At 44.8% G+C, this 71,431-nt stretch overlaps 2 protein-coding genes across 5 annotated transcripts; both read left to right on the plus strand.

The window, feature by feature from the left end:
* The first annotated feature begins 3,273 nt into the window (after window positions 1-3,273).
* KCNJ16 (potassium inwardly rectifying channel subfamily J member 16) lies at window positions 3,274-38,592 on the plus strand. 4 transcript variants are annotated; one of them, XM_027786878.2, is made up of 5 exons: window positions 3,274-3,443; window positions 3,525-3,594; window positions 11,867-11,937; window positions 16,979-17,085; window positions 34,134-38,592. In XM_027786878.2, the coding sequence occupies exon 5, from the start codon at window positions 34,210-34,212 to the stop codon at window positions 35,497-35,499; it is 1,290 nt and encodes a 429-aa protein (XP_027642679.1). In that variant the 5' UTR covers window positions 3,274-3,443; window positions 3,525-3,594; window positions 11,867-11,937; window positions 16,979-17,085; window positions 34,134-34,209; the 3' UTR covers window positions 35,500-38,592. The 4 variants fall into 4 exon arrangements, 3 of the variants coding, with proteins under 3 accessions (XP_027642679.1, XP_027642678.1, XP_027642681.1); XR_008746014.1 differs by lacking the exons at window positions 11,867-11,937; window positions 34,134-38,592 and adding an exon at window positions 18,442-19,446; XM_027786877.2 differs by lacking the exon at window positions 11,867-11,937.
* Window positions 38,593-52,289: 13,697 nt separating this feature from the next.
* On the plus strand, window positions 52,290-59,010 carry KCNJ2 (potassium inwardly rectifying channel subfamily J member 2). Its single transcript, XM_055797350.1, has 2 exons — window positions 52,290-52,422; window positions 57,459-59,010. The coding sequence occupies exon 2, from the start codon at window positions 57,675-57,677 to the stop codon at window positions 58,956-58,958; it is 1,284 nt and encodes a 427-aa protein (XP_055653325.1). The 5' UTR covers window positions 52,290-52,422; window positions 57,459-57,674; the 3' UTR covers window positions 58,959-59,010.
* Window positions 59,011-71,431: the final 12,421 nt, after the last annotated feature.

Raw genomic sequence — 71,431 nt, forward strand, 5'->3', positions numbered from 1 at the left:
GATTTTCACAAGTTCAAGACATAAAGAGAAGGGAAATTATATATCTACTCTGCCTTCCAGTCACTTTTTGTAGCTTTTATTGCAACTTTTCTCAGAGAAGAGAAGGAAGGAGCAATACTGGCAATCACTGGGTAAAGAAAAAAGGGAGAGGGGGGAAAAGAGAGACACAAAAGACTTGAGTCTAACTTCAGTTCTGTTGGCATCTTTCAGGTTTAAGAGTGCTGCAGTCAGTACTAATAACAATTTAAGCAAGTGGGCATCTGTTCCAGTGGCTTCCAATTATAGACAGCTTTGCAAACAAAGGGATTCGTGACAAAACCACTGTTGATTATCATGCACTATTAGCCAGTGCAAGCAGTGTTTCTTCATTATTACCAAGGAAAATGACTGTTAGTCATTCTATCAGAAAATTGGCAGCATGCATAGTAGTTGTTAGTAAATGTTAGATATATTATAGTTTAGAAAGAAAAAAGATATGATGGGGCCTTATGTAGTATGGAACTGGGCACAAGGATTTATGGATATAACTCCTGCAATTCCATTGAGGACTATCACAATAGCAGTCTCCTGAAACCAAGATTTGTGTGTGAGTAAAAAAATAAGTTAAGTGAAATTTCCCTGTTGGATTTTGTTTGATTGTTTTGTTGTTGTTGAGTGAAGTAGAATCATACTGATTGAAGTAATCTGTTGTCTCTGCACCCCAGTTTGCTAGCCATAACCATCTTACGGTTAAGGCTAATTATTCTAACTACAGGGTGGGATACATGGAGTTGTGGGACTGTAAGATATTTTTTGTTAATTGGGAGCTACATCCCTCCTAGAGAACAAGTATTTTTTGAGCCCACCTTCAGGTAGATGGCAAATATTTCCATCAGATGCATGACAGATGCCCTATCATTGCTGTAGCTAACCCCATCACTGGCACTGTTGGGTGTATTTTACCAGGAGCAGCTGCAAGATGGTCATGAAACTATTTGAACACTCGGAGTAATTTCTACAGCAGGTGATTGCCTTCACTCCTATTGTCTTCTAAGGAACTTCTGACTGGTAACTTGAGGATGCAGAGGATGCCAGTGGCAACTGACGTGAGGAAGGCAGTAAGAAAAAGAAGGACCATCTGAACAGATCAAGGCTAAAGAGAAATGCAGCTTGCCACAATCGTCAGGCTGGGCAAATGGTGATTGGTTCAAAGCAAGAAGAGCTGAGGCAAAAAAGCCAGTATATATGCAGCTGCTTCAGTTCCAAGTGGTGTGCTTCGCACATGCTACTGAAACTCCAGCTTGTGTGACAGGAACATTCATCTGCAGGCAAAGGGGACGTTGTATTATCTACTCCAGGATGATCTTGTTTTCATTTTTATCTTGCATGTGTTGTCATCTCCTGCTTTGTAGTGCTACAGACTTGTCTTTGCTACAAGTATGAGGCTGCACTAAGCAGTGTGTGGTAATTAAGGCCTTTGAGAGTCATGCATATTTTAATTATTACTTGTTTTATTGTCAAAAGCTTGCCCACATGAGATGCAGTCTTGCATTCCATGTGGAACTGAAATAAGGGTCAACACATTCCTTTAGAACCCCAAATATTAAACAGACATTAATTTGTTTTGAGCTTTGCACATTTTAGATGAGCATAAATCAAGATGTATAACGGTGAAAAAATTTCCTCCATATGTTGGAAAGTTGAACCGAGGCACTAACTCTAAGTGACAAGAAGTGGTGGCTGCAACAGAAAATGATTAAATGATTTGTTTAGCATTTATGTAATGTATGAATGCACCTTGTCTGTGTTAAAGCAAAGTAATGATTGGTTTTCCACCAGCAAGGGCTGTGCATTTTAGTTGTATTCCCTTTTGGGATTCTGAAGTTCTCAGGTTCTGGCTTACACAACAGCAAAGTCTAAATGCAGACTGGTTTTTCATCCATGAAATGGAAGTTAAATAATGCTTGACTGAAGTAGACAAAACAAGAAGATACGTAGACTAACTGGAAACATCAAGATTTGAAAATTACCTGATAGGAAAAGGGAAGGGAGGGGGATCAAAGACGTCCCAGGGAATGAAAAATTCCTCCACAGCACTTCCTGTTCTCTCTGTTATGCTAACCAAGGTAGGATTAGGTTTCAGCTGCCAAAAGAAATAACATTTGTAGATTTTTTTTGGTCTGGGGAAGTGGGATAGAAAGATTTAAGACAGCTTTTTCCAAACTATTTGCTTTTTGTCAAGCAGTCAAGTCTAGTTATTGTTATTAATTTGTATTACAGAACTACCAAAGTGAGCCTGGATTTCCATTGTATTAGGTGCTGTACAAATATCCAGTCAGAGACTGGTCTTACCTTGAAGAGCCCGCAGCCCAAAGAGACCAGACAAAGGACATTTTGCCCTAGGTTGTATAGCTGCTTAGCAGTTAAGCTAGGAATTATACTCATCTCTCCTGAGTCGTGGCCTGGTACCTCAGCTACTGGAGTACAGTTCTGGAGAACAGAGCCATCATTAAAAGAAATGAGCTTGCCTTCTTGTATCCAAATACAATATAGGGGAGATTGATTCAGCAAAACCAAGATTAATGAGAGTTAGCATAACCTTCTCCTGTTGATGGCTGGCTGCATGAGCTGGAGAAGTTGAGAATGCACCAACTCATTCCTCTGCATGGTCCTTAAGGTTTGCTGTTGGTTTTGTTTTCTGTTATAAGTTCATTTCATATTTAAGGTTCAGAAATGGACAGGGTTTCTGAGCAGGGATTGCATACTGGTCTGACCTTGCACGGTATAGAACCATACCTAGAAATTCAGATGGCCTCAATTAATCTGTAAGTGTACAAATTAATCTTCCAATGCCTTAATGAACAGCCTGAACATAATGTTGTGGAAAGTGAAAAGCAGGAGGTAGTACACTTTCTGAAGGGTCCCAAAGCAGCAGAACTTCTGACTCAGGGCAAAGGCTGCACTCCAGCTTCACCTTTTCCCAGGTATCTGCCTAGCAGGTACTGACATGTAATGCTGCCTGCTCTGTGACTCCGATAGAAAAGGAGATTGCGCTTCTTGTGTGCACTGGAAGTCTTTACCTTAGCCTCATGCTAATACAGAAACAAAAGACTTTCTGTAGAAAAAAAATCTGAATAAATAAAATAGAATGTAAGTATAAACTTGATCCTGTTTATTCTGAAGTTGTATATCAGCAGGTAATTCCAAATCTGATCCCGTGTGTAAATATTTGAAGTACCATTTGAATTGTGAAGGTCTTTTCTTACATGGGTGAATTTCCTGCTTCTTGTTTTTTTGAATCCTAACCTGGATGTGCACAGGTGACTTCAGCTTTCTGCTGCAGGTGCCTGCGCGGCAGACCGGGAAGCGGCTGGGCTAGCAGCAGATTGGCCCTCGCCTGCTTCTCAAGATGCCAGCGCTTAGCAAAGCAGACCCTCTGAGTTTGCTCACAAGAACAAACTGGAGTAAATATTTAACTTGAGTCTTTGGAGTCTACGGCTTGTACCTTTTTTTATTATTAACCCAGCCCCTGTTTTCCTTTACAGTTGCCCAGCTGCTAGCACACAAGAAACAAAGGACCCTTGAAATAACTTCCTCATGGAGGCATAAGTGAAGGTAAAGTACCTTTTGTATTGTTTCCATACCTATACATGGGAAAGTGGTTGCACATTTCTGTGTTTAGCATTTCGATTAGGACAGAACACCCTTACAATAGCAAGCATTGTTTTAATTGTGTTTTTAAACTACATTGCTAGGCGCATCCCGCTAATTTCATCCTAATTTGGCACAAGCCGAAAAAGCATCTATATATATACAGTATGCACAGTGAATTTGTTCAGACATTCACATACTCACCAATACACACAAACTGCTTTCCATCACTTTTTTCTTCACACCAATGGACTTCTCTTCGTAACTATTGGTTTTCTCCTAACTTTTTTCTGTACTTCTCAAGTCTGAGAAGGTCTGCCTCTTATTCTCCCTGTGAAGAGGCATGACTGCACTATGAAGTTCTGAATTTACATCACTTCTTTCACTAAGCTCACACAAACCAGCTGTACCATTTGTTTTGCATTCATCCTTCACCCTTGATTTTTTTCTCTGCTCTTGGGTAAGCTGGGAATTCTAGAAGAAATCTTCTTGGTGAGGTAGGCACACATCAACACAGTAGAGAAATGACTAGGACACTTGTCTCACAATTGTTCTGCCTACTATGTCAATATGGTGTGAGTAATTGCTTTAAAATAATGTTAAATACCTATGTATGCTATGTGGTGACTCAAAATTGGTTTGCAGAGTGAAGGATTCACTTGTTCAAATATTTATTTGCTATGACATAAATTTACATGGAAAACGCTATAACAAAACTTTAGCCAAAGTAATGCATCAAAGGAAATTTGAGTGAAGATACGGAGTGGAAGTTAAAACAAGTTCTTAAAGACATTAAAAAACTGGATGTTCATTGTGGTTTATAATTACATATTAGAAAAACATTACACATTTTTAGAAACAATAACATTTTAATAGAAATGAGGTTTGCGAACTTAAGTAAAAGAGGAACAAATTTTTTCCTGTTTCCAGCTGCTCAGAATACCATTTTATTCCATGAGTAAATCCTGTAAGTCAGCTGTGATCTCTCTCTAGGCAGACAATGCCTCAGCCCCAACACATTCTTTATGAAGACCAGGTGCAATCTCCTCTCTGCACTTCTGTGTGTGTGCTACCTTGTTAGGATGAGCATGTCCAAAACTATTGAGTGCTGCTGGAGAGGAGATTTCCGAATGCACTGCACCTACACTGTTTGCATTTTTATTTTTATGCGAGCAGCATTTGCCCATGGTATGTGCTGCCTTCAGAGTAAAACAGTTCTTTACATTATTTTTGAGCTGTATTGGCAATTAAAGTATTTGGCCTGTAAATACTTAGGGATCTGTGGGCAAAGGTTTGTAGGTGCATTATGAAATGTGGAAGTGGCATGATCACTAAGTGCTGTGAAGACACATCATCTTCATAGTTCCTGAAAACAAACTATAAATAGGTGTTTGGGAGTGGTTCACAGATCTCTGATTCTTGAAAGCCTATTAGATTAGGAAAAAGACTGTGTTATTCAGTGTTTTGATCAGATCCAGCTGTTTATTTAGCCCTAAAGGTCATTGGCACCGTAAGCAAGGGATAATACAGGGACGATAATGTGGCTAAAGGATATTTCCAAAACATCTATCACATATAGCTAGATTCTGTCATTATACTCCCACTGAAGAATACTGAAATGAATGGGAGTATTGGAGTAATAAATTAGTATGTATTGGAAGGATGTCAGAATCCAGACCCAACTGAAAATCTGAATCATAAGAAAGAAGAAGTAAATGAGGAGCTGTATGAATTTCAGGAGACTGGCACCTTGGTTATGAAGTAAGTGAGAAGTCAATTGTGAAGCTTTGAACCTGTTTCTACGATGGCCAAATTCAGAATTTGCAATTTATTCAATGATCAATAGATAAACAAGAAAACACACCAAAACACAAATTTGTCCTCTAATAGAATGGGAGAATTGGCAAGTTGAGAAAGAACCTTGTGTCTGTTCAAAGGTGACCTAGGTCAGTGGAGGATGCATTTGCCTTGTTTTTTGTCAAGAATGTAATGTTTGTTAAGGGTCCATGGATATCTCCATTTCCTGAACACTTTTTTTTTTTTTTTCCAACCTGGCAATTCTACAAAGCATATGTCAGACTGTAAACATATTTGCTAGCTTGTTCTGGGTGCTACGAAATGCAAATAAAGACGCTGGCATCAAAAGGAGATGGAGTACTTTGAAGATGAAGGGCTTGACAAAGAGCCAAGGAGCCAATGGACCAGTGAGAACTGGAATTCTCATAGGACTTAAAGGACACCATGCCTGTTGGTGAAAGCAAAAACACATCAGAAAAGAACCAGGAGACATCTCCATTTGATTTCCCCTGGATAATTGGTTAGGCCAATAGGGCTGCCTCAACTCAGCTTCAGAACTGGAGTAGTTAAGGAAAAAGTGGATAAGGAACGTACTTGAGAGTTGTTCCAGAGAAGGTGGGAAATGAGAACTTGCTACATTCTATATTGCCTGTATTAAAATCCCTCAAGCTCCAACAGTAAGAATCCTACCTCAACAGGACTTTGAGCTCTGTAGGGGTTTTGGTTCACTGGTTGGTTAGTTTTTAGGTTGGGGGTGGTTTTTTTTCAGTTGGTTTTTTTTTGTTTGTTTGGGGTTTTTTTGCTTGGTTGGGTTGATTTGCTGGGTTTTATTTTAGTGCTAGGACCCCAATTCCAAAAACATTCTGTTGATACTAAAGGATAGGATATGTGGGATACCACCTTATCAGACTTCAGAGGCACATGAACAGAAAGCATAAAAGCAACATTTTCCAGCACCACTGCCCCATCCAGGCTCAGTGGCATTATTTGGACTATAGATAAATTAGACTTTCTTGGAGAAAAAAGTCTGAAGCAAACAGCTTTTTGTGCCTCACTCCATCTCTTAACATGCTTCTCGTCTGTGTAACTCCACAGCAAAAGACTGAATTGGCTAGCAGCAATGTGCAGTGTCAAGTGTTAAAACAGAGTGGTAATCATAGAAATAACAATAACACTACCCCATTATATGATCAAGGCTTCTTTTTCAGAGTCTGATGATGTTAAAATAAATGGAATTATGTTGCTTTTCATTTTTTTAAGTCACTAAATTCCAAAAGAGGATTTACCCCATTTCTACAATATGCTTAAGGACTTAGAGCGCACGATCAAATGCAGATTTATTAGGGGCATGAGGGGTTGGCATACGCATTCTCTGTTAAAGCTGCTCAGTGCCTTTTCACTCTGGTCAAGGAGGATTTTTTTCATCTTTATCATTATTCATGAGACCATATGTGGCCTTGCATTTTCCAGAGCTTTTTTTTTTTTTTAATTATTTTTTTTTTTATTGCACAGAAAAAGTGAAGAGCACTCTTTACTATAAACAGCAAGGAAAACTGATGTCATGGGTAGGACTTAAAAAAACGTGAATTGGAGATAATATTACACAAACGTCTCTAGTGGGTTTTCCCTGTTTTTTATTGACATAATCAGTGAGAATACTTCCACTGACTTCAGTGAATGTTAGATCAAATCACAGTGTCTCTCTGACTCCCCCCCTCTGCTGGCAATTCAGTTCTTGCTGTGCTGCCAGAGCTGCACGGGATCACTGAGCTTTGCAAAACAATCTTTCAAGAAGTCATACAGTAGCATTCCTCATTTGAGTCGAAGGATGAAGCACTTAAGAAAACTCCAGGGCAGTGGAAAGCAGAACAAGTAATAGATGCTAGGGAAGGACAGGTAGACTTGGCAATCTAAACTGTACCTGTTTACAATTTTTAGTGGCTGGAACCAAGCACATGGACTGTGATTGACACCTGGTTAATAAGATAGTGTTTCTGGTTCAAACGTAAGGACCGAGCATTCAGGAAAGGCATCTTGGGCTTTTACCAGACTTCACTTGATAACCCAAATCAATTTCCACCACTAAGCCAACAAAGTGTTACATTATTCTTATATTTTGAAACACAAAATAAAAAACATACAATCCAGTGACTGCAGATAAAATTATTTCACATGCTTTTGAAAGCCACTGCAATTTACAGAATACACAACACTGGTGCAGTCCATGCTCTGCAGTATCTCACATTATAGATCTTAAAAATTGTTCTTTGCAACGTGCAGGAAGATGTGATGGCTCTATCTGAAATATTTAGCTTGTATGCATACATGATGTGAAAGTGGTTTGTCTGACAAGAATATTTTCCTACTCCTGTTTCGCAGCCCTTCTTGATGCAGATCTTTTTTAATCTGCTCTGCACAATTCTTTACTTTGTTCAGCACAAAGGCATGAAAGTTGCCAAATGCAAATGGTGAACTCTATTGGAGGAAGACAAGTCCAGTCCTTTAAGTAAACTTTACCACCAGTGTTTAGAAATTTCCTCTCTCAATAGAAGCAGAAGCATTTCTTTTCAATGTTTCTTCTGGCCAGCTATGAATGTTTTAAATGTATAACACAGAAAACTGGGATACTATGGAGGTCCTGACCTTGAACAGAAACTTAAAATTCTCTGTGTTTGATGGAAAAAGTCTCACCTGAAAATAAATTACCGAATATTTTTTGCTGTCATGGGAAGCTACTGAATTCCCAGGTATCTGCTCAATTCTAAAGACAGCTGTTTCCTCCCCCAGACCCAACTTAAAGCAGCACAGAAGCATGCAGTGAGCTGAGTTTATTGAGTTGGTAGGCAGATTATTCTGCAATAGTGGAGTATGAAACAGTCTCAGCTGAAAATGAAAATACTAAAGTTCAAGAGAATGGCAGGGATGTCTGTCTTAGGCAAACGAAGTTCTAGGTTTTATTAACCCAGATATGGTTTTATCTAAATTGCCAAATCAGTGCCGCAGATTGCCTGGTTGCTTAGTTTTCTTCTGGCATAATTCTGTGTACAGAAACAGTGTTTGAGAAGAGGAGAAAGCACAATCAGTGTTTAACTAAAAAAAGGTTTTGGATAATATTTCCTGTTAACTTGAAGAAAAGCACCTTTCCTCCGTGTTCTTTTAGTGCTGATGAAAGGTCTTAGACAACATTCAGAAAAAGGATTTGCTGGTTTGGGACTGTTGTATTTTCAAAAATAACCTTGCCTTGTTCCCAGCTTACATTTGGAAAATCCTCCTAGGTTAATTTGTTCTCCAGTACTCAACCACATGAAACCTAAAGCGAAAGAAAGGCGGTTTCTTCTTTTCGTTCCTCTGCACCGCGGCAGAACGAGATAATCCCGCTGTGCCAGCGGCCGAGCCGGCAGGTCCGTGCCCGGGACCCAGCGGCCGGGGGTGGCGGCCGGGCCGGGCCGGGCCGAGCCTCATGGCGGCAGCGGGGAGCGGGGAGCTGGAGGCGGCGGGGCCGGCGGCGCGCACCCCCCGTGCGGCCGTGGTGCTGAAGGGATAGCGCCCGCCCCCGGCCCGCCCCGCCCGGCCCCCGCCGCCCCCGGCCCGCCCCACCGCGCCGGCCGCTCCCGCTCCCCCCGCACCGCGCCGGGCCCTCCCGCTCCCCCCGCACCGCGCCGGGCCCTCCCCGCTCCCCCCCGCACCGCTCCGGCCGCTCCCGCTCCCCCCGCACCGCTCCGGCCGCTCCCGCTCCCCCCCGCACCGCTCCGGCCGCTCCCGCTCCCCTCCGCACCGCTCCGGCCGCTCCCGCTCCCCCCCGCACCGCTCCGGGCCCTCCCGCTCCCCCCCGCACCCGCTCCGGCCGCTCCCCGCTCCCTCCGCACCGCTCCGGGCCCTCCCGCTCCCCCCGCACCGCGCCGGGCCCTCCCGCTCCCCCCGCACCGCGCCGGGCCCTCCCGCTCCCCCCGCACCGCTCCGGCCGCTCCCGCTCCCTCCGCACCGCTCCGGCCGCTCCCGCTCCCCCCGCACCGCTCCGGGCCCTCCCGCTCCCCCCGCACCGCTCCGGCCGCTCCCGCTCCCCCCGCACCGCTCCGGCCGCTCCCGCTCCCCCCGCACCGCTCCGGCCGCTCCCGCTCCCCCCGCACCGCTCCGGGCCCTCCCGCTCCCCCCCGCACCGCTCCGGCCGCTCCCGCTCCCCCCGCACCGCTCCGGCCGCTCCCGCTCCCCCCGCACCGCTCCGGGCCCTCCCGCTCCCCCCCGCACCGCTCCGGCCGCTCCCGCTCCCCCCGCACCGCTCCGGCCGCTCCCGCTCCCCCCGCACCGCTCCGGGCCCTCCCGCTCCCCCCGCACCGCTCCGGCCGCTCCCGCTCCCCCCGCACCGCTCCGGGCCCTCCCGCTCCCCCCGCACAAAAAGCGCAGCGCTGGCAAAGGGCTTCTGCAGCGCTTTCTGGAGAAAAGGTGTCAAAACAACTGTGTTCCTGTCCCAAAACTGGCTTTACTGCAGGACCACGGAATTGTTTGGGTTGGAAAACACCTTTAAGATCATCGAGTCCAACCATTAAGCTAAACACTGCCAAGGCCACAGCTAAACCATGTTCCCTAAGTGCCACATCTGCGCATCTTTTATACACCTCCAGGGATGAGGACTCAACCGCTTCCCTGGGCAGTGGGTTCCAATGACTGACAATCCTTTGGTGAAGAATTTTTTCCAATCAATCTGAACCGCTCCTGGTGCAACTTGAGGCCATTTCCTCTTGTCCTATCGCTTGTTACTTGGGTAAAGAGACCAACACCCCGCCTCACTATCACCTCCTTTCAGGTAGTTGTAAAATATGATAAGGTGTTCCCTCAGCCTCCTTTCCTGCAGGCTAAACAAGCCCAGCTCCCTCAGCCTCTCTCATAAGACTTGCTCTCTCTCTCAACTCTTCAGCAGCTTCGTTGCTTTTCTGTGGACGTGCTGCAGCATGTCAATGTCTACGGACAATGCCCACTGCGCCCCATGGAACTGCATTTCTACTCCCCAGTAACACTTGCTGAGATTTGCAATACTACAGTAGTACTTCACGCCCCCAGTAATGGTTTGCTGTGCTGCCTTACCAACACAGAGCAAAGAATTGGTCTGCAGCCTGAATTGCCTACAGCTTAATTAGCTATGACACACATTACTCCTTGTGCTAAACTGCTGCGGGGGGGGGGGGGGGGGGGGGGGGGGGGGGGGGGGGGCGGCTGTTGTACGTTGTTAAACAGCTGCTGGATTCTGCCTGAGAGGGAAATCTATTTATGGGTTGTATTTTGGGTTGTAAAGTTTGCAACCATGCTTAGGAAACAGCAGAGCTATAGAACCGTGCTGAATTATTAAGAATGTTCAGTCACATAGAATAACCGTAAAACAAGGGGTCAGACACTGGCTGGCCCCATGTGGGTGGTATACAGGGACAGAAAACATAGGTCGTTCCTGGGTGCAAGGCTACTGCTGAGTAGCAATACCTAAGCAGTCAGAGACCATTAACGATTACCCTCTGGCCCGTGGAACTGGCTGGATCCAGACAGCTCAAAAGTAATTTAACCCCACTGGAGAGACTGTACTTATGCAGTGGGAAATTCTGGGAGAGATTTCCTGACTCACTAAGGAATCTGTAACTTGGAAGTACAAATATTAGTGAAAATTAAGACTTTTTCTTCTTCAAGTACTTTGGGAAAAAAAATCCCTTCCTGATTCTCATTAACATCTTAAGACCGAGGGGTTAGCTATGCAGTTGGCAAGGGTTGGGCTATTTCTATTTATCAAGTATCCCATTTGAATTCCCCTGCCAAGAACTGAATATTTAGGATTTCCATGGCAACATATTTCTGAACCCGTATTACAGTCAGACTGACGCGTGTCAACTGATACAGGGATGCTGGAGGTAGTGGCTGAATTTATTCAAGCAATCACATTCTCTTTTCCAAGGCTAATGCACATGAATACTGAGTTAGCAAACTGAATTGACAGGGATTCCATCTCAATGAACATGTATAATGTTCTAGCCCAGGAGAGTAGCATTTAATTGATGAATGGGATTATATTTACATAGCAATTATAACAAAGTCAAGGTTGGCTTTATGTGAAAGACTATTTGCTGTAATATCTTGCTGCTTGGTTGTCTAGGAGAGTTGTTCCTTTATGGGCAAGAAAAAAAAAATCAGAACAGATGCACTCAGCTTTTACATGTGCTTCTTTTCATGATCTGCAAATACTCACTTCATGAAGCCAACTCAGTAGTCACATTGTGGTTGCCTTAGATACATACATTAATTTACTCCATTATAACTTAGATGCTGATTGTTTAACTTCACAAATATTAATAGTTATTCACTGCTATCCTCAAATGGCTGTTCAGTGGCTGATGTAAAATGAATAAGGCTCATTCTAAATCCCATATAAGTCAATGGGCATCTTCCTTCTCATTTTATTCAGATCTGGAATTAGCTATCCCCGCTGCAGTGCCCCCAGGTATTAATTTTTTGTCCTCAAGACACCTTTGCAAGGTAAGGTCATGCTACTGACTCAGTTTCACAAATGGAAAGCTGGGTCCAGAAAGGTTACCTCAGAATCATTCAGCGTATACATAGAAGTTCTGATCCTCATCATTCCTTCTATGTGGGTTTCTTTCCATTCATTATGGGTTGTGGAGAAAGGAAAGGTGGGCATCTGAGTTTTGTTCCAGCATGGAGTTGGATTCAGGGGGAGGGAAGCAGCTGGACCTCGAAGCTAGGAGGAAATTTCACATCTTGTAGTTCCATGGGGTCAGAGAGACCAGCAGCTATATTCAGATGTCTTCTTATGGGGCTTAGAATGGACTTAAATTCTACTGATGGTTCTGCAAGCGAGAGGGGTGGTGAAGAGTTTAAACCATCTATTATATATGGCATGGCAAGGACAAATATGCATGGCACCTATGTTGAGTGATCTGGGTACTTGTAGATACTGAGAAGGAAGGGCTGTACTAAGAAGCCTAACACAAATACCATACTCGTCTTTCTCTGTTGACTCGTACGGGAAGCCAGGTTCTGGCATCCTTGAATCCCCAAATGGTTAGAAGCAAATTTCCTTCTCTTGAACTCTGACAACAGACGGTGTGTTTCAGGTCTATCTTTATTACTATGCTAGGAGGATCTCCCCAAGTGGCTTACCTAGCGATATACTGTGGTAGAGACCGGGAAATAAACTTAGGTGTCTTGTCTTTTACTACAAGAATGGTTTTCTTTTAATCTAAGCTTTCACTGCTCTCAGTCTTATTGCCATGGAAATTGTCTCCATAGCTGGTATTAGAATTGCCTTGTTGACATCATTAGTAAAGCATGTAATAGATAGCTGAACCACTCCAATATTTGTCTTCAGGTCAACAGCTTTTGAGACTCCAGAGGCAAATTAGAAAAAAGCATAGACTCTTTATTAGTAGAACTTAATTTAACTGTATTTAAACTTCATTAAGGAGTAAAAAACAAATGACCTTTCTTAATGCACTCTCTCTTTATAAAGTATGAAATAAGGATATTAGATTAGTTTGATCCTGGTTCTCATTATGCTCACACAGTAGATGAGAATGCAAAATTCCCTCATTCAGTTAGGTACTCTTGGATGTCAAATCAAAGACCAGGTGCTCCACAAGCCCATTTCCTTTTTTCAGTGTTTTATGTTTCCTAGGCCTGTAATTCCCCCCAGGAAACGAGAAGAAATCTTAATTTCTTACCCCCTCCCCCCCATTAAAGTAACAGCTCTGGTCATTTAAACAATCAAGCACATGTTCTTACACTGTCTGCACCTTATGCTATCCATAAATGGTGGTGTGGTAAGAAAAACCATGGAGGAAGGGAAAGGAAATGACATTAACCTTTTCCATCTGATAAATAAGGGCTCTATTCAGCTGCAATAATCCACATCCTTCCCTAGAGATCCAGTTAATGTAATACCTAAGGGCTCAGATCATTTAAAATTATTTCCACACTGGCCAGCTGATTTCTTGGTGAATTATTCAGTCCCCAGACTGAAATATTCTCCCTGTGTAATAGCACATATAGGAGGGCTGGAGCCCTTCTGTAGCTCCCAACAGCCTGCATGACCTTCCAGATGTGCCAGAGGGCCTGTGACATCCATGTGGCTTATCCGCACCCTGTAAATTAGCAGGAACTTTTGTGCTGATTTTCATGGCACCACCAATCTGTAAGCACTGAAGCTAGCATACCTTGTCCCACTTGCTGCTCTTCTCTGCAGGGGGCTTCTCACCTCCCTATCAAACTTTAAGCACCTGCAGTTTATAGGTAGTAAAAAGAGAGTTTGAACTTTGAATGGGTGGAAATTTAGAGCAACAGACTCAGCCAGTTCAATAACAGGCTCAGGCAGCCTGGATTATGCATGTTGTTGCTGGGCTTTGAGGTAATGGATGTGGATCAGTGACCACTGCAAGGTTGCTGGAGTGATCCACACTCCCAGGGGCTAAAAGCTGGGAACTGAAATGCAGAGGATTTTTTCCCTTTCCCCCTTTGCAATACTTAGGTGGGTCCAGTGTGATTGGTATCAGCTCAGCTATACCTGCCCAAGAAACCTGCAAAGACAAAGGACTGTTTGTATGCTTTGAGGCAGATGTTTCAAAGCAGGACAGGGGAGCAGAGCATACAGAATCCAATTGCAAATCAATGGGAAATGCTAGTCTGACATTAGTAGCAATACACAAAAATCCCAGATTTGTATTAGTTTTATTGAGCCACAGCCTATTGAAAACCATTGGGATCTTCTTATTGGTATCAAGACATTTTGGATTAAGTTCTTACTTAAGACATGTTCCTTCCTCTTTTTTTCTTTTTTTTTTTTTTTCTTTTTTTTCTTTTTAAGGGATAATTGGATATAATAAACCGAAGTTGTATGCAATTTTGCAACCTTTCTGATGCTGTAATAAGCTGTGCTCTGAGGGTTCGTTATTAGACTGCCTTAAAACTTGCTAGTTAAACAGGAAAAACAGGAAATCTAACCTCACTGTAGTACTTAATTGAAGCGCATTTATTGACTGATTTTAAGCTCTTAGAGCAACTCTGTTTGCTAAGAACTATGAACCAGCTCTTGGATTGTATGCACCCTTAGCTGCTGGGGTGGACACAGACTAGCCATACAAACGTGTGTCATGCTCCAGGTTTGCATCACAAAGTTGGTCTGGGACTGAGCAGGAAGCTATAGCTGGCAATTGGCATATTCTCTCTTGTTGCAATGCTGCTCAGCTTCTCTCCTCCTCTAGAAGCCCACAGGCTGGCCAGCCCACATGGGGTCAATATGCCAGAGGTAAAGCAGGAAGGTTGTACTGGGCACGTTTTAGTTCCCGGCTCTTTGGTGTTGGGGCAGGTGATGGGTCAGCAGAGAGAATCCCTTTGGATCTACCCCTCCTTCTTAAGGATTCTGCAGGTTGCAAAGCTTTAGAAGGATCTGGATCTCCAGCCTCATAATGCTGAGGAGGAAGGACTGAGAAGACTGTTAATCAGTGCCAAAGCAAGCTACAGCTGGATCTCTCTACTAGTAAATCTACCTTTAGTACTGCAATGCTGAGACTGGCATGGACTTAATGCTAATACGCTCCTATCCCCATCCCATCTGTATTAGAAATTAAGGCAGAAACATGAAGACCGTTACCATGCTGTAACCTTAAGAACAGTTTCTCACTTCATAGAGGCACTCAGCAGGCACTGGTGCATTCAGCCATGATTCATTATCGCTGAACTCTGGTGCTGGCCTTGGCCAGTTTTGTCTGGATTCAGTTAACTTGTTCCACTGGCAGGAAAGATTTCTGAGCATTTGTGTTATCTCTCTGGAAATCTTAAGTAGGGAGCTGAACACGATTAAGAACAGTTGCCTGATAGAAGAGACAGAAAGGAAATGCATTCTGCAGGAGACAGGGAGGAATGGGAGTCGGTCCTGTAAAAGATGGAGATGGCCCTCCCCTGGTATAAAAGAAAAAAAGCTGAGCTAGCAAGAGGTGAAACTGAACATTATTGTATATGGTGTCATACTGACTTTGTGTGATAGCCATTGAATTCACCTCTAATCTGCTTCACCATAACGTTAAATCAAACTGGCTAGTGTTGGGGGTTTTTCCCTGAAGTTTTGGGACACTTAATGGCTTTGTGGAGCTGTTGCTTATCAGCACACTGAATACTGTCATGCCAGCCTGGTGAGCAGGTGAATGAAGTCTCTGAAACTTCATTGTTATAAACCAGCTGCAAATCTGACCCAGAGGAGATAGGGATTCTATTCAAGGAGTCTGTGATGCAAATTTATGCAGATGACTCTCATTAGTTTACTGTATCTTTAAAGGCTTGGAACAGCAGGGTAAGGAAAAGACAGCTACTCTGTGGAGTAGAATTTTGAGTAGGCCATAGGAATTGCAGAGCAGACCATAGAAATTGCAGATTTGTGCCCAGACTGCCACCTTCGGAAAAACATTAGTGCACAAAGGACTTGCCTCTCATTTTTTTCGGTAGATTGCAGGGAAGTGGGAGCGTAGAAGCTATTTTGTCACCAGCCACCAACCTCTTGGCTCCTCTTTCTTGGCATTTATTAACAAATATTTCTGCCCATGACCCCCAGAGGCAAAGCTCCATGGCTAGGTGGGCAGAGGCACAAGCAGCAGCAGTGCACAGAAGTAGGAGTAAGCAGAGTTCGTTGAACACAGCCCTAGTCTGAAGACCCTATTGACAGGCTCAGGGTAAGACCACGGTCTGCGTCTTCTGTGTAACACTCTCTAATGGGCTGAGTTAAAAATCTTTCTAGTAGCAGGAGTTCCCAGGAATGTATTCTGTCTAGGTGAGCCAGAACTCCTGGGAAGGCCTGTGGAAGCACACAATTAACAGTATTGCTCTGTACTTGTACACCTCCTTCTACACTGGCCCCATTTTTGTGGCTAGTGTGGCCTGTTAAAGATCTCTCCTAGCTCTCTGGGATTGCTATCACATTCCAGGTGAGAGTGATGAAAGGCGAGGTGGTCTCTCTCCAACCATGACAGAGGATGGAGTAGAACAGGTGTTTAAAATAACCTGCTCTCTGCTGTGAGTGCAGGTAGGTTAGCAGTAGCAGTGGGGGGAAAGGAAATAAGGACTTCAGACATCTACTCATGGCTTATTAGACATAGTGGTGGTGGGGTATGTGGGTGAAATCCAAGGCACAAAGATATTTGTGTTTTATGCAAAAAGCCCTTTCCACTTTTACAGAAATTCTCTTGTCAAGGCTGCCTTAAATGAACTATAATTATCTCTTGGATCAGTTATCAGAGAAATGGGAAAGGTTTGGGGTCAAATTAGTTCCTTGTGTAAATCCTCTGGTTGTGTCATACTTATTGCAAAGTAGACCTTGAGCCTTTCTGATGGGAAAAATCAGAAAACTGCTGTGTTCCCAATTGTACTGTATTTCTTGTCAGTTGTAATGTTGTGAAAGGATGGGATTTTCTGTGAACTTTTCCCAAACAGTCTTGCTTTTTTTTTTTTTTTCCTCTCTTTAAGAGGGGGAGGAGTTGTGCCTAAAAAAACAAACCCAACCTGTCGTTCTCAGCTCTGCCAACCTGTCAGTCCAGCCATGCAAGAGAGAGGGAGAGAGACAGAGAAAAAAGAAAGGAGGGAGTGAAGCAGAGATTCTTTCAGATCTCAGCAGACATTAAGGTAAAGCCCATTTCTCATTTCCTTAATTGTGCTTGTGTCTGTGTGTATACATGTAAACAGAAACTCTGTTACCTTAGAGAGTTTTAATCTACCTAAACAACCTGTATGGGAATAAACTGTTCATCTTGTTCAGCTGGAAGTGTGTTTTGCATGTAACCTGGCAGCTCATTAGTTGTTGTTTGGAAACACAGCTTCTCTCTCTGAAGTTCAGAAGGAGAGTTTGTGTTCATTTGAATATTAAAAAGAGGCAGAGCTTTAGCGCTTGTATGAATACATGTTTGCGAATGGTATTAAGCTGTGTAATTTCAGGGCTGAAGCCAGCCTCTAATTACTGAAGATCAGGATAAGAACTTTAGCGGAGGGAAATTCTTCCAAAGCTGCCTGTTACAGGGCTTTTACACCTTCTCCTGGAGCATTTGGTGTTAGCCACTGGTGGAGACAGGATTCGAGGCTAGACAGACTGTGGGTCTGATCCAGTTTGGCTGTTTCTCCATTCCTCCGTTCCTGTCTGTCCCTTTCTGGTGAGGTTTATCCAACTTTTCATTACCAGAGGAGGAACAAAGCTAAGGTGCAGCAAAACTGCCCGCATAAATTCTTGAGTTAGGAGGGCAGAGCAGCAGAGGCACTTTCAGCTCATACCAGAGGAAATTGAAGGTTACAGACTGTGAGAAATGTTGGCTGAAATGAGTGTGAGTCAGAAGAATCATTCTGCCCCAGAGCTTGCCTTATGAGTCTGGTCTGGGCAACAATTTGTTGGAACAATTGTGGTAGAACGGGCCTAGTAATGAAGGCCTGAAATAGAAGAATAGTCACAGTTCTTTTAGACCTGAGCATCTGTGCATGAGTGCCTATGTGGATGTGTACTTGTGCACAAATGTGTATGTGTAAGGAGTCTGCTGAGAGATTCTGACCCCTAGTATGCCATGAAGATCCACAAACAAAGGTACGAAAGGAAGAATTATGCTCATCCACCTTAGAAATGCCCCTATTTCTGTATTTCTAAATCCTGAACAAAGATTTTAAACTGTACTGAAGACTCTGTAATATCTTTCTAAGTAGGCTGAGGCTCTGGGAGAGTCATACAGAAGGCAAACTGGTGGCCAGGATTTCCTTTCCTTGCTGTATATTTAGGGTTTTGACTCCTACTGCCAAGTTGTGCCTGCTGAAGATGACCTGTCTAGTAATGCCAACCCAACAGTCAGAACAAGTTGAAGGATGGCAGAGAAAGACAATAAAATCATCATGTTGCTCACTGCATGGGTTGTAATGCCCTTGCCAGGGATTTGGTTATGAAATACTGGCTCCTGCATCTTCCTTGCTGTTAAACTTCCTCAAATACTTGCATCTGTGCCGCAGTTTTGGATTGAAGCTCTCCTCCCATGGTGGTGGCTGCAACAGAGCTGTGAGCCTGGGAAGAAGACCGAGATGATCCAGACTAGAGCGGGGTGGTCGGTGAGGTGGTCTGTCCATATGACTGTTCCTATGAAAAAGTTTGCAATATCTTGCGTTTCATCACTTTCTTCTGGTAGCATGGTCTCCTGGGAACTCTGAGCTGTTGCTTCTTATTACCCCTGACTCATTCCCTGTGGGGATGGTGATACAGAGTGAGACCACAGGCATTTAATACACAAAATAAATTCTTTTCTACATAGCGTTTTTTGTAGTATTATTATATGCTTTCCTGCCACAGCTAGAATGGAGAGGGAAGTGCTCTTTCAAGTGACCGTAGGAGACTGAGAAGAGGAAGTGAATGCTTCAGTTCTGGTGGGGATAAACATTTCTACTGCTAGTTACAGTAACAGAAATTAGTCACTGAGACAAGGAAAGGAGGAAAATCCTTTAGATTTCGTGATCTGCAAAGAATTCACTAATCAGCCTCAGCACTTCTGCAATTTCTTTTTGCTTTCTCTCCTCTTGTCTTTGCCTTTCCTTCTGTTTACATGATTTAAAGTCATGCAATAAAGCCTTGGGGCATCTACATGACACATTCTACAATGCTGATGGGCATTTTTGCAATGAGGGCAGACATTCTGATGCACTCACTTCATTATACTGCTTTTGAAAGGGTCTGAATGTACTCATGTAACAAGATTGGTGCTACTAAGTCAGCCAAGCTCCCTGCAGATCAGACAATTGATCTATGTACTGCCAAATGCAAGATTATAGTGTATGTTGATAAATGGTTTAGCACAGCTTAGCAAATGTCAGTTGATCAATCAGAGTTAACCGGCTGCAAACTCGCTAATTCAGGCAATGTCCAGGCAATCCATATTCTAGATGGGCTTCATTAGTGTAGCTGTAATGACTCAGCACTGCAACAGATGGGAAGAAATGTCAGAAACACAAGTTAAGTTCTTAACAATATTTCAAGATATGTCATTCTGGAGGCAGAAAGAGCAAGGACTGATGTATTGATCATTTGCTCAGCAAACTGTTTCTAAAGAAACAAACTTTTGCAAATGAAGTGTTATCAGAAAAAAAAGTTGAAATCTGAAAAATCCTTCTGCCAGAAAAGGTTCTGAATAGTTCTTGGAAAGATCAGTTGGAAAACGCTTCGTATTTGAGAAAGTTTCTGCCTTTCAAGAGAGCACTGCTAATTCACCTTGCTCAATGTTCCCTGATGTGATTAAGATTCTCTAGATTGACTGCTGCCTTGCCCTTCTTTATTTTATTAGTTACTGTTCTTGCCCAATATTTTCACCATGTACTTTTGGTGAGAATGTTGGTAACAGAACAGCCAGTAACGTATTGAGCAATTAAAATGCTATATGAGATATACAAATAAACCAAACAAATAGAAACAACCTCAGATTTCTTCTCTGCTTTTTAAATTGGGATAGGAGCTTGATTTGATTCTTCATCTTTTCATCCTCTATTGCAAAAGCACACTAGTCGTCCATCCTGTCTGGCAGGACCCAATGCTGCAACCTCAGAAGCCATTGTGCTGCTTTTCACAATGAATTGTTCATTTTTGTGTAGTTTGCAGTCATGTAGTAGCACTGGATCCTCTTTTTAAAGCAGTTAAATTTGTGTCTTAAGAGTGCAGACGGGGAGAATATGCTTCAGCTACTCAAATGTTATTTGTGGTGACATGCCTGATTGGAGAATTGGAAGACTAGAGAGTGTTTCAGCCCTTAATTTCCTGTGAAAAGATTCAGCTGAGGAAGCATTGAATTTTTGGTTTTTCTTTGCTGTCAACATGGTAGAGGGTAGTAGGTCAATAGTAGGCTGAGTAGATCTAAGAATTTACATTTGATAAAGAGCAATAGTCTTTATCAAACAATACAGGCAATGTCAATGAACAACCACTTTTTCAGAAAACTTTCCCTGCACCCCAATGGAAAACCAAGACAGGGATTCACTAGATGTGGAATGAAGACTCATCTGGATAAAAGAGTAAAACCAGCTGGATTTTTGATGTGTATAAGAACCAAAGCCATGTCCATTCCTGAGACAACTTCAGACCTTCAGACACAAAGGATCTCCAGTTCTTTTTAAAATGTTCTCTGTTTTCAAATTAGCACCTGATGCTGTGTACATCACTGCCAGGGCACTGATTCTGTGCTGCAGTACCTTGTTTCTTTGCAAGCCTGCATCCTGGCAGTGAGCAGAGCTGAGCTAACTCTAGTGACCTGATCTCTGACATAGACAGTTTTGCTCTCCAAGAAATGCCAGACCTTAGCATCTATGGGAGAACATGCACACTTTCTAACTGGCATTCTCTCACTCAAAGATAGCTCAATTTAAGACAAATCTGAACAACTGAGATGATATTCACTTAATACATATAAAAGTAGATGCCATAAAACACAGCCTACTTTCCACCAGAAATCCCAATGGGGAAATCCAAATATTTCTATTTCCACTCACAAGCTTTAACTAGCTGTTTGACTATTAATGAAAATCCTTTTAGTTTTCCACAACTGAGTGAGAACTCTTTCCAGGAGTGGCCTGTGGTGAGATTTCTAGTGTGCTCCTGCTTTGGGTAGACTAAGAATATTAATCTTTTCATGGTATTTTGTCACCACAGCTAGCTATTCCCCGAAGAAATAAGGCAACTGGTACCTCATGCAAAAAAACACCAAAAACCCTACAAGTAACCCTTGGACAGCTTCTATAAGTTTCTGTTGTTCAGGTCTCAGAAAGATTTGATTTAGACTTTTTCAATGGGAATAAGTAATTAGTGCTCTGCTTTATCTACATGAGTCTGTTCAAATCGAGTTAAATGATTGGTGTGGCAGAGTTTTGGATTGAGGTGCAGTTGCCCCGGTAACAATCGAGAGTGAAATCAGAACCTTTTGAACAGCCAGTGGAATGTGGTTCTACTTGGATGACAATAGGTCAAAGCATTTTAATGGGTAAAAATGTAATCCAGTACAATAGGATTTATTGCCACTATGTCATCAGATTGACACTATTCCTGCAAATTCTTTAGCTTGTGACAGGCTTCAACTGAAATCTGTTTAGTGGAAAAACTTGTAAAATGCCATTAATCATTTTGTTTTCCAAATCAACCAAAGAGTCTGTATGTCTCAGGGGGTTAGAAGGAATATCTTCCAAGTGAGTGAAATTCAACCTCTCTGCACAAAGCCCTAATGAATGGCTGTTCTGGACACAATAAATGGTTCTAAGAACTCAAGGCACATTTCTGCAGGGTGCTGAGTACTCTGGTCCAAGTCTATTGGAGAACTTCCGCACTTGCTTAATTTTACACTAACAAAATAGTTTCCAGTGATTTCTAGGATGGTTATTCATGCTCTTAAACCTGATTGTATTTGCTGACAGACAAGACCTTGCAGGATTAAGTCCTAAACCAACACTAGAAGAAAAGATTCCCTGTTCAGTATGGCAAGGGCATGGGGCAATATTTCATCCCTTCTGCTGACATTTTTCCAACTTCTGCAATAACGATCCTTTTATTCGGAAAGATCCCAGAGTGCTGTCTAAACTAATAAAATGCAGCCACAGCTAGGAGCAACAATGCATAAGATCAGGACAGGAGAATACGTTGCCTGCAGCTTTAAGGAAATGTTAGGTTAGGGTGCCAAAATCTGCCCCTCTACCCTGAAGCCAAAAGCACGAAGGGCTTGGCTCGACACCCTTTGGGATGTCCGCAAGGGACCTCTGTCACACAGAGATGTCTAGAGCCATCTATTTTGGAGACAGTATAGCAGAAATGAGCCTTAACATTCATCGTAGGTGGGCACCCCATTGAACCTTCTACCAGTTCTTTCAAATAGATGGATGTCATTCTCATTCGGTTTTATTTAATATGAAAAGCAGATTCTCCTCAATCATATGTCTGGTGCATATCCTTTCATTGTTGATAGGAGGGTTTTGCAACAATAAAACTTCAAGCTAGTAAGTATTCCTTCTTTGGAATTATTATGTAGTTACAAAGAACAATTGAGCCAGACAATGACACAACCTGTTTCTTGTCTTCCTCAATGGGAAATGGGCTTTGAGTTTTGTGAGGATGTTCATAAACAGCCAAGGGTGTGTAAGGCGAAGAATGACCTCAAAGCTGAGTTTTACACAGGAGAACAAAGAGATCTTAAATCCTGATTTGAAAAACACCCGAAGACCAAATCAATGGCATAATATCATAATTATCAACACGCGTCATAATGTTGCTGGAACCCACTCGCCGCTTCTGCCTTTAAACACAAGTAAACACAAGCTCCTCTCCTAATTGCTGTGCAGCTGTCAAGCTTTGTAAATGATGTTTGTGCTGGCAGTAGCTGGGAGATAACTTCATCTATCTAGCATTCGTACAGACTGGAGATTCATCCTTGCTTCTTTCCATGGGATGCTTTGTGACATTATTGTTTTCAGATTGCTTTCCCTTTGTTACAGTACTTCTGGCTTCCTTCCAGAACCTTTTAGGTTACTTTTTAGTCTCCTTAATCTGTACTTTCTCTCCTGAGCATAATCAGCATTGCAGTTGCTCCCAGATTAAGACACCCAAGTGGTGTGGCTTGCTTTTTCTGTGGGAAACACCACTTTATGTTTTTCACAGACTTCATTCCCTGAAGATCTTTTCATTACGAAGTGAATACAGCTTAACACTATACAAAATGTTCCTAAGGAAGAATGCCACCAGTCCAAACTCATGTGATTCGGAGCTTGTCAGGCCTTGATAGTGATTTGAGGTTTAATTAATCACCTACAGCTTTGCATGACTTTTGAATGACTCTGGCTTTGTGGCAGGAGAAAGTGATGCTTTCACTCGGTTTTACTCACTGAAAACAGGACTAAAAATGACCCAGGGAAAACACAGGCTGCATATGTCACTTTTGAATTCAATTTTGTGGATCGATCATTTATCTAACTCCCAACTAATTTGGAGTGGATCAGGGCACAGTGAAAGTTAAATTTCAAACCAGAGGGTGAAATTCTATTTAGGCATGCTGCTGTCTCTGGTGACAGCACCTCTGTAAAGTTAATATGTAATAAACGAGAGACACATTTGTTTCACAGGTCCATAGCACCTGTGAGGAAAAACAGAAAAGTTATTTCTCAAAACAATCTTTGGGAATTGCTCTGGCAATAAAATCCACTCTACTTTAGTTTAGGTATCTTTTTTCATGAGTGTTGACATTTGTAATGTAACAGGTTTTTATTTGATGTATTTTTGTTAACATCGTCTTGATAAGATCTGCTCACTTGTTCACAGTGTTTGCCTTTGAGAAGTAAAACAGGAAAAACACGGCTGACTGAACAGGTTCATGACAAACATCTTGAAATGAGCTGAACTTCCCATAAGTAGCTCACTCAGAAAGTGAAAATCTGCCAGGCAAAGGGCAGCCACAGAGGCACAGATCATGGGCAGTAAGGGAGGCATAGTCAGCCTCTGTGCAAATCACTGGGAGACAAAAATCCTATGACACCCCCCCCCTCCAAATTCACTGTTTTTAATTAAAGGCAACTTCTTTGTATTTTTTTAAGAAGCACTGCCATTTTTGGAAACAGTTTGATATTTTCAACAAAAAATAATCTATTAACTTCCCCTGAGACAGCTGAGGAATTTGCTGATTGCATAAAGTCATTATGATGGGACTGAGAAACTGGTCTGTAGCATTCCTCAAGTGGTTCATTGTAAAACCTTCCACAAGTACTGTACCTCTCTGGCTCCAGTCTCAGGAAGATTTGAAGCAGGCTTACATTCATTCTTACTGTGCTCTTATAATTAAACATATGCATGAATATCTTTCTTAGATTTAAACCCAGTGCCTTAGCTTTTAGGTTGTCTGCATCCTGCATGCCTGGCCTGAGGTTCCTCTCAAGTCCTTCACAAGCTGAAGAAACTGCCTACGATTGACATGTCCATTCCTTGGGAAGTCCATGGAAGAAGTCATTGGGATTTACTGACAAAACAGTTTGGCAAGTGCAGGTTTTACATATAGTGGTTGAAACATGGGTACAAAAATAAAGAAAAAAATATTTAGGAAATTACATTAAAAAATATTAGCAGTAGTCAACAGAAATCAAGTGAAGAATAAAACGAGGTATCTTTTTAGACTGCGTGAGGTGGGTTGTGAAAGCCATTTTCAGTGCCTGTTACAATGAACATCACATGCACAGTGTGGAAAGCGATAGCACAGCAAGAATAAAAGTTATCTTCACTCAACAACCATTGAGAATTCAGAAGTCATGTCTGAAAGAAGCATCCTGTTCCCAAATTTCCGATAGACCTCAGTGGAGTTAAGTAACAATATGGGAAGCCAACATTCTGCCAAAATCTGAACAACAAAAAAAGAAGGTTTAAAAAAGCCCTTGTTCCTTAGAAAGTATTGCTGTAATTCCAGCAAGCCAAGCCAGTTCTGAAGAGCATGGATGGATGCTGCCTGTGGTGATACTAAGAATCCCAGCAGCTAGAGCTGATCCAAAACAAGAAATCAAAGACAACCCCTTTGCTGACTTCAGTAGGACTTGGATCAGGTCTGATCTCTGAAACCATTTAATATATTTCACAGGCTTTTAAAAAGTAGTGACATATATAGCCTGACAAATGTGGAAGCATATTTTGGTTTGGATGAAGAACCTGAAACGCGGGAGGCTGTGCAGGACTATGGGCCTTGGCTGAGCAGCCCTAGTCAAAGGTGCTCCATGATATCTTCTGCCAGGCTAGAGAGAAAAACACATTTAGGCGTATCAGAGGTGGACTTCTGCTGTATCTATATTCACAAGTGAGAGTCATACAAAGCTGCTTAGAAAAGCAAATAGTGATTCTTGACCCTAGCAGTGATTGATAAATTAACTTCTTGAAGCAGAGTATTTGCCTGGTTCATCTGCCTGCATGTGTTGATGTCAGCCACAGATTTTTCTGGTGCTTTTCCTAAATAAAAAAGCACTGATACATTGTTTGACTTGATCCTTAGCTAATACTTATCTCAACCTCTTTGATTTGGGAATCAATCTAGAAAGCTGAGACAGAAGGGTTTTTTTTTTATGGTATTTCCTAAAAATAAAGTAGGTCATAGTGGATGTGATTCATTTTATTTACATGTTTTATTTAGATTTTTTTTTCTTCTCACTTCCATTTCCTCAAAGGAGTAATGCAGAATTGTATTTTCACTGTTAAACCCTACTTTAGTTTTGAAAATGTAAAGGCTTTGGTGGTTTAATTGGCATTTGGGGTATTTTAGTAGGTGGGATGATACAGCTTCGGAGGATTATAGTGGAATTCCTGCCGAGGTCAGCAGCCCAAAGCTGAGATCAGTAGAAACTTGCAAGTGCTCCTCCTGTCTGTCCTGGATAGCCCTTAGAAGTTAGTAACTGGTGTCAAGCTACATCTTAGAGGTGGGGGAAAAAATACCAGAGATCCTCAGGCTCCCTACTCATTTTTTACTTCTCTCATCTGTTGAACAGAGCTCACTCATGCTGTTAACTTGGGATTATGCTTTATTTTATTCTATTCCTTGTATGAAACACAATAGCAAGGCATCTGATCCAAACTCCATTGACACCAACACAAGGCTTCGCATTGTCAAAGCTGCAGCCATTGGAATTGGTAGGATCAAAACTTGCACGGGCAACGTAAGGGGTTCTCTGATCTTCACATAACCCTTTGGTTAAATACACATAACCTTTTCTTCTCTCAGTTGTTTTTGCTATGCCTGCAGACACAGAGAACTGCAGGACCAGGGAGCAGCGAGGTACATAGGACTGCGGGAGCTAACGGTAGTGCCACAAGAAGTGCAGCCCTGTATCTGTACCTTTCTTATTCTACAGAAGAATATATATATATACTCTAATTAAGAATATATATATACTCGAATAAAGAACACAACCAGAAAGACAGTGACTTCGTGTTCTTATGTCACACTGCCCTTCCCTGGCTATTTGCCTTCCCTGGATATTTGGTTTACAATGTACTCCAAAAAACAGGAAAAAAAGGAGTATGCTTTCTGCCTCAGGAAGCAGGGTTGCACAGCGTGACGTAAAGGAAACGGTCCCTGAGACTGTAAGAACCCTTTCAGAATCTCAGCTCTTGCCCGCCCCCCAAATCCTACTTCGTTAATAACCTGTTGTGTTTTAAAAGATATAACAGCACTGAACTGCAGCAAATAACAGAGCTGAGGGTGTTGGCTCCGTTAAATGAAAGTGGTCAGCATTATCTAATCTGATTCTGTCATTGTTCATGACCTGCCACTTACCTATTGTTGAATACATTATTATATTACATCATGTCTATTAAGAGCTGCAACAAACTGTTCTACTGTTCCGTGCCAGCAATATGTGGTGGAAAAGTTCCTCGAAGAATTTTTCTGTGCCTCTGTAGGCTGAGTGTAATCCATAAGGCTTGATGCGTGGAGAAATCCCACCACACACCTCTGCAGAACTATTGAAATGAACCTTCACTGTGCGTCGGCGCAGACATGAGTGTGTCAGGGGAGGACGGAGGAGGAAATTATAATTCACGCTAACACTTGTATTCGATTGCCTCACAGCTAACTTGTATTAAAGCCCAGGGGATTCTGCCTGCTGCAGTAAGGAATAGGTTGGCTACTGGTTTCCGGAGAAAGACAACTGGATATAAAATACATCTTTTCAGCTACTCCATGTCTGCATGTCTGGTAGATTTTCCAGGATGTGTACCAGCTCTACCAGTTTTAAGAAGTAAGGCTACAGGGGCCTGACCAGAAATAGAGGTGCTCTGGTCCTATCAGCTCAATACCAAAACGCAAATGGCTCATAGCTGCTGGGAGGAGAACCAGGAGGAGGAATTTTCAGGCAGGAGGAGATGCCCCCTGGCAGGTGTGGGCTGTGCTAGGTGCACAGCAGGGTCACCCTGGAGGGTTGGGTGCTCAGGTGCTCCCATTCACTTGGTTGCACTGTTGTGCTTGTGGTCTTGGCTCATCAGGGCAGCCCTGGGCCCGTGGGTGCACTGGGGCTGCACCCAGCCTGGGTGCCATGTCTACCCACCCACAGCTGCACTAGCGGGGGGGATGTGGTGTTCCCTGGGCCTGTGGGTGCACTGGGGCTGGACCCAGCCTGGGTGCCATGTCTACCCACCCACAGCTGCACTAGCGGGGGGGATGTGGTGTTGTGCTGGCGAGTACATGCTGTGTCTGGTCGCCTTAGCACAGGAGCTGCTGAGAGCTGAGGGTTAAAAGGAGGAAGAGAGTCCTGAGAGTCAACAGTTTTAGGTTTCCCCCTGCCAAATCGTCTGAGACAAAGAATGGCAGTGAGGCCCGAAATCAAGACTTTCAAGTTGCCAGCACTTTCCATTTCTCATGGTATTTCAGTGTTTCCACTGGCTTGTTCCTGGCTAAAACCATGCAGTGCATACAGTGCAAATAAATTAAAATAGACATTTTCAGCTTTCTACAGATTTTGGGAATTGCTCTGAGTGGTAAGCAGGGGGCTGGTTCATTTTTAACCTGTCCTGTGGCTCTGAAACAGGCAACCAGCCCTCAACAAGGAGCAGCTTTCAAAGCCTGTCCTCTCAAACTTAGGGGGCCAAAATTCTTTCCTTTTTTCTTTTTTTTTCTTTTTTTTCTTTTTTTTTTTTGGTTTTGTTTTAAAGAGATCTGGTTTCACTTAGATGAATTAAATGTCAATATATCTGTTACTGTGAGTTGTTCCAGTGTAGATTACAGCACTATTGCATGACTGGAAAACCTGCGCAGAGGTCGTCTGGTCTGTGCTGTTTACGTCTATCTTTTAAGATGTTTAATAAACAAGCACGTCTATATTGATACTTTTAAAACTGTTTAATTAACAAGCACTTATATATTGATACTTTTAAAAATGTTTACTAAACAAGCACTTACATATTGCTACTTTTTAACATGTTTAATAAACAAGCACTTACATATTGATACTTTAGGTCTTGTTTGTGTACAGAGGTATTGAATAAGAAGTCTAAGAAATACACTTTTTCTCCAGCTCTGAGCTTCACCTGTTAGAAGTTTCCTTTTATTTCTGTAGCTGCAATCTTCTCTTCCGCTGTTGAAAGACCCGTATACACAAGATTACAGCGAGGAGAGGTCTTCCGTGCCAGGTGACGCTTGCAGAGCTGTGTGTTGCAGCCTGACAGCCATGCTGCTGGGTGAACCGCAGCCCTACCAGCCTCCACTGCACTCCGTCATCTAAGCTAAAGTGATGGGAACAGCAAAACTTTTTTTTTTTAAAGGGCGGGTTGAACCATTTAAAAGCTTCGCTCCGGAGGCTTCAAAGGCGTTATTATGGATGTAGGAAAGTTCTGTGATTGAAGCTCCCGCTGGGCTGTGCTTCACTCTGGTAAAGTCAGCACAAAAGCATGTACTGATCTGAAAGCACTCTAGGTCATGCTTTGTCGTGGGAGCCCCTCTCCTGCATCCTTGCTCCCTAGAGATCCAACTCTGCGTTCAGTTGAGGGGATGTTCCAGCCCCCCTCACCTTATAAAGGTGCCCTTTAGTCATTTGCGGGGATCTGATCTGAGATGAGGAACATCAAATATAAAAAAAAAGCCCGCTTGTAACATAAAGCCGTGCTCATCAGTATCTTGCACCTGACCCGTTAGATACGAGGACTATCAGACACTTTCTGAAACTGTGAACATCATTGTGCTTTTTTGTTCTGCCAGAGGAGACAAGTGAAAGCTTTCACAATGTAAAGATAAGTCTGTCTTGTGGGTTAGGGTGATCAGCCTTCCAAGCCAAGCAGGCAGTAGTTTCAGCACAGTTGCGGGTGTCCTGGAGTGTACCTGTTGGAGGCTGCGAGCAAACACCTCCGTGGCCAGCCGTGGGGTGCGCGTGGTACAAGACATACAAACGGTGAATTGGGATGTGTGCCAGCCCTGCTCTGGGGATTACCTACCAGAAGCAGGAAAACTGGCTGTATCAGGAGCAGTTAGGTGCCTTTGCAAAGAAGAATCCTAATGCTGCCCTATAATAGATTCATTTAGATTTTGTGGGTGGTGGCTTTTTTTTTGTTTTGTTTGGTTTGGTTTTTTTTAAAGAAGCGAATACTTGAGTCAATTCCAAAGCAGCTCAAAAGGTTTCTACTTGTCACATTTCTGGTCTCTGAGCTGCAAGCCTTCCAGGGTTACACAACTATGACTAAAACTGGAAACCTTTCAGACCATTTCCAAGATGCAGCAGGAAACTGAGGTGATTGCTAAACTGATGCTAGAGAGAGATCCACTTCCATGTGTGTGGGGTTAGAGTACGCAATTGCATTCGGAGGTTTCGAGTTGTTTTCTTTTTGATTTAATCTCAGAACAGAATTATTCTGCAACCCAGATCTTCACATTGTTTTGCTTAATGTTTTACAAACAGGCTGTTGACTGAAGTTGTCACTGAAAAAAAATTCACCCCTACTTGTTTACATAATGGGAAAATATAGTCATAAAAGGGGCGTAGCAACAACTTGTTAGGTATTAAGTTAAGGTGCAATATAGGGATTATCCTCATAAAACACTGAGCTCTAAACTTAAAATGTCAAAATTAAATTGACAACTACATTTAGTGGAAGTTTTTAAAAGGCTAAACTTGATGCTTAAGGCTTTTAAGTTACTGTTATTCTGAATGAGCTGATGAAAATCCAGAGTTCAAATTCCTTTGGTACAGCGGTTCTTTTTGAGAGGAACTAGATGAAAATTATGAATATGATAAGAAGGCTTGCTTCTGCCAGTGTTTGCTTTGTGTTAGCTCTTCACTGGGCATAAATAGGTGCTGAGGTTTTTGCTGTTTCTGCTGCTGCACTGCTTTATGACCTTTGAAATACCTGCCTTTCTCCTATATCTAATTGGGGTGAAATTTTCAAAGATACCAGTTTGGGGGGGTCAATATGCAGGCCCCATAAACACAGGTCTCTAGAGCAGTTCTGTGCCTCCCTGAGCATGTTCCAGTATCCAACACAGTAAGAACCTAACCCTGGCTTAAATAATTAAGAATATATGTTGATTTTCTGAACTGAGCCTGATACATATATGCTTTAGGAGTATTTCTGAACCCTTTCTAGCATTTATCTTAATGATTTTTTTGTGATTTCTCTGTTTCTTTCTTCTGACTATCCTGCACAGCTTCACTGCTCCATTTTTGTCTCTGAGAAGTTTTTTATTTGGGAGCAAAATAAGTTTCTAAAAATGGTTAGCAAAGGTACTGAAAATTTAGCACACTTTCTTTTCTGAACAACGGAACAGTATGCAAAAGAGGTTCATGATGTGTATAAACATACCCAGAAATACAGGGGGGAAAAAACCCCAGCCACGGAAAATAGAAGAAAGACAAAAACGGGCGAGGGTTTGTGTGTTAGTGTTAGAGGAAGGTGAAAACGCTTCCTGACAACATCTGAGAATCATTTGCAGCAACCGATCCATGAGCTTTAGTGAGTAGAGAATGTTTTTAAATCCTCCCCCACCCCCTTTGCTAATCTTTACCAGGTAGTAAGACCTTTAATGTAATTCGTATGGCTTTCTTAGGGATGTGTAAAATACTTCCATTTTGAAAAATCAGATTTTTGAAATGTCGCTAAGATTTAAGTTTGTAAGTCTGGTTGTGAGTCTGTGGTCTTCTCTCCTTTAAAATTTGGTAATAATAATAGTCTTCAGACTGTTTTGCAATAGTCAGCATGTCTCAGTAAAGTAAGTGATGAACATCTGGCTTCACAGCCTCACTGCCTCTGGTTTGGAATAGGAAAATCACGTGCCTCTTTCAAAGTGTCCCCATGAATGAAGTACAGATCGTAATACAGACTTACTAATTCAGAACCATTGAAGGGTATTTTTTTAGACTTAAATGATAAACATCGGACAATGTAAAAGAAGTTATTAATTACGATGCATGATTATTATCGCACTTGAGAGACTTTAAGAGGTAGCCTGGAAAAGTTTAGACTTGGCTTACCTTTAAGACCCCCAAACCACTGGGTGACATTTTTAGATGGTTTTGAGTGGCTGAGAAGGCTATTTCCTAAGACTTACAGGCACATTTGGGATTTTAGGTCATCTGGGGCACGTCTCCACTGTGCAAGGCCAAACATCTCTGAGCAATCCAATTTTCAACATGACGGAGAAAGATTAACACAGATTCTGAGAGCAATATATGTCCGTTAATGTTGCTCTGCACTGATCCTTTTTTACTCCATCCAGCTTCAATTCTAGATTGTTTGGTTCTGGTTTAGGAAGCTCTACATCACCTTCCCTTTCTTATTACAGACATATTTTTGAATGTTCTGAAAATCCAGTCTAGTGGATGTTTTGTTTATACCAGTCAAAAAACCATCCCAGGCATCCATGAGCATATATGTATTACTACAACCTACATGATAGTAGTAGGAGAGACCCTAAGCAGAGTCAGAGCTCCTAATGCAAGAATTGCCTCCTGTGTGTGACAGACTACCATAAACTCAAAGTGGAGTTAGCCACATCGCTACATGTCTGACAGCCGACAGTCCATGAGTCTTGCCAGCACCAACAAAATCTAAAGATATTGCCAGCAAAACACTGTTTTTGAAATATGATGATTTGCTGATGGCAACAGCAGTGAGTGGAATCAGCTCAGCAGTCTGATTCATGAACTGTTCAGCCCTTTTAGGGTCCCAGGACGTTTGTGAGTATTTTCAAGGAAATCTAGTTTGATTCAGTCAATAAGAAAAACAGCACAAGCCTAAGTATGTTTTTTATTTAAGATTATATTGGCTCCTGATTACAATTTGCTGCATTTTCACACCTCACAATATGAGGTTCTTAAAAAAATAACCGTTTCCAGTTTTTGTTTGTTGTTAAATATGACTTATAAAATGTTAGGTCAAGAGTCTTCAATAGACTAGGCTACGCTGTTTGTTTTAAAGCTATGAGTAAAGCGAGTCATATGAATGTTTCCAAAGACTGTATTCCAAGAAGTATTTTTGGAAACATTAATGTTGTGTTTTTTAATGAAGGCCACATTCTGAGGCTACGACACCATATGTCACATTCATTTCTGTACTGGAAAAAAAAAAAAAAAAAAAAAAGACAAGAAAAAAGAAATGGAAACTATGTTTGGCTTTTAAGTGTTTTTGGATTAGTGTCTATGCATGCTTGTCATTGTTCCTTGGATGAGAGAAGAGTTCTCGGTCTGTTAATCTAGTCCATCCAATATATATTACACTCTATGGGCCTGCCTTGAAGTGTGTGCAGTCATTTATACTCAGGCAAACTGAATGAAGAGCTGAGGAAAAAGTTTACCACTAGGAAACTTTTTTTTAATTTCATTTTCCATTAATATGTTGGCTTCATTGTAAACCTACCTCTGAACTTTTGTCAGCTGAAACCAGCTTAAAAATGGGAAAAAGGACTTGTCATTTTTCCATTGAAAACTTAACATTTTTTGGAGTAATGACAGGTTTTCCTCAAAAATATTGGCTTTTGTTTCCTTCAGAAATATCAGGTAGAAGCATGATATATGGCAAAAATTGTGAGTTGCTCTAGCTGCGTACCCTATAGCTTCTGACCTGTCAGCGTTTTGTGTGTTAGCAGTTGGGATATGGCAGCATGAGCTGGAGACCTGCAGGAAAAGGCATTTGCTGTATCCTACAAGTGATTCATCAGCATCCTGTAACTGATTACTTCAGCTAAGTCTTTCCTTTTTTATTGGATTCCAGTTGATGAGTTCTCAGTTTCTAACATAAGTTCTTGTTATTAGTCACTAAACGTATAGCCTAGCACTTCGTACTGCTGGAGTTCATATGGTTGCAATCTGCAAAGACATCAGGTTTTTTTCTCTGATCTGACAGAGGAATCTCCTAATTCACATCACTTCCTAAATTTGTGTCATCCACAAATTTTATTAACGTACTGCATGTTTGTTTCAAACTCATTAATAAAGATTTAAATACTTTTTGGCAGCCGGATTTTTTTGTTTTGTTTTGTTTTAAGGAATGATTTGAGAGGCTTCCCAGGACCTCAGAGAGGTTTCTTTTTCAATTGAAATGTAAATACTTTTCTACAAATTGAACAAATATGTCTCTGTAGCACTAGCCTAGTAAAGTTCAGTTCCATGACCAGGCATTTCTGGGCAATACTGAAACACAAACAGTGATGAATGATTGTGTGTTTGATACGTTTTCTGATTAAAACATGTTAGCACTTAATTCGCCTGTCCATGCTACAGAATCTTATGTACAAATGACAGTGTTTTCCTATGCATTTCTTCTAATGGAGGAAAACAAACAACCATGCAACAAATATTTACTACCTCAAATATTTGCCTAACTTTAAGGGGGTTCATGGCATTCCTGTGACAGTTCATGACAGCCCATCCTGATTTGAGTGTCACTTCACCAGAACATTAGAAGAGATATTCACAGTGGGGTCACCACAGACTGGTTTGATTTCTGGTTTTATCTGCATACCAGATTTTAGGATTGATATGGACATTTCTAACTAGTTGAATTTCTGGCTGCCTCATATTTCCAGGCCTAAGTTTTTTCGCTATGTTTTTAAATGAATGTCAGAGTCTGTAGTCTTCAGAAAATTGCTCATGATGGCCAGAGAGTGAATATATTTAGATTTGGTGTTACACAGTTCTGGCATAGGACATTAAAACAAAAATAAACTTTTTCTTCTATTTCATAGGTTTCCAATGAACAAAGAAAACAAATAGCCCCTGGGACCACAAGTGTGTTCTGTAAACTGGTGCCACGAGGCAACTATGAGAAAGATGACTGAACAGAGCGGGTGCTATAAGCCCGTTAACATACAGGGAAATAAGATCAGTTACCAACGCACTTGTCAAGAAAGCCCTGAAATGGGGATGAAAAGATTGCAGAAGCGATTTCTCCACAAGGATGGCAGCTGCAATGTGTACTTCAAACACATCTTTGGGGAATGGGAGAGCTATGTAGTGGACATATTTACCACACTGGTGGACATCAAGTGGCGCCATATGTTTGTGATATTCTCATTGTCATATGTTCTTTCATGGTTGTTCTTTGGACTAGTCTTCTGGTTGATAGCAATCCAACACGGAGATTTATTCAATGATGAAGAAATAACCCCCTGTGTTGCAAACGTCCATAGCTTCACAGGAGCATTCCTGTTCTCCCTTGAAACCCAAACGACCATCGGTTACGGTTACCGCTGTGTTACAGAAGAGTGCTCCGTTGCAATCCTCATGGTTATCCTACAGTCAGTGTTAAGCTGCATTATTGATACCTTCATCATCGGAGCAGCCTTGGCAAAAATGGCCACGGCTCGAAAGAGGGCACAAACCATTCGGTTCAGCTACTATGCTGTAGTGGGCTTAAGGGATGACAAATTTTGCCTCATGTGGCGCATTGGTGATTTCCGACCAAATCACATGGTTGAGGGCTCTGTACGAGCTCAGCTTCTGCGCTACAAGGAAGACAAGGAGGGCAGAATGACGATGGAGTACAAGGACTTGAAGCTGCTAAATGACCAGATCATACTTGTTACACCGGTGACAGTCGTACATGAAATTGATAGTGAGAGCCCCTTGTATGGTCTAGATCGGAAAGCTCTGGCCAAGGACAACTTTGAAATCCTGGTCACATTTGTCTACACGGGTGATTCAACAGGAACATCACATCAGTCAAGAAGTTCGTATGTCCCCAGAGAGATTCTGTGGGGCCATAGGTTTAACGATGTCTTACATGTAAAGAAAAAATACTATAAGGTAGATTGCTTACAGTTTGAAGAAACCACAGAAGTTTATGCTCCTCACTGCAGTGCCATGCAACTGGATCGGAAGGAGCAAGAATGGAACCGAAGCGAGAAGACACGGGAAAAAGAAGCAGAGACGTCAGCACTGGAGATCAAGCCTTTTAGTACTAACCAAAAGTCATTTAGTGCAGTTGCCCTCATCACCAGTTGTGAAGATCCAGAAGACCCAGTGACAACTATCAGCCAGCCTTCTGGAGCAGTTTCTTATCAGAAAGCAGCTGTGACCTTAAGTAGGCTGTCAATGGAGTCCCAAATCTAGCTTTTTACTGCCATGAAAATCACTTCCAACAAATTGTCCCATCATAGCTTTTAGAATATAGACAATGAACTCATATGCACAAGTATTTATATTATAAACCTCGCTGACAGCGTGCCCACATTGTAATACATTGCTGAGCTGCTAGAAGAAGTTTCACACTGGTTAGCGTGGGTATCAGTAACAGATTAGCATTGGCACAAGAAAACAGCTCACATTTGGGTTGACTAGACAGCTACTGTACTTGAGCAAACTTCTTGTAAACTTTATTACCCTGCAGGGACCAATGTTGGACATACCCAGAGATAGATAATGATCTAGGCAGGGAACAAAACCAATGTAGTGTGCCCTCTAGGTCAGATTTTTCAAAGCTGCCTAATTTATTTGGAAAGCCAGTTCCCAGTCTCCCCAGGAGGCTCCGAAACTCCCCTGCGATCGCAGCGAACAGTGACTCTCATCATGCCCAAACCCTGATCCCCGGGTTACACTGGGGAATCCACGGGGATGTTCTTCGTAGGAAGGAGAGAACTGGCAAGGATAAGTGAACACACAGTTGCTTTGGACACCTGCTTACACCCTGCCTAGTGCTGTGGGATCCACAGTGGGATCCTGGGGAACTTTTCTCATTTCCGAGCCATGAGCCACGTGCTGTCAGCTGGCTTGGGGATGTGGGCAGGTTTTTGACGTGGCTCCGCGGCTGGGAGGGCTGGCCAAACTGGCTCCTTCACACTGTGCAGAAATCAAAACGAGACCTCATGTTTGAAATTGAAATCAGCAAAATCAGACTGAGCCTCAGAGATCATGCTTTTAGAGCGAGCTGTGCAATATTTTAAATCAAAACACCTTTCATTTCAGAATGTCACCTTTGTTTTCCTTTTTAGTGTACTATGCTTCTTTAAAAAGACAAAGATCAATCTGGAGACCAAACAGTGTGATTTTGTTGAAACGAAATACGTTTGTTCATCTGAAATGACTGGGTAAAAATTATCCTTTGCAGAGAAATTCAACATACTCAGCTGTCAGATCAGCTTGGAAAAAGGGGAATGTTAATGTTTTGAAGTTCTCTGTGACATGGACATTCTGTGCTCTGCACATCTCTGCAGTTATTCAATAAGCAATATCTCATGATGCTTTTTCCCCCGATGATTATGGTTAATTTGCATTGTATCTAATTACCATGCTAACGTAAAAATAATTATCTCTGAATTTGTGGTTACTTAAAATGGGATTTATCTCACCTGACCTCAGCCATCAAGAGATCGTTTGTCTACTTGTCGAGGCTCTCTGCGGTTACTGGAACTCTTCTTCTGTCTTCACAGGGGAGTTCATCCCATCTTACTCTGGCTTTTTAGGGAGCTGAAGGCAATAGGATGTGTTTATCCTGGAAATGTTCATCCCTTTCCATTTATTGTTGAAGGAGATGAGATGACTGTTGTGGAAATGCTGGCTAACTTTAGGCTGCTAAAATTAGGTCTGACGAGTCATCCACATCAGTCTGACTAATTGAACGTTTTTATGAGCTCATCACATTTAAGGAAGAAAAATAGCATGCTGAATCTTTTCCCTGAAATTTGCTGCATATAGTAGTATTGCTGTGTTATTTTAATGTATCTTGCATTTCTCTTTTTCTAGCACTTGTCTTTGGATATTTGTGATCCCTTCAGGTAAAACCAAGCATATTAGCAAGCCTGGGGGGGAGATGGTTGTTCCAAAGCTCATTAATTGCCTATTTTATATGCTGAATCATCAGCAGCATCACTGCAGTAGAAAACATTGTATTGTATCCTGGATTTGAGCACTGGCAGGCACTGGGGAAACAATCTAAAAACATGGAAAGGAGTGTAAGAAAATGTGTAAGGGTCTCAGTACTTACGTGGTGTCGGAAAAAACACCATCCGGATTGTATAAAATAGAATACAACCTTCAAGACATGTGAAGTAATCCTTCCGCACCCCTCTTTGAAAGCTCTTGGCTGAATTACCTTGTTCTATGTTGGACACTGCACTTTGGGAAAGCCATGGAACAATTTGAAGGGAATCCAGAGATCTAGAAAACACGTCAGTGAGGAAGTAGGGAAATAAGGTGTTTCAGTCCAAAAAAGCGTTAGGAAGCAAAGAAACCGTTCTCAAACACAAAAATTGAAGCTCGGGAGAGAGGGACAATCTGTTGCCTGCAGCTGGTGGGTAGGACAGGAAAACATGGGCTTAAACTGAAGGCAAAGAGTTTGAAGTTAATTAGGAAACACTGCCATTAAGGCAGCAAAGCACTGACAGGTCTGTGGGGTGTGTAATCTCTGTGGTGATGGCTCTGGGGAGCCTGCTGGAGAAAACGACTCGCAGGAGTGATACAGAATGGTCAGATGTTGAGCTTTCCAACCCTGTTTTTCTGTGATCCTGTGATTTTTAGAAAAAGGGAATGTCTAACCTGAAATCTGCTTACCTGGTCACTTTACAAGTACTTACACACATTCGCTTAATCACGTAGGTAAAGCTACTCGGAGAGATGAGCTCCTACTGAGATACATAATCAGAATCCCCAAAAGAACTTCAAAGGGTGCATATTTCAGGTGCTGTTTGTAAAAGCAGTTTCCCCTGTTGAGCTGTGAATCTCAGCTGCCTTCCCCTCTCCCAGTTATGTACTGTGTGAGCCTCTTGCGGTGAAAAAAATTCTTTCCTCAGAATGACTTTCCTGTAAGTGAAAGTACCAGGAGTCTGATTTAGCATTTTGTCACATGCTTCTTGGTACAGATACATATAAATATGTGAGCATGTAGAGTAATGTATGCATTGGCATATAAGTCAACCACTAACTGACGAGGGTCAGGAAGAAACTTCTCTCCTGGGCATGTTAATTCGTAACAGGCTACTATACAGTTTCTTCTACTTTTATCTACAGCATCTGATACCAGCCAGTGCTGGAGACAGGATACTGGTTGAACCCCTGGTCTCAACCCATCTGGCTTTTTCTGGTTTTCTCTGTTTGATATTTTTATTTCATTTATCACAGTACAAAAACTAGGTTTAATAATGTATAGTAACGCATGCATTGCATTTTTATGAATACAGACACAGAAATAAAGAACATGCCTCTACCATACACCTTGTGAGAGCACATTTCACTTTTCTTCCCTTCAGCCACAGTTTTAAGCTTCCGTACCTTATGCGTTAAGAAGTCATGGAAAGATTTATAAGAGGCAGAGTCATCTTTTGACTTTAAAAGGTGCCAAATTACAAGAAAACTCACAAAGTTATGTACAGACTCTGTGAAAGCTTCTTAGCATGGACTTGGTTTGTTTGGAGGAACGTGCCAAACACAGACATGCACACACATGTGTCTGTGTTCCAGTCACACCCAGAGCTTGCACACTTCACCTGCAACCTCCTCACCCACTGAAGGATCTTGGATAGCACCAGGCGGATAAGGCAGGAATGGGCAAAGGTGTGGAAGGGATACACAGCCACACAAAACGTGCACACTCCTTCCTTAACTATCATTTAGGTGGTGCCTGACTGCGCTCCTGGGAGAGCTAGTTCTTGCATCCTCCTTGCCTAGGAGGGGACCTAGGAAAGACTTGAAGCACACTGGTGTGCAGCAGCTTTGGGTAAGTAGGAGAGAGAATATTCCTTACCCATCTGCTTTTTCTAGATGAGGATGTTTTCCTTTTGGGGTTTTTTGTGTGTAGGTGGGTTTTTTTAATGTTATTCATCCCCATTACAGAGCTGACCCATGCAAAAGCAAGCAAGCCTCTCAGAAACCCAACAAAAGTAGTAACGTGTATCCTCACAGCAGAAGCACAGACCTTGCCCCTGACTCAACCCTAATGAAATGGTGGTGTAGAGGACTGAAGGTGGGTTAATTAACATTGACAATATACAGCTGTGGGCTGGCTTCAGGGGTGGGGGCGTTGGCTGATGTAGATAAGGTGCGGCTGTGGCTGGTTCTGTTAAGCGGTTGGGCAGCCAAGGAAAAGAGAGGAGGAAGAAGCAGAGAGAAGAGAGGAGGGTCAGTCAGTCGGTGAGTCAGTCAGTCAGTGTGCCCTGGATGAGGAGAAACTAGGAGAAGGCAGCAGAGGCACTGGCATGAAAAGTATGTTGGTAGGTGATGGTAAAAGACCTTGTTGTAGCGGGCTAGTTTGGAGAGTGCTATGACACCATAGAAAGTGCCCACCAGCCCAAAAGTAAGTGTCTGGCACTTACTGGCTGCGTTCTGGGCTGCTCAGTGAGTTGGGAAGCACAAGTACCCTCCTGCTCTTCCAGAGCATCGCATATGCTCCTTGGGTCTTCAGAAAGTCAGGACCTTGGGCTGAAGCTCAGCAGCTTCTTCCCAGCCACGAAGAGGCAGCGACCGGCATCTCCTTCTGCCTCAGCTGGAAGTCACTCATCCGGTTCCTGTCTTTTCCACAAAATTTACCAGATGAAGCAAAATTTTAACAACAAAGAGAAAACACAACCACTTTGCATTGGACTCCTTAATCCTGATTATAGCTTATTATTGATTATTACTGATAATTATAGATTATTATTGGTTATTTTCTCTTGGAAAGCAGCACTATTGTTCTGGGTCAAGATTAGTTTATGTCAAAAGGAATATAATAAGATTATTATATAATTTATTTTTCCAGCTTTGCCTACCACTGTTCATTAAGGCAGCTGGCACTTCCTCCCCCATTATCATGTATCATTTAGTGCATATTTTCTGTGAAGTCGATTTTCAGATGTGGGACATGACAGATTTTGTTTGTCCCTTGTTTCTTCCACACTGTGCAGGAGGTCTGACTCGAGCTGCCTTCCTGACCTGCAGCGTTACGGTTACGCAGGGACATTCCCCTCAGGAAATAACAGGTACTTTTCAGGGTAGCAGAAGTGTTTGTGTGGGAAGAAAGAAAATAATATTGCCTGTAAGCGCTTTTTTTAGCTCTTAAATCTTTGCTGGTTTTGAGCTGGGAACCTGTAAACAGAAGGAGTTGGTGTCTCTGCGGTGGGCCCAAGGGGCCCATGTGGGGAAGCATCTGACAATAAATTCACTTCCAAGCAGACAAGGGGAAGCACGACAGAAATGAAATGAGAATGAAACCAGGAGCAGCTACAGTCTTAGTCTGGGCTGAAAAATGTGAATCGGTGTTTTCATGGGGCTTAAAATCACAGCACAGGAGCTAATTCTGGGATTTGAAGCTTTTCTTGGGGTCAGTCCCTGTGGCTGAGGAAATGCTGGGGGAATCAGATAAAACATCCAGCAAAAACAGTGTGGAGTTGGATAATTCCGGTCCGGGATCATGTTGCCCCCTGAAAGTGAGGATTTTTTGAAGCTGCCACCTGTTAGTTGGCGTTTGCTCCATGCTCACAACACAAACTACCCAGGGCTATCAGAACCGCCTCAGAATTCCCGGCTCAGGTGCATCCCCCAGACCCTGCGGGTCCCTGAGCCCAGCACACACCCAGGCAGGGATGCTCCCAGCCACCTCCAAACAGCGGCCAAGCTTCGCATTTTCCAGGCCCTACCCACCACCCCAGCGGCCTGCAGCCCCCAGCCCCGCACCCAGACCATCAGCCCCCGCAGCCCCCGGCCCGCACAGACCATCAGCCCTGCAGCCCCTGGCTCTGCAGCCCCCGGTCCCGCAGCCCCCGGCCCCGCACAGACCATCAGCCCCGCAGCCCCCGGCCCGCACAGACCATCAGCCCCGCAGCCCCTGGCTCTGCAGCCCCCGGTCCCGCAGCCCCCGGCCCCGCACAGACCATCAGCCCCGCAGCCCCCGGTCCCGCAGCCCCCGGCCCCGCACAGACCATCAGCCCCGCAGCCCCTGGTCCCGCAGCCCGCGGCCGCGCCGGGCACTTGGGCGCCACCTGGCGGCAGCCCGAGGGGAGGCCGCGCCCCCCGCCCCGCCGGGTCCCTCCCGCCCGCCGCGGGCTCAGCTTTGCGCGGTTGCGCAGCCGTGGGGATGGGGGGTCCCGGCGCGCTGGCCCCAGCCAGGGGCTCCTGCCCTTCTCCAGCGGCACGAGAACCTGGTAGCGAAGCCCCGGTGCCGCCTGCCCAGCCCCGGCAAAGCTGGTAGCAGCGGTCAGGCCCATTGCTGCCTTCCCAGGCTCCAACTCAGAAAGAAACAACCCGACTCAGAAAGAAAACGATTTCGGTGTAAAACCTGATTTGACACGTGCTCCATCCAGCTGATTTATTCTATATCATTGCTTTTTATATATAGAAGCAAAAGCTGAGAGGTTGCTGGGTTTGCCAGCTTAGGTATATATAGCCAGCCAGAACTGGCCGCGCTCCACCAGGAACTTTTCAAATAGGGCAATGATCTATTTGTGGCCAAAGATCCTTACTTCAGGAGGTATCAGTGACAAGAAGCAAAAAGCTGCTTGTTTGTTTGGGCCAGGGGACATGTGTGCATGTAGAAAGGCAACACTAACGTTTATTATGTAAAACTACACACAGAAGAGCTCCAAAATAGAAATGCCTTAATAATTATCTCATATTCAGTGCCATGTCCACTTCTGAATGCACATTTTCCATTGAACAGCTTCGTGCGTTCTCTCACGCATGGGAGTAGCTCCAATTAAACATCTGCTGAACCATCTATATCATCATCCTCCTTCACATCCTCTCTTCAGGCTCCCCTTCGCCGACGCGGCTGTAGGAAGCTCCACAACTGTCAGGCAGCTGGTCCGCTGTGACTACTGGGCATGGTGCTTGTTCCTTGTGTTTCCCCATCTTTGATCACAGGGTGTCTCTCAGACTTGCCTGACAGGGAAGGGACTATTTTTGGTCTGATGTTCATTTGGCACGATTCCTGCTTGGTCCAGGTGCCAAAATGAGCTGATGGCCTTTATGTGACTGTGGTACAAAAGAGCAGTGGAGAGGAGACCATCGCAAAGCTTCCCCAGTACCACTGCTCCGTATGGTGGCTCAGTGAAATGTCTGTGTCAGGCATCTCCAGCACAAATCTTGACAGAGAAATGCTTCGTGGTGACAGCCATGCCCTAAACGGGGCATGAAAGGTAGGAATTGGGCGTAAATGGGTAGGTCTCTTTTCCGATCTCCAAGTGGAAATCAAAAAAGACCCTGGTGAGTGTACCCAAGGGGTAACCTTCCTTGCCCACCCAGGTCAAGGGCCTTACTCATGTTAAGTACATCTGACCCCACCAATTTCAATGGAACACTTTCCAGAGTGACCTGTGATAGGATGTGAGTCGAGAAACAAAATCTGGTAAGTACTTTATTGCAGTTCTTGGAATTACTCACCGTATATACTGATTAACACCTCCTCTCTTCAGTGATCACTTTTTCCATAGGCAAAAAATCCACCTTTCTTTTGCCACTTGTTTCACTTGAGAGGGTACAGCAGAGTGCCATTCCTGAGTTGGCAACCCCTCCCATTTCATCCCTCTTTTATTTGAGAAGTACCAGGTAAAGCTATTAAATACAATCACACAAAACATCAGCCCTGCACACCTTTACACACCACCAGCCCTTTCCCAACGCCCTCCAGCAAACCTACAGCTGATAGTCCAGCAGTCCCACAACCACAGCCCTCCTTTGGTATGGTGTGTACCGAAGATGTGGAGGGGTGACCTGGAAAACCTTATACTGGTGTTAACAATACTCAGGAAGCTGGGTGTAAAGCTCCAGCAGGGAAAATCGCAGTATGTGAGCACATAGCTGCACATGTGGATGTGGGACCCAGACAGCTCCCATCCCTTTCCTTACATTAGCCTTAAGAAAAGGGGATGGTGCCTGCCAATTCCATCTCAAGTTTCATCCCTCTGAAATATGTGCACTTTCACCAGCTGTATATTTGGCCCAGGGTAATTACTGTAGTGCTAATTTTACCTGAGATGATGAAAGCACTGGAACAGCCTAACCATCTAAAGGGAGGTGATACTTACAGCTGATTCAATCTTCTGGGTCCTTTTCTGAGCAAGGAAGTCATGGCTTTGACTTGTAGATTTGCTCCTTAGGGAGGCTTCTTCTTACAAGAGTTAGCTGAAACACAACTGAGGCTAGAAAAGAGCGAGGTCAAGGATACTTGTGTGCTGGAAAATAAAAGCACTGAGTACTGAAGTGTTGCCTTGTAGTAAATTACCTTATGCAGATTAAATTACTCAAATAGATCTGCTTCTTTTCTTTTCTCTCCTGTGAGAGAAGCCACTTCCAGACACCAAAAGCACAAAGATGCTTGAAAGTCTTCATTTCTTTCTGGACCTTCCAAAAAGATTCAAAGTCAATTGACATTTCTAATGAAGATTCAGAACAGACACTTATTCCATCCAAACCAGTTCAGCTTGAAAAAATTACAGTGAAGTACGGTCAGAGGAAAAGCAATTTGCCAGAGCTTGAAGAGTGTGAATAATGCAAAGCAAACAGCTCTCTGCAGCATTCACTTGTGCTTTCAAGTACGCTCACCTGAATTGTGTACCCATCCTGGCTTCACCTGGAGGTTCTGGAGACCAGCATCACAGAAGGTGATCAAGGAAAGATGAGCTGGCTGGTGATGTCTAACTTCTGTAAACTTGGATGATTTTTTTGTGTTTCTTTTTCTTTTTTTTTTTAACAAAAGACCCAGAAATGACTGGCATTGCTGGCACTCGGTCCTGAGCACTGGAGTCACCCATCGGGAAAGATGAACAAAGCCAGTCCGTTGTGCTCTGCTCTGGTCTGTTCTGCAAAGGGGTTTTTTTGATGTCACCTTTGCTGTCAGAGAGCACCAGCACCTTCCAGTGCTGTAACAAGTGACATGACAAGCTGCTGTTCATTTTCTTTATCTCTTTGTCTCTCTGGCTCACTCTTTACTCTTTGCCACTGGCTGCCTCTACATGTGATCCCTGGCCTTTGTCAAATCAAGATAGTCAGATCCTGGTGGTGAATGTGCCCTCTGCCCGAGCCCCTTGCTGATGGCCTCAGCACGCGTTCGGCTCCCAGGTTAGGTGTGTGCTTAGATCAAAGTGAAACATGTATCCAGGCACTGCTCTGAATACAGGTTTGCTGGTCTGAGGTCTTCAGGGAGGGTGGGCTGCTGCCTGTAATCAGCCCGTCTTCTTCATGAGCGATGGACCAGCGGCATGTTTCTGCAGATCGCTTCACACCAACAACAAACTGCAGAAAACCCTATGGCTGCAGGCTGGGAAGGGGCTGGCAGGGAGCCCTGCACCCCCACCCCCACCCCCCACCCCCAGGCAACCTGCTCTCTGCAGCACCCGCTGGCGTGCCTGAAGAGCAAGCACAGCCCTGGGACACCGCCGGGGGCCTGGGACCTGTGATGCCACCAGCAGACCATGCTGTCACCGGGTCTCACCGGCACTGTGGCCTGCAGCAGCTTTGACTTTTTAACTGATTTTTTAATAGTTGATGGGAAATGGCACAATCCTTTCCCCTCCAGTCTCTGTCACAAGGTTGCTTAATAGAGTTTGGGCATTAGCTCAAATAATACCAGAGGATCAAAGCCAACTTTTGAAGTATTAGAGAGATTACAAAGAAAAGCGCGGCTCATGCCTTCTGAGGTGCAACACTTCCTAGTGCAGAATAAGGGAGAGCCTCCTTCTGTGGCCACCCTTTCCCTCTGTCTGTGCATCTTGATCAGGCCAAAACAGAGCACAGGACATGCAGTTTGGCCCAAATTTTAATGCAGGATGCCCAAGGGATGGTGGGGAATCTTTCTTCCCTTGTGCATCTGCATAAATGAAAGGCAGAATTTAGCCTGGAAGCAAGAAATGGCATCAGAAAAGCAAATAAGCAGAATGAGATCATGATAGCAGAAGAAAGGAAGCTGTGGCATTTGCTTGCCGAAGATTATTTCCTCTCTGACGACAGATTTTTCAAATGACAGAGGTGTTTTAGTGGGTGGGCCTTGGAGGGCTGGTCCAAATAATCAGTCAAAAACAATATCAGGAAGTTTAACCAACAATTTGAGCTTGGGTTGGTTTTACTCATCTGTTCAATTTTAGTTTTGAGGGAAATTTAGGAAGGTGCCAGCTAATTTAATTTGTCTACCTCCTTCCCAGCCACACAGACGTTACGAGCAGGGCTGGCCTGCCACTTTGTGCCAGCGATCTGCTCCTCTGATTGCTCAGGCGACGTGTCTGCTGGCCAGGCTGTGTTCGCCCAGCTTGGCTGCCTGGCCGGGAGGTGCAGGCATGGGCAAGAAGGGATGCTGTGCTGGCTGTGCAAAGTTTCGGGGCTCTCCCAGCCAAGGTGGGATTGCTCAGCACCAGCACCTACCGCTCAAGGACCCTCTTCGGTGCACCTGCAGACCCTGGTACAGGAAATGCTGCATTCAGTCGTGTTGATGGTGCTTTGTCACACGTACATACACACAGTCACCCGGTCCCCTCTCAGGGAGAGGTCTGCACCACTGCCATCAAGATGGAAGTTCACGTTTGATGTAAATAGGCACAGGGCTGGCTCCTCAGGAAACCTACCCTTGGTTTCTACCATGTTTTCATTCCACAGTGGCAAATGATCTAACTGTCTGTTTTTAGCAAAGTTTATTTGCTTTCCAGGAGAGAAAATAAACTCTGATATTGTCGTTTACCTTGTGGCCATGGACTCCAGACAACTTCTTATGTTCTGGTACAAACTGATAGAAAACACTGAGGACGTTTGCATCTAAGCTAATATACTAAAATAAAAAGTGTAAGAAAGCAAGGAGAGCAGTAGTTTGTGTGGTGTTAACACAAATAAGATATTTCTGAGTTTATAAATGCATTTTTCACTGGAGTGGATACAGTGATAGGTAAAAAAGTACAGAGATAATAAATGACTGTCAGCAGAAATGCGATATGCATATTGCAGTGCAGGAAGACCATGTAGGGTTTTAACAGAGGTCCTCTGAGTCACTTCTGGGTATAGTGTTCTGCTGTTGGAAGCAGGATTCGTCCTGTACCCACATATTTCACATCATCTTTCTCTCAGGAGCTACCAAACGTCACCCGAGAAAGTCAAACTGCTCAACTTGAATCACATTGGTGAACCAAGTTGTGTGGTACAGATAGGTCAGTAGGAGAGTTGCAGAAAAGGCATGTACTTTAATTTTGCTTAGAAAAGGCAAAAGGTTTCTAGCTCTTTCTAGTGCAACTGACTTTTTATTCTTTCTTGCCACTCCTTTTCCCATTGGAAATTTTCCACATTTCCGCCTATGGTGGCACACGCACGGTGACAGAGGCCGAAGCAGGTCTCTGCTTCATCCCTCCTCTTACAGCCACGGTGAAATGAAGCACTAGTCTGTCATTCCCCCTTCACCCTGCACAGAACACCAGAAGGTAGGTTAATTTTCTTACTTTTTTTCCCCCTAACCAGGATGCTGGTGCCAGGAAGGTTGGCAGTAAGATGCTGCAGGGGCAGAGCAGCAGAGACCACAAACCCCTCGTTACCCCTGCAGCCCTCCCCACTCTCACACCTTGTTAACAACCATTTGTAAGGTTCAGCTCATCAAAGTCTGAAACCCCCACAAGGCATGGAGGTGGCGGACCCAGCCACTGCCTCTGAGCACAGTGGGCTCTGCAGATGGAGGTTTGGAAGTTGGCTGAGCACCACGTGAGCTTCTGAGCAAGTGGGTAACTGGGGTAGCAACAGCCCACAGAAGGGCACTAATTGCAAAAAAAACCCTACAAATATCTACGCCCTTGAGAGCCCTTCTGTTTACATACAACATTTACATAACCAAAACTTTGCAAGTCAGAGAAAAACAAAGATGTTCTTACCCTGTTCTGTTCAGCTGAGCGTAAGCCTATCCTGATCTTAGAAAATCTGGCAGGCCAGTAACACTAGTAACTGAAGCTGTAAGGAAGAGAATGCAAATGTAGTCACACAGTTTTGTATGTGTAAGTTGCTGGCTCTTAACCCTTTTCCTTCCAGGAATTGTCAAGTTCCCTATGTCAGCTCCATAGGCATGTTCTCACCACCTTGGCAAGTTTTATTAACCATTAACTCCCTTTCCCTTGGGATATCCAAAGAACGGGAACTATGGCAGATCACTAGATAACTTTGAGATTAATAGGAAAATATTAGCCTTCTTAATATGCGATTGCTTGGTCGGTTTTATCACTTACGCGAATGTCCTTCTCATTGATCCGAACATACGTTCCCCACTGCTGCCTTTGAGGACAAATTGCCACAGCTGAGTGATGGCTGGGCAGGGACAAATGCAGAATATGGCCATGTCACAAACCCCGCCTGATGTCCCGCAAGGTCATTGCATTTCTGAAAGATTATCCACAAACCTATATTGTGAAAACAGATCACTAAACGGCAACACAACTGCCTTGCTACAGCAAGGCTTCTAGAAAGCAAAGGCTGTGCAAGGTGTACGTGAAATAACAGATTAACATTTCCTAATTACTGTAAGGCCTTTGACCCTGCAGAGGTAAGCAGGTGTTGCGAGCCGAGAGAGCTCGCTTTTTAGCAACAGGCATTGATTGTATTTTATTAGGTCTGAAAGTTTAGCTGGAAATTAAAGATCCTTTAATTTAGGCATCTTATTTTATTGAGAATTGAGCCACGTGGAATATAGCTGTTGGAAATAAGTTTTCTTTGGCAGAACTTCTTGGGTTGCTGTTGGATTGTTAGTTATGTACAGTGACTGTTAGCTATGGATTACTGTTTATAATTCATTATTTCCAGATTTCTTCACCTTGCTTCCCACACCCACCACCTGCAGTAGCAAAGACTGTATGTATGTACTGTTTTCCCCAAAAATTTAGTCAGTGGCTGGTGATTCGACATTAGAATAAGACTAAATCTGACAGCCTGAAACCTTAAGCAAAGATTTTGGACACAAAGTATCTGGGAAAGAAAGAGAGAGAGAAAAAAAACCCAACAACAAATGGTGTGTGAGTTCCACTATTCTCAGCTATATAAACCAACTCAATTTCCTATGTCATATTTCACCCTTTCTATGAACAAACACATTATTATCCAAAATAACTGTGTCACTGGCTGCACATCCGTACATCCTATTTGCTTGCAAAGTACGAACTCTATTTATTTGCTCTCTCAAGTCTTATCAAACATGTAACCGACTCTCTGTGGAACTTTCATTGGATTTACCCATTCCTTCTGTTACCACTGTGGCTTCATTTTTCCTTGGGGATCCCAGCATTAGACCTATAAAGATCCAGTTAATGTCTAAACCCCAGGGGTTTGCTGTGAATGGGGAAACCACCTTTTCCTGATGAATATTTTCCAGTTGACTTAACAGTTAGAGAAGAAAGGCTAACTTATGCCAGTTTACATGCATGGAAATGGTGAGGCAAAAAAAAAAAAAAAAAAAAAATGCCCAATGCGTTATTTATGGCACTTCTTCTCATCTTGTGGAAACCGACTGCTTTGATTCTACCAGACCGTGTTTTCTTTGCAAGTACAATACAATTAAGCTATTTTCAGCTGGCAATAAAATCCTTGAGAACCAAAGCAGATTTGGCCACTTTAAGAGATGAAGACTAATGCAATCTGATAATTAGGTCATTTCACCGCCAAGACAGAAAAAAGCAATTTAATAACATCTCCCATGCAGTAAGACAAGGGCTAAAGCCTCTGGTCCCAGCTGGCAAGGACTATGCTGCAATACAACCTCACATTTACTTCCACAGGGCATCTGCAGATCCCTGCAAGACTGAGGAGCAGGGTGGCTGTGACGGGCAAAGGCAAGGACTGTGCCGGGAAGCAGAAAATATGGGGAGAAAAAGCCCCTTCTTCCACTGATGTGGCCTCGCTGAAATCTAAGAAAAGCATCCTGCTTCTTTGGTGGCTCCTTTTGTTACAGCTTTTACACTGGTATGAAAAGTGAATGTCCTGCCTTCCCAGAGCTGCTCTTACCCCTCGACACCGTTGCTTCTGCAGGTAGCAGATCTTGTCTTGAAAACTCCTCAGACTACAACCATTTCACATAGCTCTTCTAATATTTCAGTCAGGAGGCTCTGCAGTGAGGCAGTAAGAGACTTCTGTAGCTGGGCGACATCAAATTAGAAAACCGTTCATTGAGAGAAGGAAAACAAACCCTCACTCACTCTTGAGGGTTAAGTTTTCAGCTGTCTCTCACCCTTCTTTGTCCTGGCTTGTTGCAACAGGAAAGGGTTTTTTAGAAACTTTTCTTGTAACTTCAACTTCCCTGTTTCGGTGGTTTGGAAGTACTTCTCTTGCTGAAGTCCACGCAGCGGAGAGACAGCTTTGTTACCATTCTCGCTATCTGTATAATAGATTAGAATCGATATTTCATTCTAAGAAGAGCTTTCTGGGCAGGACTGCGCCGACTTTAAGCAAGCTGTAAAATAGCCATGATGTATATGCTTTACCCTTCCTCAGGATGAAATGCGAAATGGCTTGACCTGCAAGTCTGTACTGCTGTGAATAAGTCTTACTCATATCAGCGGATCTGGGGTCTGTGGGTCTAGTAGGTCCGTAGTCTTTATCAGTCGGTTTGCATGAGTAAAGGCTGAGTAAGAGTCTACGAGGTCAGGCTGTAATCTGTAATATCTTGTGGACATTGTGCAGAGATTTGCTGAACCCACCCCCCAGCAAACCGTGTGTATTCTTAGCAGAGCATCTCTTAATAGTAATAGATCACAGCTCTACTTTATTTCGCTTACATATAGATGAGCACATACTTCTTCAAGGTGAGTCAAATTGTTGCTATTTCAGCTGTTGGTAGGACATGTACACTCAGAGGAATGAAGGATTTTTTTCGCCTCTGATATAGGTACATAAACTGCAGCATTTGTGCCTATGGGTTTCAGATCCTGAGGATTTAATAATCTTCATCTTACTGAATGAATAAAATAATTGCAGCCATTCCCTCTCACAGATTTTTTCCTCCAGATTCGTCATTCATAAGAAACTGAACTGTGTTATAGCACTTTTCTTTCACTTAAAAATGAACAGAATCACCCAAGAATAACTTATAAACAGTATGATTGCCTAATGTGCCGGATTGCTCAATGTACACAAGCACTTGCCTTTTCCATCCCTCTCCCCATCATGCACATTCTGCTTATCCTGCTCACATAACACCAGGGGCTTTTAAAACCAGCTGCATTTGGCCACTGTATTTGTTGCTGCAACAATGCGGCGCTTCCTCATTTGGAGTATAGGGAACCCGGCAAATACTGGAAGCGACAGCAACGGCAGTTGGTGGAAATAGTTAGGCAGCAATGCCAGGAGTGTGTTCTTAAAGCCGATACTCCACGAGAAAACATTTGGGCAAAGCATTTTCACCGAGTGTTTAAAGACAGCTACTGTCAAGAGTTGTAAACTTACAAAACAAATGAGAAGGAGGAGGAGGAGGACAGTTTAAGCAACTACGGGTGACTGCAGGCACTGGCATTGCTGTGAAAGCAGGGAATCGTATTTAAAGCCTGTTCTGGACGTTGTAAGGAAGCTCCTGGAGGAGAGTGGCTGACCCACTGGGACCAGCCTGTTCTCAGCAGCTCCAGGCAGAAGACCTGCCTGCTGATTAATGCCGCCTTGCCCCCAAAGCATCCCCAGCACCCGTTTTCTGGGTGTTGCAGAGGCTCCCTGTCGCAGTCCTGGGTGCAATTCAAGGTGTTCACGCCAATTTCTCCAGCTGCCTGTGGCTGGCCACCCTTGCATCCAGCAGCCACCTTCATTCCCAGTTTTCCAGCACCCACGCAGGGCTCCCTGCTGCATTTCAGCTGCTGGCACTGAGGGGCTCAGCTGGCGAGGGCAGCGGCCACCTGCCTCCGAACCTGCCACCCCTGCACTGCCCATCGGAGAGGGAGGCTGGCAAACCTCACGGCGTGCTTACAAGGCCGGGTTTGCTCCTGCAAGGCTCCCAGCCAGACGTTTCATCCTTATTTTCTTTGTCTTAGGCCATGTCCGCTGTAGAGAGGACAAGCTATTAAAAATCATCCCGATTTCTGCATATTGCAACAACGGCCACTCAGCCTGCTGAGTGAGCTGCCACAGGTGATCCAGAAAACAAAGAAATGGATCCTCCGTGCTGCAGCTGAGCAAATACTTCCCTGGCTTCCAGCTTTGCTCTGAAAGAGCTTAGTCCAGGGATGAAAGGTGTTGTTTGGGAAGGGACGTTTGAGTGGGGTTGGAGGAAGAGTGTTAATCTGGCTGCTGAGCTGTGGGGTGCTGGACTCGCTCCTGGTGCGTGTCAGGTGCCACGTTGGGGAGGGGACCCCCCGCACGTCGGCCCTTCCCAGCGCTCAAACAAGGGATGGGACAAAAGGGACCAAACTTGGCTCTCCCGGGTGTTTTTTCCGCACTACACGTGCCCCCCATCCCCGAGGAGAAAACGGGAGTGAGCAGCTCACCGACCCCACGGGGACCTCCGCGGGGTCCCGGCCGTGTCCTGCCCGAGCCCTGCTGTCCGGGGGGCGCTGGCGGGCGCGGGGGGGCGCTGGGGGAGGGGATGCCCTGGCAGGTGCTGGACCCCCGCTGGCGCAGCCGGAGGGCGCAGCCCGAGCCCAGCCCCGGGCAGCCCCGTCGCCTCCCCGCGGGTCCCCCCCGCCCCTCCCCAGGTCCCCCCTCCGGCCCGGCGGGTCCCCCCCGGCCCCTCCCCGCGGGTCCCCCCGGCCGCCCCCCCGCGGGTCTCCCCCGCCTCCCCGGCCCGGCGGGGCAGCCCCGGGCCCCCTCCCCGCGGGTCCCCCCCGGCCCGGCGGGGCAGCCCCGGGCCCCCTCCCCGCGGGTCCCCCCCCGGCCCCGCCGCAGCCCCGGCCCCGCCGCAGCCCCCGGCCCCCCTGCCCCGCCCCCCGGCCGCCATTGGCGCGGCGCAGCGCGGGGGCGGGGCCGGCGGGGCCGCTATTAAACATCACATGGCAGCCGCGGCGCGGGGCAGCGGCTCATCCAGTGCCTGAGCGCGGCGCGGGGCGGTGGCGGGCACCGGGCACCCCGGGACTGGCTTGTGCGTCCCCCCGGCTGCGGGATCTTACCCCTTGGAACTCCACGGGCACCCTGCAGGGGCAGCGGCAGGTAAGCGGCGCCTTCTCTCTCCATCGCCTCGGGACGCGCAGCCAGCTCGCCTCCAGGTGCCGCCGCGGCTGGCGGGGGCAGGGGGATGCGCCCCAGCTCGGGGGGCGGCCAGTGTCCCCGGGTCCCCCCCCGGCCCGGCTTTCGGTGCCGCTGGCTGTGCTGCACGCCCGGGCACAGCCCTTCCAAGGGGGAACTCCTGCCTTTCTCATGCACCATCCCCGAGCTATTCTCGGTGCCTAAAATAATTAGATAGGTATGCTGCGAACACTCGAGCATCTGCTTGCAGCATCTGTTTGTGTTCATAACTTTCCATGCACCAGCTGCTTCCCCCCTGCCCGCCCCGGGATGTTTTATTCTGGGGAAGGGCTGGAAGTTTGCATGACAACTCGGCGTCGCAGCAGTAGCACCGCTCCATCCCTTTCCATTCTTCTCGCCTGTTGTTTCCTGTACAAGAGAGGTCAAAAGCATCAAGTCTTCGAGATCAGATGCGTGTTTTTGAAAGGAGCGTCCGAAATGTTTTATCGGGGTGTGAAATGAACCTGTAACTTCATTCATTGGCATTCTGGAAACGGAGTGTGTGTGTGTGTGTGTGTTATTTTTAATCATCCTGCCAAAAAAATAGGAAGAAAGCAAAAAACCCCAAACCCAAACAAAAACAAACCTTGCAGCTGGGGAGCTTGTGAAGAGACTGTATTGTTTCAACTTAGTTCATGACAGTGAAAGGAAAAAATACTGATAAGGAATGGCAGATTTATTCGCAGGCTTGGGCGACTGCTTTGTCATCTCTCTGGGGCGGGGGCAGCTGGGGACCCACAGGTGGCCTGGGCTGAGCCAGCACCCCCAGCGCTCTGCCCCCTGCCCGTCGCCACCCCCAGCCCGCAGGCAGCCCGCACTTGTTTCTGTGTTCCAGCCTTACCTTTACACTTGTTTGCTTTTCCATCCTCACAGCCGGTGCATCAAGTACACCCCCTGGTGATGACTATTCCACTTGTAGTTATTTTGTCATCAGCTAGAAATATCCTGAACCCGTCTCCTTCGCAGGACAGCAGATGCAAACACCACTTGTCCTTTCCTTTCTCCTATTTCTTCGCACCCATTTCCCTACATCATCTACTCTTTTTTTTTTTTTTTTTTTTTTTTTTTTTTTTTCCCTTTCCCACCGCCTAAGCGTGAAGGACAGATCCTTCTCCTGAAGGCAGCTCAGCACTTTGTGTAACTTGAGTCCTACCCAAACCAGTGGAGAAGCCCTGGGGAATGACTTTTAAGTAATGCAGGGGTCTGGAGAAAGGTTACAGGGGTGGTTGTGCCCAGCAGCGAGGGAGCTGGGGCTGTGGGAACAGGCTTCGCTGGGGCGAGCAGCTCCTTTGTTCTGCGTGCCGAGGGCAGCAGGGGAAGGCGCTTGGTGAAGGTGGTGCTGTGCTCTCTTAGCAACATGTGCCCGGCTGGCTGCACGGCTGTGTGGCGTCAGCCTGGGAATAACTGCTCCAATGCTCATTAGTGCTTCTCTCTCAACACCCCCCCCCCCCCCCCCCCCGCTCTTTTTGCACTTCAGAGTTTTTGCTCAGCGTTAAACCTTCTGCACAGAACCCCCTTTGAGCTGTTGTGGAGTTTCGACGCGCGATGTTAATGTCTTTGGGGGGGGAGGTCTTGAAGGGGATGCTTGCTGAGGGGGAAAGTGAGGGTTTGGGCTCCTCATCGTGGCATTTCCACAAACGTTGTTTCAGAAACGCTGCAGATGCAGCACAGCCCTGTGTTCCTCTCCTCCTCCAAGCATCCCCTTGCAGCAGAGCAAGCCTGGGGCTCTCCCATCCCATCTCATCCCTTCCCGGTAATGCTGGGTCCGTGCCTGTGCTGGTAATTACAAGCTGCTTTGCTCTAATCTGGTGTTCTCTTCCAGGAGGAAAGGTAGCTTGAATTAATCACAATAACACACCTAGTGATGATTGAATTTGCAGCTGCGTGTGTGTGTCTGGGTGCAGTGTGTTGGGCCCAATTATACAAAGATTTGGGGTGGTTGGTGGGTACCGCGTTGGCTTCTTTTGCCCAGCGAGGATTGTGCGGCTGGTCCCACACTACCTTGGCATCTTTAGTGCCACTAATATGTGATAATGGGGGGGGGGGGGCAGCAAACTTGTTTTGCCTTCGAGCAGCAGGTGGATTAGCAAAACAAGAACCATTAGATTTTCATGCTAGTTTGATTGTTTCTGGGATTTGGGGGGAACCTCTGCTGAAGCTAGCTGTGAAAGTCAGGGTGAACACCCATCAGGCAGCTGGAGGATCTACCGGGTGTTCGACAGAGCCTGTGCTGCCGAGCGGGAGCACAGTCAAACCTGCGTGTTGCCCTGGCCGGTCCCTGCTCACGGTGCTGGTGGTGCTGCCATCCCCGGCATCCTCCATGCACTTGCGAGGAAGAGAGGCAGTTTGTGCTGAGAGAGAAGACAACTCTGCCGCGGCACAGCATGCCAGGGCTTTGTTGTCTAAACTTCAGGCAGTCTGTAAAGGTCGAAGAGGGTGGCCCCAGGCACAGCCCGGGAGTTTAAAGATCCTCAGAGCCAAATTGGTGCAGGTTCGCTGCCAAGGGCTGAGTGCCGACAGCTTCGGGCTAGGAGGGAGAAATGCTGCACCAGGTACAGCAGGCAGAAGGTGCTCAGCCATTCAGAGCAGGAATATGACGGTGTATGATACATAATTTGGGTCCAAAACTTCTGAATGCAGCCAGCGGCGAGCTGGTGTTAGGATTTCAGTGATTTGTGGAATTCAAACAAATGTCCTCAGGTCAAGACTTTTGCAGGGGGAAGCTGCACATTCAGACACTTGAGACTTCACAGCTTATCTTTCCCTCCACCGCAAGTCTTCCTCTAAAATCCAAAAGGCAATGCCGGGGGAGGGGGAACACCTTCAAAATAAACTTTCCTAGGCTGTGTGTTTCCATCAGCTTGAAAGAAAACAGACTTTGAATGTGGAAGTCGAACACGACTATGATTATAGGATGTGGTTTATAAAAGTGATCTATTTGCAGACCAATGCAATGGTTTTCCAAGAAGTTTTTTGTGCAGAATGTATTAATAGCAGTTTTGCTTCCCCGCTCCCCGCCCCCCCTCCCCTGCCGTGTTCAAGTTTCAGCCCCAAAAATTAAGTGAACATAAGAAGAATACCTTTGTGTTTTTGAGAATAATATCCTGATGGGAATGAGAAACCCCATGATCCAAAAGGCGTGAAGGGGAAAAAGGTGCGTAAAGCCTTTGCACAGTGTAGGCAAGATGGTCAGATAGGGAAGAGGGCAGCTGCACCATAAACCTGCATTGCTGGGAGCCGCACTGAAAACTGGGCATTACCGAACCTACCAAAAGCTGCCAAAATGTCTTGTATGGTGCTGAAGTCACAGATGACTAATCTCGGCAAGTAGGCACTGGGACGCATTCTTGCACAACAAACAGAAAAGAGGAAAAAAGAGAAGGTAAAAGTAAATGCTTAAGAGATTCTAGAGGGAAAACCAGCCTGTGTGCCACTGTGAGCATGGCGTTTTCTGTTTGTCACCTGCTTTTCTCCTAACAAGTGCTGCTGACCTCAAACCCTTGTAATGTGGCTGAATGATGTGGGGGGCCTGAGGAGCTGTTTGAAATCTCTCAAGTTTTTGGAACCCCTCTGCAGGGTGTTAGGGGCTGCTTTGGGGAAAGGAGATGAACTCTTACCTGCAGCTGCTGTCAGACGGGTGTCAGAGGAAGAGGCACAGAGTACTGAAGCCGCTTTGTGGGCAGAGGTCGTGCTCCTTGGTGGCTGCAGATTTGTTGGGTTTTGGACAAACTCAGATGAGTTTTGATAATACTGATTTATGAAGAGCATCGTGATTTAATCCCTCGCTGCTGTAAACAGTACTGAAGTCTCCTCTCCTACGCCAAACGGGCAGCAGACATTCCCCATCACTTGGTTTTAGTTTTATTTCCTCCATGGGGTGCACATGTGGATGGAGCCGTTGCATTAATGCATCTCTTCTCCTCTGCAGTATTTCAGTTACATTTCCTGATATACAGTACATGACTTAATGGGTGACGCACTTGTTAAAAGCTTAACCTGGGTCTAAGCCAGACCTCCCTGAAACAAGTTTGGTGGCTTCTACCCTCAGGAAGAAGCTTTTGTAGCCTCTCTGCTGAGTCTTAATTGCTGACATTTAAGACCCACAGGATGCTCAGAACCGTTACCCATGGGAGACGGAACTGGCTGCCTCGGGCTCCCGAGGGGAAGGTGCTGGTCCTTGCTACCAAAGGTATTAGGAAGACCCTCGGCCAGTGCTACTCCATCATAGCCTTTTGCTAGTTGCATTAGGAGCAGATGAGTGTCGTTGCAAGGTTTAGTTTGCTTCCTATAACTTAGCCAAATGTAAGCATAAAAAACCACACAGAACCCAGTGAGTCTGGAGTTAGAGGAACTAATGCAGCCCTTATTCCTGCCATTTGCAGAGACTACACAACTCTTTTTCTTCCCCCCCCCCCCCCCCCCCCAGTTTAATTAAAACAAAGTTATATGCAATGTGAATTCATGGAAATCCCTGACACTTGCATTTTCCAAGTTTATTGCTTTTCTCAGGTCACATCATCTTCCCTTTTGCACGGTCCTTTCTTTATCATGGGTAAAACAGTCCAGGAGTGACAAATTGTATGTCATGAAAAACTGCTTCAGTCCTTATATTTGAACAGATGGATGTCAGGGCTAATTGTTTGTTTCAAAATAAACAGAAAACACAGTTGTAAGTATTAGATAGGTTCTTTGCACATCTGGCTTTAAAGTGAATATTGCCTAGACACTTGTGTGACACTGTCACTTCAGGGCTGTCGCTTAGGAAGGGTGATGCCTTTGTACTAATGATGTCACTTCTGTCAATACACAGCTGCGCACATCGTGCATTCCAGAAAATGCTGCCGTTAAGAGTAAGGAAACTTCCTGCAGGTCCATTGGAGTAATTGTACTTGATTCTTTCAGGTTTGATTCCTTACCCTGTTCCTCCAGGATCTAACACGATGTTTCTTTTTCTCTTGCAGACCATGCCCTCTCTATGACGGTTACTTGCTAAGCTAACTCTGCATGCCAGAAGACTGTCCTTGGTTGATCCAAGGGCTTTCGGGGACTCCGGCCTCTCCCCAGTTTTTCTGTGTGTGTGTGTTCCTCTAGAACTTTCAAAACTGTTTCTCCAAAGGGTTTTGCAGAAACTTAGACTGTTTTCTAAAGCAGAAGCACCTCAGTCCACAGCAGTAGTGATGGGCAGCGTGCGAACCAACCGCTACAGCATCGTGTCTTCAGAAGAGGACGGCATGAAGCTGGCAACCATGGCTGTTGCCAACGGTTTTGGGAATGGAAAGAGTAAGGTACACACCAGGCAGCAGTGCAGGAGCCGCTTTGTCAAAAAAGATGGCCACTGCAACGTCCAGTTCATTAACGTGGGTGAGAAGGGACAGCGATACCTGGCAGACATCTTCACCACTTGTGTGGACATCCGCTGGAGGTGGATGCTAGTTATCTTCTGCCTGACTTTCATCCTCTCCTGGCTTTTTTTTGGCTGTGTGTTTTGGTTGATTGCACTGTTGCATGGGGATCTGGAGAATCAAGAAAATAGCAAACCTTGTGTCTCTCAAGTGAGCAGCTTCACCGCAGCCTTCCTGTTCTCCATCGAGACCCAGACCACGATCGGCTATGGCTTCAGGTGTGTCACAGACGAGTGCCCCATCGCAGTTTTCATGGTGGTTTTCCAGTCTATAGTAGGCTGCATCATTGATGCCTTCATCATTGGTGCTGTCATGGCAAAGATGGCTAAGCCAAAAAAGAGAAATGAAACTCTAGTCTTCAGCCACAATGCCGTGGTGGCCATGAGAGATGGAAAGCTGTGTCTGATGTGGCGTGTGGGAAACCTGAGGAAAAGCCACTTGGTGGAGGCACATGTGCGAGCACAGCTCCTCAAATCCAGGATCACGTCAGAAGGGGAGTACATCCCCTTGGATCAAATAGACATCAATGTAGGGTTTGACAGCGGGATAGACCGCATATTCCTGGTCTCCCCAATTACGATAGTACACGAGATAGATGAAGACAGTCCTTTGTATGACTTGAGCAAACAAGACATGGACAATGCTGACTTTGAAATTGTAGTAATATTAGAGGGCATGGTGGAAGCTACCGCCATGACTACCCAGTGCCGTAGCTCATATCTGGCAAATGAAATCCTCTGGGGCCACCGCTACGAGCCTGTACTCTTTGAAGAGAAAAACTACTACAAAGTGGACTACTCAAGGTTCCACAAAACATACGAAGTGCCCAACACACCCATCTGTAGTGCCAGAGACTTAGCAGAAAAGAAATACATTCTCTCTAATGCAAACTCCTTTTGCTACGAGAACGAAGTGGCCCTCACCAGCAAAGAGGAGGACGAGATTGACACGGGGGTGCCTGAGAGCATGAGCACAGACACCCACCCGGACATGGACCACCACAACCAAGCAGGGGTGCCTCTAGAGCCACGGCCGCTACGGCGGGAGTCGGAAATATGAGTGACAAATCCTTCCTCTCTCTTTTGGTTGAAAGGAAAAAAAAAAAAGGAAAGAAATACATCTATCGGTCAAAGGCACGTTGACCTGAGAAGTTGGCCCAGAACAGTTTTCAGACAACGGTACTGTTGAAGAGCGGGGTGAAGGCAAGCAGACCTGAGAAACCCAGGCTGGTTTTAGGGCTGTCCTCAGAGGAGGGACGACAGAAAATGAACTCTAAACACAAAGCACTAAACATGTCTAAGTATGAACAGAAGGCACATATGTTGTAGAATAAATTATGTATATATTTTTTTACAAAACTTGAACTTGCAGGCAAGCTTTGGTTGGGTTATTATTATTTTTTTTTTTCAACTTTTTCCAGAATGCTTCTCTCTAGGGAACAAGAATGTTTTTAATGGCATAACAAAGGCAAGAATCTGCCTTATTATTATTATTATAATTATTTTTTAAAAAGCTGCTGCTAACTACATGAACACAAATGGTTATTTTTGTTGCAGTGTAGTTTTTATTTTCTCTTGTGTAATTTAAAAAAAAAAAAGTCAGTGTTGAACTTTTTGGGTTGAAAAGCTGGTGATCACTTCAGAGAGGCCGACATTGTCAGAAAGTCTAAACTCCTTTTGAGGCCAGTAGTTTGATAGTTAGAATCAATCTCTCTCTTTCCAATTACATAAGGGGCATTATATAATATCAGGCCAATCCGTAGCCTCCAGCAAAATTATGATTTTTGGGGGGAGAATTTAATTCTCTTCTAAAGGAAAAATGAGAAATAAAAAATATATATACATAGAAAAAGTACTAAGTTAAAACTACCTAAATGTATACCAAAGAAAATGCACAGTTTTGCACAGCGGAGTTTATCTTAAAAAAAAACAAAAAAAAACAAAAAAAAAAAAAACAGGCTGCTTTAAACAAAAAAGATTTCAAACCTCAGACACTTTTTTTTGTTTTTTTTTTTTCTTCTTTTTTCTTTCTTTTTTTTTTTCTCTTTTCTTTTTAAGACCTTTATTTTGCACCTTATTCTAAAAGCTTAAGATTCAGATCTCAAGCGAGCTAGGACTCCTCCCCTTTCCCCCTGCTCTTCCATGGGGAAATAAATTCCCTTCCTTTCTGTAAGGAGAAGTGCAGTGGGGGGAAAGCAAACAGCTGCCCTCCTGGTCGCTGCGGCAGAAGGTCAAGTGTCGGTGCAGGCATTCCCAACGCGGCGCTAGAGCCCAGCGCCACCGCAGCCTCCCAGAACCGAGCCACCCTCGCCATGCTGCCGGAGCCGAGCCCCTTGGCTGTGGTACCGCTCCGGCCTCACCAGGCACGGGCGAAGCTGCTGGTCCATGCACGAGGCTCGCTGCTGGAGCAGGCGTTTGGGCACCGATGAACTGAGCAGTAGAGAAATCCCTGGGAAGAGGTTTTTGGAAGAGGAAGGGAGAGGGTAACGGAGAGGAAATAGAAAACATTTAGGAGCCAGCATTTGGGAATGGCACAGGGATTGTAGCGTTTTGGGGGGAAAATGCTTCTCTTCAGCAGGGTGAGGGTGTCAGAAAAAAGTCTATTTTCCATCTCATTTAGAGAGGGATTACGTGGGGAGGATGAGGCTGCAAGGTGAGGTCCATCTCCTGCCTCCCCTCCCTGGCAAACGCCAGCTGAGCGGCCAGCGGCTGGGACGTGTTGCCCAGCTCCGAGTGGATTTTGTGACCTTCAGCCAAGCTCTGGCTCTGGTGGCATTTTGACTCCTTCACCCAGGCGGCTTGAAATTCTCTGTGCCTCTAAGATCAAGGAGACGGCGAACCTGCGCTTCACGCCCGCTCCCCACGGAGCCGGCGGAGGGGTGTTGGGGGGGACGATAATCCTAGTCAACTCTCGCAGTATTGGATCACTCTATGCCATTAAAAAACAGCTTGTTCTAGGTCTAATGTCTTCTGCAAACAGATAATCTGTGAAGGCCTCTGGCCCCTTCCAGCCCTGCCTGAAAGAAATGCCTGCAACGAGAAATGGTTTCTGATAAGATGCTATCTACAGTGGGTGGGTTCGAAACTATGGAAATTTGACATTGTAAACATGGATTTGGCTACTAGAGGAGGCAGATGATGAAGTGTAAGTCCTAAGGCTTTTGCTGGGGTGGGGGGACGTAAAAGAAACTAAAGGTTGAACATGTCAAGGTGATTTGATTGCAGTTTCTGGGTCAACAGTAGTGAAGGCAACTGAGTGCTGCTAGTGCTGCTATTGTGATATTCTTGTACAAGAAAAAAACAACACTAAACCAAAGAGTATTCAGTGGAAGAGAGCGTGCATGAGAGCACAATGGGGAAGGGATGGAAAAGGGAGGCTGACCAGGAGAAAGGCGTCCTGCTCTCCAGGCCAGCATCCCCCAGGTGCACAGTGCTCCCACTAAATGATACTTGAGATAATTGAGGGAGGGATGAGAGACGGGGGACGGGAAATGCAGGATTCAGCTTGTTTCTTTACAGCAAAAGAAATTCAGAGGGGAAATAAAACCCAATCTCCTCCCCCTTAACATTTCTGGTGCAGAGGTTTTGGGTTTGGGGTTTTTTTTTGTTTTGTTTTGTTTTTCAAGTCAGTTTTTCAGAAATATTTTTAAAATGTACATTTTATAAAGTTTATCAAGTATTTTCATATTTAAAGCCAAATGTAAATAGAAGTCTGTAAAGGAGGACAAGGAGAAGAAGAAAAAGAAAAGGCCACAAAAAGTATAAATTCTGCTCGGCAGTCTCAGCTAGCTAGTACTTAGATGCTACCGGTTAGCATGATTTTTAGCAAATACGTGCAAGCCTTATAGGATTCCTAATGCTATGAACTTCTCTTTATTTATTTTTAAGCATGGACTTTTAATTTGAAAACGTGTTCTAGTTACTGGCATTTTTAAAAGTTACCAGCTTTCTGAGTGCTAGTCTTGTCAAGGATGTGCATTGAGGTAATCCATTACACTCTCTGCCGCTTTTTTTTTTTTTTTTTTTTTTGCTTTTCTTTTTTAACAACCCTTTGTCTTTGCTGACTGAATCTTACATTGCAGAACTGCACTCAGCCTCTGGCTCCGGGAAGCTGCTAGAAAGAGACCTGCAATGTAGACTCCATGGTACCCTTGCCCCTTGTCTATCATTTCTGTGTTTCTCAACGCGCCGTGGTAAGCCCGGTATAGGACAGACTATTGTAGCACACTTCTACAGCAGCAAATTGGGTTAGTAGTTTTAAAAAAATGCTGTTATTTTGTAAAGGACTACAGAGTGACTGACAGTGTTTCTTCAGTTCCCGATGATCCTGGGCCACGCTGATGCTTAATTAGGGGCCCTTTAAACTGACTGAGCTCTACCCGCAGGCTCCAACGGGCGTTTGGCCTCTTTAGCACGGATGGAGTTGGCTCAACTGGCTCGCACAGAAGGTTTATACTGTATTTCGCTTAGGGTCTGGGGGGGAATATGTTATTTCTGCCCTTCCCTGAAAATACTTGAATGAGACACATTGTCTAAACCATAATACTGCATACAGTGACAAAAAGCGTTTCCGAGGCAGGTGGGGATAGATCTCTTCTTTCCACTGTCTCTTCCGTGCGAGTTGTACTCGGTTAAGTAGCAAGGGTCAAAACCATTACCTATTAGCTGTGTTTAACGATACTCTCTCCCAGCCATGATAAACTTCTTTGTTGTTAGTTTAGCACGTGCTCCTCTCGGAAAAGACAAAGGGTCCAGATTTTTTGTTTGTTCTCTTAGGTCTTCTTTTTCACGATGGATTACAAGGTAAAACTGAGAAGTACTGTAATGTCTTTAAATTATGGCTGCTTACGACCATTGTGAAGTAGAAGGGTGCTGCATAGTTGCCATCCCACAGCCAGCAAGAAACTGATTTTGTAATGACTTTTGGCCTGCAGCTATTGTAAGGTGAACAATCTAGGCATCTGACAGTTGTCCATTACTATTTTCCTGTTTGCAGCCTTTTTGTATCAAAGTCTTCCTAATGTACTGCACAAATTGTGGATTGTACAGATTTTTATATATTATGTCTTATTTTATTATTTCTAAATAAATAAAAAAAATTGAGAATGAACGGATGTGTGCAGTATGTATGTAAATGAAGTAGGGAGACAAGCCTGGAGGTTATGATGTAGCTGTGTTTGTGGCTGGCTGAGCAGGGTCACCAAAGCACTTTGAGGAAGGTTGTCCTCTCCCTTGACAAAAGGCAGGAGGAAAGGCGATCCCATCATTATTTTCCAGCTGAGGACACAAACAGGGTGCAGTATAAGGCAGCTTGCACCAGAGGAAGGTCTGCCCTAAAGAGACCAAGGGACTTTCTTAAGGTCATTCCTGGACCTGCAGAGCTCCAGGTCATTAGCTACAAGTTGCATGAAATGGGAAAAAAGCTCCAAGTCTGTATAAACTGCAAAGCAGGGGAAGGGCAGGGGGAATGAAAACACAGAGCATAAGCAAGCGCATTGAAAGATTTGGAAAGGGATTAAAAAATCAAGCAGGAAACTCATCTTCAAATCCCCATGTTTTATGTTTGCCTGGAACATCCCCTTATTGAAATGATGCTCCTCAGCTCAGCTCAATTCCAAACATGCTCACCGTAATCTTCACGCATGCCTCATTTGTCTGGAGTCCTGAGCCCGGTGTCACAGGAGCCGGGGTTTGTGTGATGGGATGGGGACGTGGGACAGGGACCGGCCCCGAGTGACCAAAAGCGCCGCAATGCCCTTATTTGTCTGGGTTGGAAAGCTCCTGCCCTGCTGTGTGTGTGGCCTCCAGGGCAGATACTGAGGCTGCACGACTGTGACTCAGCTCAAAACTGCTGATCTAACCGGACTCAAACATGATGCCACGGCCGGGGATGGCTGTGAAACATTTCAGCGCAGTTTTGACCCCTCTGCTGATTTTTCAAACTTTTTATCAGTCTGTAATGCTATTAAACAGTGCCTCGGATGGAGACCTGACCCTATCTAGAAGGATTCCATTTATAAATTCAAATGCACTTTTCAAATCTAATGGTCTCTTGGAAAGCTTACAGTAATAATTACAGGGCTGGATTTAGAGATACAGATTAGCTGTCACAGCCTGGATCTGCTTATTCTCCCTACTGGAAAGCATCTTCTGTGAGAGCTGCTCGTTGCCCTGACCCCGGCTTTGATGTTTGCTGCAGGGGCAGAGGGTCGGGGGCCACTATCTGCAGATTCCGCCTGGCTCGCACCCCGTCCCTAAATCATTAGCACCCTCTCCTGTCAGTGCCTTTCCCTTCTCTTGGTGGCCACTGGTCCGGTCAGGTGAAGTCAGCATAAATGTAGCAGCAAAGCACAGACGGCGTGGTTTTGTAGCTATCAAGGTAATAGCAAAACTCTTCCCCTCCTAGCTGGGTGCATCTAGCAAGCAGCAAGCATGGACTGCGGGCTGCATGTGCATACTGCCTGAATCTCGACAGCGTGAGTAAAATGCCATGGAAGACGTAACAGCATGGGTGTTGGCGTGCCAGCACCAGCAGGACACAGGCAACGCTGTCTGCTGCCCGCGGGGTGCCCGTGCCCTCAGCAGGTAGCATGGGAAGGGGTTTTTCTCACCAGCTTAGCAGGGCTCACGGAGCCTTTCCAGGTGCCAAGCTCATGCTGACTGCAGGTTTCATCGGTGTGCAAAAATGTGTAATGATGTTTAAAGAAACGTCCATTCTTTCAAGATGTTTGAACTAAGCTCGTGATTGCAGGGGAGCCTGTTTCATGGTTCTGGATTCTTGGCAGGTGGAGATCACCATGCAGGGAAGGATTTGGATGAGATGCTATCTGGGATTCAACACCCGCCTTGTCTGGATTAGCTCATTTGTCCTGGTGTGATGGGCTTGTCAGATCTTTCAGGAAGGGGCTGTTGGCTTTGCAGGGGGGTTCAGTGTACATGTGGGGTCCCCACGGCTTCTTGCACCCCTCAGGGCAGCAGCATAAGGAGTTGTGCTTTGTTAAAACTGGGGGAGATAGAATGGGGGGGGGGAAGTTGGCAAAGTAGAATGTTTCAGACTGGGTTTTGCTTCTCTCTCTGTTTGCTCTTTGGTGTGCAGGACGCGGCTGTTTCACCTGCACGGGGGTAACAGCCCCCGCTGGCTTCCAGACAAGTGGGATCTGGAAGCACTTGCAAACTTCCATCTACATTCAACAAACTGGCAATCTTTGGACCTGTGCACAGCGCAGAAGCCGTGATGAAAGTCACACCAGGACCACTGATGCTGCGAACACAAAAGCCATGTGTCCTCACGGAGGAAGCCAAAGAGCAGCAGGAATCCCTGCAGCGCTCCCTAACCCGCCAAGCAAAGCTGAACTCTGACCATCACCCCACTATAACTGCGACGGCATTTCAGGGAAACTAGAGGATGAGTGAAAACAACTAAATGATCATGGAGTCACTTGGTGAGGTCTGAGATGAAAATTTCAAAGTTTCAGATGAGGGAATGGGGACAGGTCTTTGTGAATCGAGTAGCTACGTGGGAGCGACAGCTGCCGAGACATGGAAAGCCACAGCAGTATGTCACACTCATGGCAATTCTGTATTTCTTCTATTAGGAGAAGGGGAAGAAACATCATCCCAGGAGCACACACTGCCAGGGGAACACCAGCAACATTGCATGAACCATTCGTATCACATCCAGCACAAGCATCAGGGGCAGACACAGTAACACCGGCTACTGCAACGCGCCAAGACAGGTTGGATGTGGCTTTGAGCAACCTCATCCAGTGGGAGGTGTCCCTGCCCATGGCAGGGGGCTGGAAACAGATGATCTGTAAGGTCCCTTCCAACCCAAACCATTCTGTGATTCTATGATTCTATGATAAGACCTGCAGCAGGCTGCTCCATGCTTTTGGCAGTTCTCCAGATGGAACTGAAATCCATAGCTAAATCCTTCCATTTATCTGGTGCCTCGGGTAGACTTTATTTTGCAGGGAGTTACCATCATTTTATAACCCTCACGGCCACCTGAAGCCTTTTTTTTTCTTTTTAGCTTGATGCATTGCCTTTGCTTTGTCTTCTCCTGCAGATCAGAGAGATGTTTCTGCTGGTTTGCCAGTGTCTGGGGAGACAACAGAAAAGTGAAAACAATGGAGATTATAGAAAGGTCAAGAATATAAAAATGAAATATTCTCTTGAAATATATATTTTTTTCTCTTTCCAAAGTTTTCTCTGAAGTACAGTCTTTAATCTAGCACCAACATTTACAGCTTGTTTGACTGTGCATATCCAGGTTGTTATATGAAAGCAAATGCCTTTCGTATTTTTGGGTGGGCAGGGCAGAAAGGGGCTACAAATACACCTGTTTCAGTGACGTATACATTTTCTATTACTCTTTAAAAAAAAAAAATAGTGCTTTTACCTTTTCCTTCCTTACGGGCTTGGATTTCAACCCATAGATACTGGAAACAGAATTTATTTAAAAAATGCACATTGAGACTCATACAAATGACATAGATGTTAAATTGTGAAATACCTACTGAATCACTTTGGTTGGGAAGCTGTGCAAAAGGGAGCCATGAGCTGTGGCATAGATCTCCTGTCCCTGTTGGGTACCATCCTCTTTCTGCCTCACACCTACAGCAGATTTCAGGGTAACTCAAGAACCAAGCTCAAACCCAAGTATTAGGTTTTATATGCCCAAACGCTGCCTTACTCTGGTTATTCCTCATAACTAGGCAGCTGCGGGGAGGTTCCCCCCAAGGAAACCCTGCTCCCTTCTGCTGCAAGAGGCATGTTGGCTCCTTGGGGAGACCTTCCCTGCTGCAACAGGTAGGAAACCATAGGCTCTTACTTTCCAGGACAGATATTTTACTCACTTTTTTTTTTTTTTTTTCTTTTTTAAGGCAAAAGATCTTGCTGTGCATACACTGTATTTGATATGCAAATTAATTCATTAATTATTTTGTATTACATGGCATGCAAGATACCTCTTGGCCATGCCTGTGTTTCATCCAGGCTTGGTGGCTGCAAGCAGCAGGACACAGCCCTGCGCTCGCTGGGCTGCCCTGGAACCTGCTGTTCTGCCTGTCAATACCGATGCTCGGCTGTAAGTAAAGAACCAACCGAACCAGAGCCCACTGCCTAAGAAACGTCTTGATTATGAGGCTTTGAGAGAGATCTGGCTGCTAGTGTTGCCCAAGACCAATAAACTCCAAGTTAGTGCTTTGATTGAAATAATTAATGGGTTTTCATTTAGCTGGTATATAATAGGCTGTTAGCAGGAAAGGAGAGACAGATATAGTTTAATAGCACAGGATCTTATGAACAGGGATGAATCTCACCCTGGGGCAGTGAGATTACCCAGAGACATAATACCGCTTTAGCTCTATTTTTGAAGTCTTTTCATATTCTCAAATGGTGCAGTGGCTGTTAGCTCTGAGGAAGTATGAATGTCTACCTTTAACCAAAGCATTTCCATCTTTACCCCTGTATTTCTGGGCGCGTCCTTTGCATGCACACACAGAATGCAAGACAGAGCAGCAAATATATTTTTTTTTCTTTTTGCCATGTTGGTACTTGTACTGACTTCACTTTTGCTGGAAAGGTAGAAGCAGATCAAAAGTTGGTATTTTCTCTGTTTACACCTTAGGCAAGAGAGCGTTGGCTGTCTGCAGTTGACTCAGGATACCTCTGTGATCTACAGATGGAAATGGAGGGAATTCCATTCTTCCTTCTGCAAAAGAGTTTGGCAAGAGATGTCTGTGCTCTAACAAAAGCCCAGCAGCTAACTGAAGAAAAAAAAAAAAGAAGAAAGCTTTAGAGGAAAAAAAATGTGAATAAAGGTATGGAGCAGCTCAAATGCCCAGACTGCATTTCAAAGCAAATGGAGTGCAAAAATGCTCCGTTTGCTCTTCACAGCACGCTCAGGAGCTCCACCTGAAGGACGCCTATCTGCAGGGCTTGGGGGTGATGCTAACAGCAACATCTGGAAAAGGAAAGCAATTAATTCCGTTGAGGAAGGCACAATGTCACCTGCATCTTGCTTTGCAAAGCTGTGCTGATGGAGACAGGTGCTCTCGCAGATCACGGTGTCCTTGGACTCCCTTCTCTGCTCTGCATCTGGCCAGCCTGCAAATCTGATTCTGTATGGGAAATTGCCTCCAAGAGCACCAGTGGGGACCGGAGGCTGCGGACATGGAGCTCTCCTCCACGTGCCACGGGCGCCAGCACCGGCTGCACGCCTTCTGCATGGACACTCCTGTTTTCAAAGAAGCCAAGGGGATTAAAAGCAATTAGGGAAGCCCTGACTTATCCTAATTAAAGCTAGTACTGGAGCTGTATTTGTCTCGTTATCACAAGTTTTCCAAAGCTGTCTTCCAGCAAGCTCAGAAATTTATTTCTGCCCTTCTCATTCTTTCCCCCTTCTTTCCTCTCTCCTCCCAGTGATTCTTCACCAGGCTTTGATCTCAAGGACTCTTGTGGATTTGATATTTACCTTTATAGTTGCAACATTTTAATGTAGTTGCAGTGTCTTGGTATTTTCAATATTTACAGCTCATTAACTCCTGCGATGAAATCCTGCCATTCTTTACGCCCAGTGCGGTGAGGAGGGGTTGCCAGCATCGCTCTGCCTGTCCCTTGGCGTATTATCTGACAGTTTTTCTATTGAATTAACTCAAGGTATGCATTGACTAAACATCTTTAGAACCATTGGACAAACAGACTATGTAAGGTTCATAAATTAATGCAAATCTGCTTCAGATATGTCAGCCTAGCTCCCCTAGGAATCCCTGGACCTCAGCATGTTGTGACAGTTCTTGTTTAAGCAAATCTGGATCTTTCAGTGCGAATAATGAGAGTGCTTTCATCCTGAGCAGTATTACCAGTGAGACTAATGTGCCATTCTCCTTCTTAAAACTGTAGTCTCATCAGATACAAATTAAACCACTGGGAGAGCAGGAAAAGCGAATGCAAGCAGCATTTGCATGTATTGTCCCTCCTTTTCATCTGCTGCAAGAATCGCATCGTGGCGCCTTTTTAATGACAACACTGCTGGTACAGTAAATGATTAAACAGTTGCAGTCTTTCATATTCTGGGTTTTCAGACTTGGAGATTTTGTTACACATGTAAATTATTTGCACACATTTGAGATATCATTAATTATGTATGGCTTGAAAGCCTCACGCCACACACTTCAAATCTTGCAGGTTTCCTTCCACGGATATTTCCATGCCCCTGGAAAGATAGCTTCAGGTGATGGTTGTTGCTGATGGCTGTTGAGGAGGCAGCTGGCCAGCACTTTTACAGGTGACTTTACTTTAAAGGCTCATGGAGTTTTGCTGACACCCAGCTCATCATCCGCAGGAGCACGTAAACCCTGGGAGCTTTGCGGGGGGGGGAGGGGTGTCTGCCTTTGGCTGCTGACCTCCCTGCCGCTCCTTGCGGGCACACACCCTGTGCTTCTGCCAGGGTGCAGATGTGCAGATCACTTCCACCAGCACTGTGAGGCTCCCTCGTGTGCCTGTTACCCACAAGGGCAGCACGGTGCTGTATTATTTGCACTCAAAAATGTTAAGTGTTACCGCTCAAATATATCACTGCCCCTAACACATCTTCCTCACTAAACGCATTCAGCCCGTTCCAACATGGTTAGATTTTCTTTCAGATAGGAGATGACCACATTCCTTCCTTGAAGATTGTCTCCTCCTCATATCAGAAAACGTTAACAAATAGGCATAATATATGCCCTGGGGAGCAGAGAAAGCTGCTTTTCTTTTCCTTGGCTGTCTTAATTCATGCTGGGCTTGTGTGACTTTTCATCTCTGCAGCTGGAGGAAAAGGCTAACTTGCAGTGTAAAAGTAGGATGATAAATTGTGGAAAAATAACTTGCTGGCTTTCCTAAGAAACTCTCCTCTCCAGCTCCTCCCCTCACTGTACTCCTTCCAGCACCCCAGAATTCATTGCATCAGTGCATGTTATGGCACCTTTGGGATGTGTTAGTCATAAGAATGAAGCTACTGGTGCTTTGCAGGCATATTTTAACTTTGGCTCTCACATGAGTGCTCTGACACATCCGTGCTGTCTGCACGTCTGGGTAGCATTTGCTTGCAGGTGCCTCCTGAGATTCCAGACAGCTCAAAAAAAGGAAACATTTAATTTATATTTGCTAAGGTATGCGTGAGGTCCTTTTGTTATTCTTTGTTGGTGGTGAGGGCTTTTGGGTACGGGGTTAACGTGGGATGGAGGCAAGAGTGATGGCTCAGAAGGGAACTTTGGGTTCGTGCTGTAATGTCTAGCCTCAGTTCTGTCCTTTCTCTTCTGAATGCTGCAGGGTGGCCAGAGAGAGCCAGGAGACTGTGTTTGCCCAGCCAGTCTTCCTCATGTGCCCCTACGTGTTATATTCTGCATTGGGAAAATTCACATGTACCTTCTCTGGCTGGGGCAGCCTCCTGGCTGCATTGCCCTGACCCCTTGGCAGGCTGCTCCCTGCGTGGTGCTCCTTGTGATGCTCCCTTCCCCTGTGACCTACAGGCATCAGGGACTGAAAAAATACAGCCTGCAGGAGTTTGCACTGGCATCAGGAGGGCTCATGCTTGCTGCCTCTGCCTAACTGCTACCGCCACGCACCCAATTGCCTGTGTAATTCTGCCCTTTGTGCAGCAGATGTGAAATGGACTTGATCTGATCCTAAGTTTTCTCCCTTTGAATTCATTCGGATCTCAGAATTCATCTGTAATTGTGTATAATTAACGTCTCCTTACAGGGTGCTTTCCAGATGAGAGCTGATAAGCGAGTGCTGCGCATTGCATTGCAGCTGGACATACGTTGCACTCAGGAGACAGCCCCGTCAGGTTCTTTTGCTCTCAAAACTGTAATCTGGACTAATTTCAGTGCTCTCAGGTTTATATGCAAAAAAGTGACATCAAAACCGACTCTATCTGCTTTTGCATATAAGCGTATAAGAATTCCCAGTTTACCCCTGCAGGTTTAGCACCCACCCCGGTTCAGAAAACTGTTCTTGTGCTTTTTAGGCCCAATCTCCTGTATCCGCAATGACTCGTCAAACATCAAGGCTTATTATCAAGCAGCATGTTGTCCACCAGCAAATACACCAAGGTCAGTAAGACTTCAAATACCAAGGTGTTTTAAACTAGAATATTCAGGCATTACATGCATGTTCGGTTCTTTCAGGCTCTGGGTCATTTGCTGATGTTTTGCACGTAACCATGATCACTTTATGGAAAAGAAGGGATAGGCATGGTCCAAAGGAAAACTGTTCTGGCCTGTCCACATTACATGTTCTCACATTTAAGAGACTGTAGCACAGAGAACAACCTTTTGATTTTTTTCTCTCCCTCAAAATGAGTGACCAGATAGGGATCTGGTGCACCAGCAGGGGAACAAAAATCCAGTAAAACAGCAAAGTATTGTGGTTAGTAAAGGTTTTGTTAAATGAAATGCTGTTTTTGTTTTTCCCCTTAGGGAACAATAAGAAAACTTCTCTCTGTACATATCTCTTTCTGAAATGAGCTCCGTGACTGGTCGCAAC

The sequence above is a fragment of the Falco peregrinus genome, chromosome 2 (genome assembly GCF_023634155.1).
Source record: "Falco peregrinus isolate bFalPer1 chromosome 2, bFalPer1.pri, whole genome shotgun sequence".
Classification (NCBI taxonomy): Eukaryota; Metazoa; Chordata; class Aves; order Falconiformes; family Falconidae; genus Falco; species Falco peregrinus.

Bases quoted from the DNA above. Each gene is read 5' to 3' on its own strand.
- KCNJ16 (XM_027786878.2), top strand. From the start codon at position 34,210: ATGAGAAAGATGACTGAACAGAGCGGGTGCTATAAGCCCGTTAACATA.
- KCNJ2 (XM_055797350.1), top strand. From the start codon at position 57,675: ATGGGCAGCGTGCGAACCAACCGCTACAGCATCGTGTCTTCAGAAGAG.